At 44.1% G+C, this 72,089-nt stretch overlaps 1 protein-coding gene across 1 annotated transcript; it reads right to left on the bottom strand.

Moving 5' to 3' along the window:
- Window positions 1–31,613: 31,613 nt before the first annotated feature.
- LOC126236803 (uncharacterized) lies at window positions 31,614–70,258 on the bottom strand. Its single transcript, XM_049946393.1, has 3 exons — window positions 70,152–70,258; window positions 45,254–45,409; window positions 31,614–32,385 (listed from the first exon to the last, which is right to left on the bottom strand). The coding sequence occupies exons 1-3, from the start codon at window positions 70,197–70,199 to the stop codon at window positions 32,158–32,160; spliced, it is 432 nt and encodes a 143-aa protein (XP_049802350.1). The 5' UTR covers window positions 70,200–70,258; the 3' UTR covers window positions 31,614–32,157.
- Window positions 70,259–72,089: the final 1,831 nt, after the last annotated feature.

Below are 72,089 nucleotides of genomic sequence, written 5' to 3'. Positions count from 1 at the left end.
TTCGAGAATAACACTAGTTTTTTTTTTTTTTAATTTAGTATCTTAGTCTTATTTATGGCGCAGAATAATACATTGACCACCAATATAAACTTTTCATTCATAAAATCTAAGGCCAGGACTGAGGAGATTAAGGAGATGAGTAACATTTTATTGGCTAAGCTCATTTTCGGGCCATCTGTCTTTATCAGTTGACTCACGGTGTGACATTTAATGTTCATCAGTGGTCTGCACTCATCATTCTGAGGAACTTCCAGATATAGTGTTAAAATTAATTGTTCTTATTTTCACAAATGAAATGAAAATAGTAAATTAAACTGTCAGTTTTGTGCAATCAGTATAGGTGAAACAGTTGTATTAAATTTTGCGTTTCATGCAAACAGTTTAGCCAGTCTCCAACTATGTTTGTTTCTCGCATTGAAGTTAACATCTATTGTTTCGTTCATTTTAAATCGGTCGCCAGAATTCTAAATATTTTTCGCAAACTACCTTCCTCTCGGTGATGAATCCGATTATTGCAATAGATTTTGTCATTATGGAGACTATTCCGCATTAAATTCGTTAACATAACAAACTAGCCTAATTTTAAAGTTAAAGTACTAAAACTGACCGTATCACTTCTTGTCTTTGATAGGTCTCAACTTGTAGGGGTAAATTTATGATTGTCATCAACTAGTTAGGAATTGAATTCTTGAGTGTAAAACTCAGTAGGTTTATTTGAGGGCAAATTACGAGCCAGTCTGTCGTTTTTTCTACGAGTTCCTCAAGATCTGATCCCAGTAGCATCGTTATTAGGTACATTATTTAGGGGTGTGGAAAGGGGAGGCACGTGCTCTTGTGTAGTCGTTTTTAACGGTGTGCGGACATTTGCCACGCCGGACATTTGCCACTCCTCTCTCTGTCTTCGTGTTCTACAGTTCAGACATGGGCGCCTATGACCCTAGTTGTTTTTGCGTCCTAAAAAAAAGGAAACATCAAAACATGCTCCCATGCCCTCCCCTGAATCCGTCCTTGAATATGTGTTTATGACTTATCAGTTGTGATTACAATACTGCTACGGAATCTGAATAGTCCGAAAACTTTGTAATCTTACCGATTCACAGACTGAAACTATGAAAATACTGTCATTGAAAATATTATCCTCACAGATCGAGCAGTTGAAGGTATCTGTTGTACCCCTATACCAACGGTCCCAATTGATTTATTCATTCATTTTAAGCGATTTCCACTCCCAGTCAAGGTTTCGTTCACAATAACAATAATCAAGGCTATTGGTTAGAGAGGGGAGAAGAGATGATGGATGGAGAGGCGAGAGGAAATGAACATAGAAGGGGGAAGGAGGACATGGTCAGATAAAGGTGTGAGAAAGATGTGTACAGAGAGTGAGGGAAGGAGTCGATGCAGAGAGAGAGAGAGAGAGAGAGAGGGAGAGAGAGAGAGAGCGCAAAGGAGGGGAGGAGGAGGAAGAGGAGGAGGAGGAGATGGGCAGAGAGAGGGGGGAAGGCGTTTAGGATGTATATCCGATTCCTATACAAATTTAACAGTTTTGGAGCATTGCGTGCATTGCCGGGTTCGCTAGGTTGCGTATAGAAACAGATCAGCTGCTAGCTTCTCGTCGAGAAAGATGTCCGCAGCGACATCAGGTGTCAGAACGAAGAACTGCGGACCGTAAGAGATGTAGGCGAGGGCCATGAGATGGCTCTACCGTCAGCGCCGTAGCATTGTGGCATTGTGTTATCGAACTGCCATGTAGTTCGCGGTAGTCAGTTGTAAAACGTATTGATATATTTTTACTGTTTTGGAAGAGACGTATCAAAGTAAGATGCGAAAGCTTGAATCAAATCTTACCGAGAATTGCCATGAAGCAGTTCCGTCTCTGCTAATTACGCTAAGAAAAATGGTATTGGAGGGAAACTTAGTCGTCTAGTAGTTAACTTTCGTGATTACGAGGGAAGTCTGAGTTTGCGTCATGCAAAAAACGCGTAATTCTTTCCAGTAATGTGTAGGGTAAAGTATGATCGGGGAATTCTGCGTCTTCGTAGTACACGACGACATCACACCGACATAGCGACAATAGTACAAAAAAGAATTTTTTTTAAAAAAAGGAATTGAACCAGTCTTCTTAGATTATCAAAAATTCGATAATCCTAAATTTGATTTAGTGCGCGTGCAAGTTTTTCAACGTATCAGGGAATTAGATTCTTTTACGTTCTACGAAATAATCCATGCTATTGATCGAATCCCCGATCTCAGATCCACGCGAAAGTTCCAGGGAATAGTGTCTACACAATTCCAGACCTGAAAATGTGTGTCCATACCCCCTTTTTTTTTAAAAAAAAATTACTAATTGCGACGCATGTTTTGAGAAAAAGTTTTGTTCACATTTTTGTGAAGGATACTAGTTTATTTGATGATATACACATTGTATGAACAATCTAGCGCACATTTGCAAATTGTGTGATCGTCAGTTACCGAGAGCTTTTTTATTAATCTGCTGTGTGACGAGCTCGCGTATCCTACTGGACCATCCTTCAAGGTCTGTAGGCTACTTCTGTGGCGACGTTTGAGCTTACGAAGTTATAAATAAATTGCGTCAAAACCAATACAGAGAGCACATTAATGTAATGAGTCGGAATCTATGCAGCTGTCGAATTCTTCCAATGAAAATTTTCAATAACCGGCCGAAACTTTTTTTCTCCACCTTCAGTTCCACGCGTCACCGTAACATCATCAAGTGGCTGCCAGTTAAGAACGGCGCATCGTAATCATTTGAACATATGGAGGCAAGCTTTAGCAGAATAGTGATTTTCAGCACTGACATGGTTTGACGAACTTTTATGATTGTGCATATAAGTTTATGTGATTTTTTTTATGGACAGCGAGTAACCGAAAATGTCTTAAGCAATGCTGCAGTTTTCTTACGTGAGGGCCTCTCTTTCGTAACGCTGCTGAAGATCAAATCCTGGAAACGCGTTAGTCAAAATGAGAGCAGCATTTAATTGTGAAGTGGAGCATCTATGTTATGTATATTATCTATGATTATGTATACTGTCCAGATCACTGTGAAACGCATGGTGGAGAGTAATTCTGATTGTGCTATACGTCATATTAAATGGTCTTCGTATTGCATTTACAGATGAAATACGCAAGTAATGACTGCAGAGTTCCTTGCTAGTTGTAGTTTAAGTATAGTTCCTGCGGGATCATTGGTGTGTAGTCGCGTGATACGTGCGGATTTGTACTATCGAAGTAATAGTAGCAGGTTTTCCTGAAGAATCAGCATGAATGTCTATCGAAACAGGGCCCAGTGGACATACTTTCCAAATCAAACGATTCCTTCTTTGTACGCGTTTGATATCCCTGTGAGCCAAATCTAAAAGAGAAGACTTTTTGGATTAATACTTCTTTGATGGTCTCATTGATCTTTTGTAGCTAGTCCATTCTTAGACGATGTCAAGTAGCCCTATACCCTACATGTCTTCCACTTAGGCTGTCACAAGTCATGCTTTTAGGGAAGTCCACTGCTTTACATGTATCTACATTTAAAATAAGTTTCTTGGTGCTACACTAGGCTTTCTGCATATGTGTGCAGTTTTCTTCTAATTTGTTTCCTGTTCACTTTGACCTAAAGCCATATTTTTCTATGATATATCTTCGTAGTCAACCTGATGACAGTGGGTTTTATATTACAGTTTTCATCTTACCACGAATCTAAATAGGTTTGTCGACATTGTATTGAAGTCATTACATTACATTACTGACATTGATTATTAATTCATGTAAGGCTACCATAAATCTTGGAGTGTGTTTTTAGCCCAGCAGTCCGAGTAAAAGAACTTATATGGGCCTATAAAAGACCTCACGAAATTCGCTATGTGCAGTGAATAGTTCACTTGCCTCTTCATGCATGAGCGTTTACGAGTGCCACTCAGAAAGTTTCAGTTATCGCCTCGAAAGACAAAATTACCTAATTAATTGTTAGGTTGCTTAGTGGTACATGTCTGTTGTCCTGATAAACTTTCATACACCGCGCGCCACATTGCCGTAGCACGCCGCGAGAGGGCCCAAAACAAAATGGCGCTAAAGTGCAATATCGAGCCGTAATTCTTTTTCTGCATTTGAAGGGAAGAACACGGCAGCAAATATGCTGAGTTGGCGGAAGTGTATCACAACAAGCACTGTAAAGTGAGAACAACGATGACTCATTATTCACTTTCGTTTATTAGTATTGTTTTTAGAAATGAATCCCACGATCACCTCATCGTATATTTTGCGTCATCACTTACAGTTCGCTGGTGGAACCATGTTACCTTCGCACTTTAATGTCAAACGATCTCCTCAGCTGTAACAGCAGTTAGACTTCTTACATAAATTATACTACACTCCTGGATAATCCTAACCACATCGTATCAGTATCATTATCCAGAGCCGAAGGCCGTATAGCATTAACGGTCTTTTTTCTATGGGCTCTATAGGTAACAGTGATTCAGTCTTTTTCTTCAGCGTTTGCTCACGTAGACTGTCCATTTTGACCAACGTAGTAACAGTTGTCGCGCTGTGCAGTTTTCGGTTGTTACTGATAAGATTACAACCATAGGTAATAATCAGATCCGGTGGCATATATGATTACGTGGATAGTGATCCAGATCCATGTATCTGTGTCTAGAGACAAAAACAGGTATTTCTAAGCAGCTAATAAATTGATTAGAGATGCAAAAGGTTGTTATAGTATTTTCTATTACTCCTTTTGCATTAAAGAATCAAAAGCCTGCTTACGTCATTAGAGACGCAAAATTCGTATATTTACATTCATTCCTTGTAGGACTGATGATTAATCCATAGACTGCGAGAATATCAGCATATACTAATGACTTAGTGACGCGAATGACTCTTAGGAGTGTTTAGACGCCAGAGTGAACTTTCATACGTCGCCGTTTTCATTTTTACAGTATCCATAGTTGTACTCGTGTAACTGGCTTTACGGTTCAACAGTGAATAGCACCCTAAATAGAAGCTGCTTTCTAGTCACTACCACATTGTGATGCGGATTGTGGTAGAACCTTAGTTTTGAAACAGCCGTTCAGCTCGTGATGCATCTTGTAAAGGTCACATTTCCAACTTCACCATGTCTTGTAGACGTCCAGGAGACAGATTCGCACCATCTGGAAGGGATCTTCCAAGCGAACATTTCACGCTCGTATTTGCTGTAACTAGGCGCTGAGAAGTTGCTCCTATTTTGGAAGACGTAGCGGCGATTTCAATCTTTGTGGCATCTGGACCGGTGCACTAGACTTTTTACGTGAGCTACCAAGTGTTTGCTGGAGTCCAAATTTCATAACTTTGAATCATAAAGGATTTCGATAAAGACAAAAATATGCGACTGATGGTCCTGGAGTATGGTATAACCCTCAATTCGCGACTAGGCCTGGAAGTAAACGAGCGCCGCCGGCATGCTCGGGAATAGTTGTGAAATAGCACCTTTTTTCTTTGGGACAGAAGAAGAGCGCACAGACCGACAGACAAATTCTTCTTGTTTGGCTATTTGGTGCCGAACGGGGATACCTTCTCACCTACACTCGTCGGAAGCTGATATAATGGAACAGTAAATGGACATTAAATAAAAGAGCAAGTTGGGCCTTGTCAAGATTAATGACAACGCGGAGGATATTTCTTTGAAATGAGCGTGATTGTAATGAATCCTCGGTTTAATTAAGTCATGTTTTAGCGATGTTACTTTTTCTCTCGGATAGTAATGGTTCCTCGTTAGAATACAAATAGCCTGTAGCCTTTTCACGTCATGTTGCTTTGGGCATTACTGGGACCCGTCAACATGTTGAGTAAAAAGATTTCGATGGTGTTGAGCCACAGTCATGCAATACTTTTTAAAAGAGTAAACCATCAGTTCACTGGGTATTACTACATTTATCTTCTCTACTATCTGGATTTGGGCTTTTCTGCCAGTACCAAGTACAATGTTAAATGTTGTTAGACCATTATTAAGTCATATCTGTTAAGGCAGTCCGAAGCTGGTAAACAAGGCTAACGCATGTCTTTAAGACATGTATCTGACAGTTACATCTTGAAGACACGTGTTAGCCTTGAAAATTCCTGGCAGATTAAAACGGTGTTGCGAACCGGGACTCGAACTCGGGCCCTAAGCCTTTCGCGGGCAAGTGCTCTACAGAATGAGCTACCGAAGCACGAATCACAACCCGTCCTCACAGCTTTAATTCCGCCAGTACCTCTTCTCCTACCTTTCAGACTTCACAGAACTAGCACTCCTGGAAGAAGGAGAACTTCTATGAAGGTTGGAAAGTAGGAGACCAGGTACGGGCGGAATTAAAGCTGTGAGGACGGGTCGTGAGTGGTGCTTGGGTAGCTCATTCGGGCTCGGGCATGGGTGTGTGTGTGTTGTTCTTAGTGTAAGTTATGCCGGCACAGTAGCTCAGCGTGTTCAGTCAGAGAGCTAACTGGTCTCTGTAATAAAAAAACTGAACGAAGGGATCAACAAGGAACTTCAACGGATGTCATGCGACGTCCGTTACGACCAATTACAACGAACGATAACGAAAAAAAAAAGTAGCGCAACGGCCAAGGTAACTGGTTGGGAAGCGGATAATCGGTAGAGTACTTGCTCGCGAAAGGCAAAGGTCCCGAGTTCGAGTCTCGGTCCGGCACACAGTTTTAATCTGCCAGGAAGTTTCATAACAGCGCACACTCTTCTGCAGAGCGAAAATTTCATTCGTGTGTTAGCCTATTATAATTTCTTTGAACTGCCTTAGCGGATATGACGTAATAATAATGTAACGAGTTTTAGGATTTTACTTGATAATGGCGTAAAAGATAGAACAGAAGGTAAATGTAGTAACACACGGTCAGATGGCGGTTTACTCTTTTTAAAAAAAATATTGAGTAACTGGCTGTCTCTTGCAATAAGCGGTAATCTAAGAAAGCTACAAAAAATATAATAAAATTTAGTATTACGGACTACATTAAGTAAGAAACGGTGTTAAATTAAAGATTACACGATGAGAAGCGTTACTACTCAGAGAAAGTAGATGCTTGTCGAGAGTGGTGTAAGTATTCGAGATAAAAACAAACTGCCCAATATAAAAGCTCTGCTTTACACCGACACAAAAGTTCTTCGTAGTGCCTGGTCCCGCCACACGCGGCTCCGGCATGTAAACGCCTGGAGGCGACACGCTGTTGGGTGGCCATCACGTCACCCTGCACGCCCACGCCAGTTGTGAGCCCGCACGTACATTGAGAATGGTCTTCTTACTGATAAAGAGAGTGAACGGAGTCAAAGGACGTAAAAATTCGCGTGCACCCTATAGAAGACGGCTCATACGAGGGGCGTTTGAAGTCCGTACAAAGTCCGAGAGATGGCGCCACTGGCGCGTATCGAGGTAATGTTTAGTTAGTAGCATCTTTGGAAAGAACGCACACTAAGTTTCAGCCATCATCATCATCATCATCATCATCATTTAAGACTGATTATGCCTTTCAACGTTCAGTCTGGAGCATAGCCCCCTTATAAAATTCCTCCATGATCCCCTATTCAGTGCTAACATTGGTGCCTCTTCTGATGTTAAGCCTATTACTTCAAAATCATTCTTAACCGAATCCAGGTACCTTCTCCTTGGTCTGCCCCGACTCCTCCTGCCCTCCACTGCTGAACCCACGAGTCTCTTGGGTAACCTTGCTTCTCCCATGCGTGTAACATGACCCCACCATCTAAGCCTGTTCGCCCTGACTGCTACATCTATAGAGTTCATTCCCAGTTTTTCTTTGATTTCCTCATTGTGGACACCCTCCTGCCATTGTTCCCATCTACTAGTACCTGCAATCATCCTAGCTACTTTCATATCCGTAACCTTAACCTTGTTGATAAGGTAACCTGAATCCACCCAGCTTTCGCTCCCATACAACAAAGTTGGTCGAAAGATTGAACGGTGCACAGATAACTTAGTCTTGGTGCTGACTTCCTTCTTGCAGAAGAGAGTAGATCGTAGCTGAGCGCTCACTGCATTAGCTTTGCTACACCTCGCTTCCAGTTCTTTCACTATGTTGCCATCCTGTGAGAATATGCATCCTAAGTACTTGAAACCGTCCACCTGTTCTAACTTTGTTCCTCCTATTTGGCACTCAATCCGTTTATATTTCTTTCCCACTGACATTACTTTCGTTTTGGAGATGCTAATCTTCATACCATAGTCCTTACATTTCTGATCTAGCTCTGAAATATTACTTTGCAAACTTTCAATCGAATCTGCCATCACAACTAAGTCATCCGCATATGCAATACTGCTTATTTTGTGTTCACATATCTTAATCTCACCCAGCCAGTGTATTGTTTTCAACATATGATCCATAAATAATATGAACAACAGTGGAGACAGGTTGCAGCCTTGTCTTACCCCTGAAACTACTCTGAACCATGAACTGAATTTACCGTCAACTGTAACTGCTGCCTGACTATCCATGTAAAGACCTTTAATTGCTTGCAAAAGTTTGCCTCCTATTCCACAATCTCGTAGAACAGACAATAACTTCCTCCTAGGAACCCGGTCATATGCCTTTTCTAGATCTACACTCCTGGAAATTGAAATAAGAACACCGTGAATTCATTGTCCCAGGAAGGGGAAACTTTATTGACACATTCCTGGGGTCAGATACATCACATGATCACACTGACAGAACCACAGGCACATAGACACAGGCAACAGAGCATGCACATGTCGGCACTAGTACAGTGTATATCCACCTTTCGCAGCAATGCAGGCTGCTATTCTCCCATGGAGACGATCGTAGAGATGCTGGATGTAGTCCTGTGGAACGGCTTGCCATGCCATTTCCACCTGGCGCCTCAGTTGGACCAGCGTTCGTGCTGGACGTGCAGACCGCGTGAGATGACGCTTCATCCAGTCCCAAACATGCTCAATGGGGGACAGATCCGGAGATCTTGCTGGCCAGGGTAGTTGACTTACACCTTCTAGAGCACGTTGGGTGGCACGGGATACATGCGGACGTGCATTGTCCTGTTGGAACAGCAAGTTCCCTTGCCGGTCTAGGAATGGTAGAACGATGGGTTCGATGACGGTTTGGATGTACCGTGCACTATTCAGTGTCCCCTCGACGATCACCAGTGGTGTACGGCCAGTGTAGGAGATCGCTCCCCACACCATGATGCCGGGTGTTGGCCCTGTGTGCCTCGGTCGTATGCAGTCCTGATTGTGGCGCTCACGTGCACGGCGCCAAACACGCATACGACCATCATTGGCACCAAGGCAGAAGCGACTCTCATCGCTGAAGACGACACGTCTCCATTCGTCCCTCCATTCACGCCTGTCGCGACACCACTGGAGGCGGGCTGCACGATGTTGGGGCGTGAGCGGAAGACGGCCTAACGGTGTGCGGGACCGTAGCCCAGCTTCATGGAGACGGTTGCGAATGGTCCTCGCCGATACCCCAGGAGCAACAGTGTCCCTAATTTGCTGGGAAGTGGCGGTGCGGTCCCCTACGGCACTGCGTAGGATCCTACGGTCTTGGCGTGCATCCGTGCGTCGCTGCGGTCCGGTCCCAGGTCGACGGGCACGTGCACCTTCCGCCGACCACTGGCGACAACATCGATGTACTGTGGAGACCTCACGCCCCACGTGTTGAGCAATTCGGCGGTACGTCCACCCGGCCTCCCGCATGCCCACTATACGCCCTCGCTCAAAGTCCGTCAACTGCACATACGGTTCACGTCCACGCTGTCGCGGCATGCTACCAGTGTTAAAGACTTCGATGGAGCTCTGTATGCCACGGCAAACTGGCTGACACTGACGGCGGCGGTGCACAAATGCTGCGCAGCTAGCGCCATTCGACGGCCAACACCGCGGTTCCTGGTGTGTCCGCTGTGCCGTGCGTGTGATCATTGCTTGTACAGCCCTCTCGCAGTGTCCGGAGCAAGTATGGTGGGTCTGACACACCGGTGTCAATGTGTTCTTTTTTCCATTTCCAGGAGTGTATAAAGCATAGATACAATTCCCTGTTCCACTCATAACACTTCTCCATTATTTGCCGTAAGCTAAAGATCTGGTCCTGACAACCTCTAAGAGGCCTAAACCCACACTGATTTTCATCCAGTTGGTCCTCAACTAATACTCGCACTTTCCTTTCAACAATACCTGAGAAGATTTTACACACAACGCTGACTAAAGAGAAGTTTCAGCCATATTGGTCTATTTGTATTTGGCATTCATGTGGGTCAAGAAAGTCGAGTGTGCCGGCCGGAGTGGGCGTGCGGTTCTAGGCGCTACAGTCTGGAACCGGGCTACCGCTACGGTCGCAGTTTCGAATCCTGCCTCGGGCATGGATGTGTGTGGTGTCCTTAGGTTAGTTAGGTTTAATTAGTTCTAAGTTCTAGGCGACTGATGACCTCAGAAGTTAAGTCGCATAGTGCTCAGAGCCATGTGGAGTCGAGCGATTGTCAAAAAATTGACGAAAAAGAATTTCGTGTGGTGATTAAACATTACTTAATGAAAGGCAAAATCGCCTAGGAGAAGAAAGAGATGCTTGATAAACATTACGGTGACTCTGCACCTTCGATTAGAACAGTTTATAATTGGTTTAAAAAATTTCGGAGTGGTCATATGGGCACAAGTGATGCTGAACGTTCTGGACGCACTGTGGAGGTTACGACTCTAGAAATCATTGATAAAATCCATGATATGGTGATGGATGACAGAAGAGTTAAGGTGTGTGAGATTGCTAGTGCTGTGGGCATCTCGAATGAACGGGTACATAACATTTGTGAGAGATAGCTAGTGCTGTGGGCATCTCGAATGAACGGTTACGTAACATTTTGCATAAACATTTGGACATGAGAAAGCTATCCACAAGATGGGTTCTGCGATTGCTCACGCGTGACCAGAAACTGAATTGTGTGAAGTGTTGCAAGGATTGTTTGCAGCTGTTCAGGAAGAATCCGCAGGATTCAGGAAGAAACGTCACTGTGGATGAAACATGGATACATTACTATACTCCTGAGACCATACAACAATCTAAACAATGGGTTACGAAGGGAGAATCTGCACCAAAAAAGGCGGAGACCATTCCTTCATCCAGGAAGGTTATGGCGACTGTCTTTTGGAATTCGCAAGGGATAATCCTCATCGACTATCTGGAAAAGGGTACAACTATTACAGGTGCATATTAATCATCGTTATTGGACCGTTTGAAAACCGAGCTGCAAGAAAAACGCTGGCGATTGGACCGCAAAAAAGTTCTTTTCCATCACAACAATGCACCAGCACACACCTCAGCAGTTGTGGTCGCAAAATTAATGGAATTAGGATTGCAACTCGTTTCACATCCCCCTATTCTCCAGACTTGGCTCCCTCGGGCTACTGTTTGTCCTCCAATTTGAAGAAATGGCTTTCAGGTCAAAGATTTTATTCAAACGACAAGGTGATTGCAGCAACTAATAGCACTTTAGCAGACGTGGACAATTCCTACTATTCGCAAGGAATCAACAAATTAGAACAGCGTTGGACGAAGTGTATAAGTCTAAGAGGAGACTATGTCGAAAAATAAAAAAGGTTTACCCCAAACAGGTAAGTAGTGACTTTTCAAACGCCCTTCGTATTGAAGCAGCAGGCTTACTACGCGCCCTGAGAGTGTATGACCCCCAATCGAACGCGCAGGTCCTCTAAAAGAGCTCATCACGTGGCCTCGGTGAAAAACGTTTCAAGTTTGAAATCAAGTTCAGAAAAGACCAGGAAAACATAATGTACATAACTCTGTGGAATCGTCATGTCTAGATAATTTGGTATATATTCACCGCTGTATCGTCACCGTTCTGTGGCGTCGAAACAATAGCCAAAAGAAATTTGCAACACAGTTTCACTGAGCATGATTCCAAAGTGTTATCAATTCGTAGACCCATTCAGCCAGAGCGTTTAGATTCCATTTAAGGATGACACTCCCAGTTTCTTTCAGTTCCCTATACGTAGTAATGGTACTGGAACGGAGAGCGTGTTTGCCAAACTTCTTGTCGAGAAAGTTCTTATCAAGTATCTTCTGGTCTTGGATAACACTAATCCTGCGTATCAAGCTGCGTGCGTGGCTCAGCTAAATATGGGAATAGTTCGTCGAATGGAATCAACTGCCTACTTCGTATTACTTCAGGAGTAATCAATGTTGCAATGCGCTTTCAAACAACAGCTGTTGAAGGCACTCTGGAATTCAACGTCTCATCGACACAGAGGTAATTAAAGAACAGTAACTGCATCAGGGAGATAAGGATCAGGCAAGAAATAGATTATGACTTGATTGAAGGATCTATCGTGCCTTTCTTACGACGGAATTTAGGGAAACGATGGAGCCCAGAATCTTGATGGCCACTCCAAGGTTTGAACGTTCCTTTTTCGCGAACATGGTTTCAGTGTCTTTACCACTGACCCATCTAATGCGGTTTTCTCTTTTGAATTATGTTGTAGCGACACCACAGCAGCCATACCCAATGCCATCGTAGAACTCTCCCAAGTAGTTCCTTGCATAATCCGCTTCTCATATTTGGCGTCAAACAATACATATAATATAATAACTATTATCTTTCATTTGAAAACTGATATGATAGAATAGCAACGTCACCCTCCGAATTGGCTTCACATGCTAGAGGAAAATATCTAGTAGCGGGAAGCAGGTGGTCCGGGTGTCATGTAAGACAACAGTTTTTTCAACAATTTTTCCCCGTCCCTCGGTTTTAGTTTTTAAGAATTTCGTCTTCTTGCATGGATGTTAGAAATGGGTAGCTGCAAAGATAATGTGTCCAATGTGAAGATGATACTGTACCTTGAAATACTGTTTTCATGCAACATAGCGAGGAGAGAGAGCGATAATCCGAAGGACTTATCAAGGAATTTATCTATGTATCTATCCTGATTACTGTAAATTACTCCGCATAAATGATGGATTCCTATACAAAACAATGTCTCCTCTACCCTTTTGTAGCCGGCCGGAGTGGCCGTGCGGTTCTAGGCGCTACAGTCCGGAACCGAGTGACCGCTACGGTCGCAGGTTCGAATCCTGCGTCGGGCATGGATGTGTGTGGTGTCCTAAGGTTAGTTAGGTTTAATTAGTTCTAAGTTCTAGGCGACTGATGACCTCAGAAGTTAAGTCGCATAGTGCTCAGAGCCATTTGAACCTACCCTTTTGTAAGAGTGCGCACTGTATGCCTGTTGACACCTCATTGGCAGTGTGATGTTAAATCTCTTATTCCTTCTGTGCTGTTTCCTACTTCTCCAGATTTCATTGTTTTCTCTGTAGGGTAGACTTAGGAAAGAATGGGTTGATTTCTTAATACTGTCTCTCGTATCCCCGCCGGACGGTACAGTTGATACCGGTAACGTCTGCGAGCTACAGCAGTCTAGATGTTACATCGACTCGACTGTTCGCCTGGTTTTTTTTTTTTTTTCTGTTCACTATCAGTGATCTGTGTGTGGCATGCGAATTCTTCAAAATGGTGCTCCTGCTCTGGCCACTGACGCAGTCCGCCTACGAGTCCGGTGTTTGCGTTCAGTATGTTCTTAGCTCCTACTGCCCACGCTCGTGAATCCACACTTTGTAAGTGCGCGCCCAAGTGCGCTGCTAAACTGTGCGTGAGGCTTGGGCTGTTGATAGTATATCGATATTTTCTCCAAAACATATGGATATTTGTAGACGTGAACTTTATTCTCGATATGGCAATACCGAGTGCCGTTATTTTATTTCATATTATATTTTTTCGTAGTTTTCTGTAAATATTTGAAATTGTAGTAGAACATAATTTTGCTTTAACCGTGTGAAGGAGTCTCACTACTTCTTCAGCTTTCATCAAGTCCATTCTTTCTCTTTGACTGTGTGAAGCAAGTATAGGTGGCACAAAGAGTGCACTGGGGAGCGGCGGTGTGAATGGAATAGCAAGGTTTCCGATGTGAAGAAATCGCAAATCAGGTGCGTTAAAAAAACAATTTTTAACGCAAGTCCTGTGCTATTTCTTCACGTGGGCAATCTTGAAGTTGAAAATCATGAACAAAAATCTAAATGGTAAGACTCGTCTTTGCGGTGGGCGGAGACATGCGAAGGGAAACGTTGACGTAATTGGCGCTTGGCAACGTTTAACTTCACTACGCAATTTTGACACTCCAACTGCTAGGTGGCTGACGTTTGCAGAAATGAAAAATAAAAAAAAATCGGAGAAGTCGACATGAAGCATTCCGGACAAATCCGTTTTGTGACGAAGCCGAACGACAAACCATCGGACACCTTTTATTGTGCCACTTACAAGCATTTACCATTGTTAGCAAAGTGGTTATCGCCAAGCGTGACCGTGCATTGTTTTCCTTTAATTTTTGCTCTAAGGGGGGACAGGCAGGCTGGTATCTTATTCATATAAAGAACATCTAATAATAAATCAATACTTAACATACAAGCTTTAAGACCGGCAGTATATTTACAATGCGCAGCGGATATTTTTATAGGTCGGTATATCGATATTGTATACGGCGGTGTATCGATGCCCTTTTAGATATATCGAGAGCCGATAATGATATTTTTTAAATATCGATGTATCGGATTCCCGATATTTTAAAAACAACAACAGTCCTAGGCGTGAGCAGATGAATTTGTAGGAATTATGGTCGTCTGCGGTTAAAATAGATAAAGTAGCGTTCAACAGTAACAGTCGTTGTGAGAAAGGATAACAGAGTTGTCTGACCACGCAGACTTGACAAAGAAACGTGCCTAGGTGGAAAGGACTGCGTTATAGAATTTTTTACTATATAAGTCTGTTCGCAAACCAGAAAATACATCTGTTGCACGAGCAGTGGTATTCAGTAAACTGATATACTGAGAGTAACAGTAAAGGTAACGTGCTATGAAGCACTGAAAATAATTGTGCATTTTTCAGAAATTTTTACTTGCTGTCAACGATATTTTTTTAACATTCCCCATTCCTTAGTCTAAACTGTCTATTAGACAACTTTATATCTTTGTTTTAAGATGATATTCCTAACAATTTCAAAGTTTATGCAGTAATTTCACAGAAAATTACCTTATCCCATTCTGCTCTGTGGGTGGGGTAAAACGGGAAATATGCACGCATTTCTTTGAAAAAATATAAAAAAATACATAACATACAGTTCTAAGTAATTTTCAAGTAAATTAAATTACTTTATACTACAAGGTGGTTTCTTGTGTTCCCTTATTTTACAAAAATTGTTAAACATTAAGTATCCTATTCCTCCCCGAGTTCTTCTATTCGTGCTTTAATAGTGTAGGAAAGGGGAAGGAGTTGAAGTATGAAACTTGCACAAACCTGTAGTCTACATTTTGACGCAGAAACATAGAGGAACAGAGAATAGCAACTAAAAGCTGTCGTTGACTTTAGAAATTATAAATACTGTCTTTTGAGCTCTACAATTATGAGGAAAGACTAATTATCAGTCAAAAGAAATGTGCCCCTTGAAGGCGGCCAGAGTAAACTGGCGCTGATCGTAAGTATTCAGCCGCAATTTAACCAGCGTAGGCATTACCTGTGCCTTGAAAATTTTAGAACAGATTGCATTTGGTGAACTCCAGTAGATTTCTCGCAGAAGCTGGACTTAAGGATAACATGTTTGTTTCAGAGAAAACTTACCTATTGGCTGCTTTGGACTCAGGATATAAATAGAATTCCGCAGCCGTGTTCTGAGTTGTCCACACTGTTGTTTCACCTGGTAGGCTGCCTGACGAGGTCAATCAATGCAGTGCACATACAATATCGCCCTCGGGTGGCAGCAACAGCCAGTTTCAGTGTGTTGTTATGGACCAATTTCCGTAAACAACACCAGTTAAATATTTTATGAGACGTAAGCAGTTTTTCTTGCAGCCGCACCCGAGGGTGCTGCGCATCTGCTCGCGAAGGCTGAGCGCTCCGTCCATCAGCAGGCTAGTTATTAATTCTTACTCAAAGCTGCTATATTGCTAGTTTATAACAATATAAATACAGGCAACAGATGCGTCTTATATGAGAGACAGGATTTTAAATTACGCTTGTGACTCGCCTGTTTGATAGGACTCTCCTATCGGGTGAATTGAAATTAATGACTCTGCAAAGAAGGTTGCTTGGAAGGTAGATTTTTGTAAATATTTTTGTTATTTTCAAAATTTAATGACTAATTATATGCGTTAGTGTTGTTCGTGTGATAATAAATGCAGATTCTGCACTGTGTGATCTTGTGTAAAACCACTATAGTTAATATACCAATACAGTGTTAAATGCTAGGGCTGAATTACAGTAAAATAACCTCAGCATCAACTAGTGTCGTCAAGGTGTCGCACCCGAGCGACGGATAGGCTAGGGCCGTCTCTGGAAGTTAGGAATGCTACCTTCGGTAGAGATGTGTCCTCTCTACGGTAATGTGTTAATTTAAGATAACAGAAAAATAACCTTGAAATTATGTCTCGCAAAAATAAAGACGTTGGTGGATGCCTTTGCTGTCAGAGATGGTCCCTCAGCCCTTGAGGATCCCTTCTCTTCCTACAAGGCAGCAGGTTCGTGCTACTGCCGTCCGCACTTAGGTGCCCCGTTGAGACAGGAAGGGGAGAAATGAGACTCACCCTAGGGCCTCGAAACATAATACCGTTGGGGTTGGGGGAAACAAAAAAACAAGAATTGGCAAAGGGAAGCCGATAGGAAAGATCCTGCGACATTCCAAGATAGCTGAAGATGACAGTTTACAAAATGATTATAAAACCAGTTATTGTGTATGGCTTCTAAACGTGCACAATAACAGAGCATGCCTTGGACGCATGGGAACGCAAAGTACTGAGCAAGATATTTGGGGCACTCTGTGAAAATGGTGCTCGGTGAATTGTATGAACTCTATAAAAATCAGCCAATCACCATGGGTGCAAAGACAGAAAGATTACAGTAGTTCGGGCATGTGCAGAGAATGGAAGAACAGTGAGTGTCAAGGAAGGTGTTAATTGATTGGAGGAGACAGGTGATCGACAAGGCCCGGGCCCTTCCTGGGCTGTAGCGCCGGAAAAGAAGAAGAAGAAATAAATAAAGATGTATACATAATTGATATTAATTAGTAGGCATTTTACTTTTGCTTTCAGCAGTGCGTACGTGTTTTTTCTCCGTAGTTTATAATCTTAAAAATGTAAGTACGAGGGTTGGAAGTTAATAGAGGCAACTATATATTCACAACCGATACAAAAGAGTTACATGTTTGCACCTGTTACTCTCCTTCGAAGTAGTCACTAGCGTTGTGTAGAACCCATTGCCACCCATGTGGAAGGCGTATTATACCGTTAGCAGAGCCTGTTCTGTTGATGGTGCGAATGGAGCGGTTTAAAGTTATGGTGATTCTCGTGTACGACTGTGATGGTGTTATCCTAACGCATTACGTTCCTTCACGGCAGACTGTCAGTGCACAGTATTACTGTTCGTTTTTGGAGAATCACCTGCGACCAGCTTTGCGAAAGACACTTTCTGCACAACCCACTCATCATTTTGCACGACAATGCGCGGGCGCATACAGCGCAAGCTGTGGCTGCTCTTTTCGGTCGACGGGACTCCCCTAATTTAAGTCCTTGTGACTTTGATTTGATTCCGAAGATGAAGCAACCAATTCGTGGCATTCGCTTCAGAACTGTTCCAGCGATTCGACAGGCAGTAGACCGCTCCATTCGGACCATCAACAGAACAGGCTCTGCCAACAGTATAATGCGCCTTCGACATCGCTGACAACGGGTTCTACACAACGCTGGTGACTACTTTGAAGGACAGTGACAGGTGAAAACATGTAACTCTTTGGTATTGGTTGTGAACAAATAGTTGACACTATTTAAGTTCCAACCCTCGTATTTGTTTTCCTACTTACCTTCTTCCAAAAAGCTTCCTCTCTTCTTCCGTACCGAAACAGTAATTTATTGTTGTGGAACATTAGGTAATGCAGGTCACAAAGCAAAAATTGTAGATTCTTTTAAGTTATGGACATTTTTTACAAAATTTTGTGTAGTCGCGAGTATTCATATGAAACTCGAGAAAATGAAATACGAAAGTTTAAAAGTGAAAAGAGAAATGTGTAAAAATACTCACGAAATTGATAGAATCAACCTTGATAAATATTTTACGGTGATAAATGTGCGATTGTTGTACTGTATGATGCTAAAATTACCGTCTGTGTTGTACAACATTCTGAAGTTGTGTTTCTAAGTTAGTATATTCTTGAATATTTTTAGGGAGATTCATAGGAACGTTAACAGAATAGAAGAGCCGTCACATTTAAATACCACTGCGGCTGCTTGTCGCGTAGCCATAGTTTACAGTTACGTGTACCAAGGCTGGAAGGTGCAGCAGTATTCTCAACGAATGTATGCGCGTGCGCGTGGCATACAAGAAACAGAGTTAGATGTCTGCAATAGTGCTAAATACGCGACGTGTGTTCTGTAGTGTGTCCCTGAGTAAAACCTCAAGCTGTAACTAACTGCGCCGTACGGAGTGTCTCTCCTAAGAGTCGTGAGGCGCATTTTCTCTGGTGTTTCATCAGGTATTTACAATTTCGGTTTTGCATCGTGTAGCTGGAGTCAGCCCACGTGTTACATGCGAGGCGCAGTGTTGACGGAAAGCGACAATTTCTTTGCCATTACAGACAAAATGATCGTTAAAGTGACTTTTACGTGCCATCTCGATAGAGCGGTCACATATTAGTCTAGAGCGATATTCGTCTGATCGATATGTATTAACAGGGACAGTAAAAGACGAAGAAAAAGCACAAATCCAGCAGTGAGTCAGTAGCGCTGCATGCTTGGCGGTAGCTGTCAGTATGGGCTAGGGCAGTGCTGTCGCTGCCGGAGTACTGGTCTTTCTTCGTATTTTACTGTACCTGTCGATACATATCGATACGACGAGGATCGCTCTAGGCTAAACTGGGACCGCTGTATCGAATCGGAACGTAAAATTCCGCTTTGAAAATTATTTTGCTTGTAACGGGGAACACACACTAGGCGTCTCGCGAAACACGTGACGAGCGCCATTTGTGTGAGCTGACTCCAGCTACGCGATGCAAAAACGAAAATTGCAAATATCTGCTGAAACACCAGAGCAAATGAGCCCGACGACTCTTAGGGGAGACACCGTATATAGGCACGTACTTACAGTGCTTTTAAGTTCGAAGAGAGCAACTGTTCCTGGTTGGATGTTACAAAAATGTATCCAGCTGAAACACGAAGCTTGATGCACTTAGTTTTCTTCGCTCTTTTTCATTTTGACTGAAGTAACTTTGTTGGAATTATAGAGTAACATATACTTAAATTCATGTGTTGAGCACCACACCAATGCGGAACAGGAGGCAGAAGTAAGAATCACTGTAGTGAGCTCTGTGTTTTGTTCCTAAAAGATGCGACGAAATTCTGGAAGTTTCAGGCGTGATGGCAAACAAGTAGTGAAGAGACAGAAACACGCAGTGAATAGACACACACCTGTTTTGCATAAGTAACTACAGCCTCACTTGGAATTCTGTAATATTCGTGTAATCTAAAATTGTTGGTACCGGATTCTGAGCTTAGCGACTGAGCACCGTTTTCTCAATAGTCAACAACTACAGAGTTTGCAAAGAGTTACAATGGTACTCATGTACTTGTCAATGAGACACTTCCATCGCAGTGCACAGATTTTATGAAAACTTACTATTTGCCTGTTCAATCAAGCACACAAAGCTGTGAAATTTTTCTAGACTCGGCATGTACAAAAGATGTGAACATCTACTGCTTGTTGTAGACATTTGTTGTCAGTTTTCGACAAAGTAGCTCCCTACTTACCAGTAACAGGCCACAGGTACATGCCCCCCTGATAGAGAATTTGATAGCATTCAAAAGGAATTGAGAAAGCGTCAAACCATAACCTTACCATCATACTATCATGAGGTTCTCAGTTTTCATGTTACCTATATGGTTCTTAGCATGGACTGGCGCGTGTAGGATATTGGGACTATTGCTGAAATGTAATAAAAGAGAAGCTACCATTCAAAATGTCTCAAGTCATAGTTGTTACTTACTTATCTGCAAAGTCGAAACAGCATACTTACCTTCTCCGATCATGGTTGAAGTGAGGAAACTAACGTATTTAGTTTCAAAGACACTTATGAATCGGCTGTAGTAAAATCTATAAACCATGTGAGTGTCAAAAAAAACTGACGATTTAAAGGAGCTTATGGATCAAAATAAACTAGAACATTATATATTGTTTGATTTGTGACGGTCCTCGTGAGTACGCCTTACCGGTACCTCTGACGAAAAAAATGCTAAAATAATGTTTTACGAGTCTAAATTAAAAAAAAACCTCCGGAAGTTCGCTGTACCGGAAACACTTCTTCTTCTCTCTCTTTTTTTCTTCTTGAAATGCTGCATAAACACTGATTAGCCAGAACGTTATGACCACCGATATACCATGGTTAAAACCCGTCCAGCCGACAGTAGCGTCACCTGATAAGAAGGAATGACTGTCAGACACACGCACGGTGCATTTAGTATCAGTGAGCGTGCTGTCCATGTGTAGAATGGGGAAGGCGCGCAATTTATCGGAGTTCGACAGATGGCAGATTGTGATGGCGCGGAGGCAGGGCACGAGCGTTTCGGAAACAGCACGATGTGTCGGGTGCTCGAGGATTGCCGTGGTGAGTGTCTTCGACACTTGGCGAAACCAAAGAGAAACCACGTCCAGACGTGGTGGGGTTGGTTGGCAGCCCCTCAGTACAAGTGACGTACGTCGTAGGCTGGACGACTGAAGAGAGAACGTGACTATCGGCGCTGGATGTTGGTACAGTGACAGGGAGTTGCATGGGTTTGATGAATCCCGATACCTTCTTCAACATGCTTATGGGAGGGCGCGAATCGGTCATATTCAGGAGAGCAGCTCACTGACACCTGCATTGCGGGACGGAGACTAGCTGGTGGGTCCAGTGAAGCTCGTGCACGGCACCACGACGGCCAAGGGGTACCGTACACTGGTTGTAGACCGCATACACCCCTTCGTGACGAAGATGTTTCCTGACGGCATTGACATGTTACAACAAGATAGTGCGCCATGTCGCAGGGCCAAGAGTGTGATGGAGTGGTTCGAGGAACACAGTGGCGAGTTTCAGTTGATGTGCTGGCCCCACAACTCGCTAGGTCTGAACCCGATCGAACATATATGCGATGTGATTCAACGTGGCGTCAGATCTTATCGCCCCTGTTTCGGAATTTACGGGAATTTGGTGACTTGTGTGTGCAGACGAGGTGTCAGCTCCTTCCAGCGATCTAATAGGGCCTCACTGCTTCCGTGTCACGACGCATCGCCGTTGTTATCCGTGCCATAGGTCGACAGCCGGCTGAGGTGGCCGAGCGGTTCTAGGCGCTACAGTCTGGAACCGCGCGACCGCTACTGTCGCAGGTTCGAATCCTGCCTCGGGCATGGATGTGTGTGATGTCCTTGGGTTAGTTAAGTTTAAGTAGTTCTAAGTTCTAGGGGACTGATGTCCTCAGAAGTTAAGTCCCATAGTGCTCAGAGCCATTTGAACCATTTGACCCATAGGTCGACATACCGGCTACTAGGTAGGTGGTTATAATGTTCTGGCCAGTCAGTTCATACTTTCAACTGAAAGCTGATGGAAATGTTTTTCTAATATTGTATTATGTATCTAGAGTTTATTTGTGAAATGCAACTTTGTAAGGCATCAGCAATACGCTGCATACTGTTAAAGTAATTCAATAAAATGATTCCTGAAAATTTGGTTTTTTGTAGAAGTTGATTTTTGTGAAAAGAATCCTCAATTTACGACGCGAATAAATAAACAAATCGAAAAAAAAGTGTGATGACTAAGAGATTTCATTTCCATATTCTGTTTGGCAAGTGATGTCATTTGTCGTTAGAACATGAAACAGTGTCTGACCGACATGTATGAGACATACAAAGAATGAGCTGTTACGTTTCTAGGCACTGAAGAACAGTGAGTAACACGCTCTTTGAAATACGCCGCCATCTCGGAGACTCGGCGAGGAGTTTCTGGCTGCCCGGAAGTGCACAGCAGACAGTGGCACCCGCTCACTCGTCCTCGTCGTCGTAGTCGTTGAGGCTGCAGAAGTCGATGACAAAGTCGAGCAGGAAGAAGAAGGCGCTGAAGATGGCGAGGGAGCCGCAAGCGAGTCCGCACTGGCGGCCGTTGTAGAAGGCGGCGGGCCACACCCCTCGCAGCCGCGTCGAGTTGATGAGCGCGCTGCCCGCGGCCAGCTGCAGCACGGCGCCCATCCCGCAGAACAGCATGTCCTACGGCACGCCCACTCTGTAAGGGGCCCGCGCTGCGGTCTCAGCTGACAGTCAACACAGCTGTTGTGTCAACTACAAGCAACAAGGCGGGTACGTCATCCACTGTGCACGAGAGATACAGGCGTCTACAATGTGCTCTCTCCTTCTTCCCAACACCATACTTACACTATCACACTATCCGTTGACTACAGAGAGAACTGGCAATGTTGGGATAAACACCGCATTTAGACCTTGTTTCTGCGGAGGACGACGGTTCAAATCCCCGTACAGTCATTTCCCTAAGTCGCTTAAGGGGGTAGGACGTCAAACGGGCCGACTTGGAGCAGGAGAGGCACCACAGGACATTTTAATTTCCACTGTTCATACTTTTACAAATAAATTTATGAAACTTTGTCAGCATAACCAGGAAGGATTCAAAATTAGAATAAATTTAATACCTTCAGCTGCTGACGGGCGTTTATATATATCAACGTGTACAGGTGAAAATGTGTGCCCCGACCGGGACTCGAACCCTGAATCTCCTGCTTACATGGCAGACACTCTATCCATCTGAGCCACCGAGGGCACAGAGGATAGTGCGACTGCAGGGATTTATCCCTTGCACGCTCCCCGTAAGACCCACATTCTCAACTTAATGTCCACACACTACATTCATAGTGCCCCTGCCCATTACACTCATTACTGGCGGCAGACAAACTTACTGAGTCCCGTAAGAGTTCGGGCAATGCGTGTGCATCCAGCACAGAAGGAGGAGGTCAATGGCCAGTTAACCTTAACTATATGAAGATGGTATCTCTTCTTTCGGACACAACCTGAGGGATACAATTTTCACTCTGCATTTGATTGGTAAGTTCACTTCAGTCAGGAGTTTGGACATGCTGAAGAAGTTAAGCATAGATATAGATTTCTTAAACAAGATTCCTTTTTCTTTGGATTCAAACACTTTTTGCTTTAGTGCCAAAGAGGCTACGAAAAATCTTAAGATGGCATACTGTTCGGCGGAACGTGGAGTTGCTGAGAGATCTCAATGGAGTATTGACAGCCGAAAGCAGTTGAGCGCGCTTATAAGCGATAATAAAAAACAACACGTAGTGACGTGACGCAACTTTCCGCCTGCTGCGACATGGCTTCCTCGTCTTCAGTTTCAACAAAATAGTTCTTAACACTCTTCTTAAAACAAAAGAAAAAAATTGCGGGTATGCCTGAAGGAACGCGACATCTGAAAAAATACGAACCACCCTAATGAACATAGCAGAAAGGACAGAAGAGATTAAAATGTAACGGCGTCACATAGCGTGATCGTGTGGAGTAGCACGATAGACAACGCTGGCCTTACCGCCCCAATGTGACGCACGGATCTTCATAAGAAATTACAGAGCTATTTGGAATTTAGACCAGCACTGGACCAGCAAGGTCTAGCAATTACGAACTTTAAGCTACGTCTTTTCTTCCCCATGAAAGCCAAATAGGTCGTGTCGATGAAGAACGTTTGCCCCATCGTCGGTATTCGGATTGGCTTACTCAGGCTCGAGTGCCACTGCACCAGTTTACATTATTGACCTCAACAATGGAGACAGGGTTTCAGTGGTTGACACACTGACAGCTGGCTCTCATTGCTGATGGTACTAACGAGTGCTCTTGCCGGGTTCTCGACACGAATGTTGCCAGTTTGCATCCTGATCACGGAATACATTTTAAATACCACTGTTTGGCCAGCAAAGTATGGAGAAGTGATAATGTCTAGTCCCTGACCAGCAGACTATCTCCCACTGCCTTTGGTTACATTCCATACACCTGCAGTCTCTTATGGAGTAAAAGCATGTTCAGTACATGTCCAGGAATGTAGGGAAAGTGCTGACATACGTTTCTTCATCGGACTGTGCGCAAGCCTCTTGATTTAAATCCAAGACATAATATGTAGTGTCTCATGGAGTGAGGGCATGTGACCTGCCCGTCAGTCAGATGAGTAAGCTTGGCCTCGGTGGGGCTGTCGTGAGCGTTGTCATAAACAGCTATGTACAAGTAAATAAAGAATCTGGAAAGAATAACGAGCCAGAGAGTAAATCCAGAATAGAAATTACATTAAAAACTAGTATAGAAATTTGAAGAGACCTCCAAAATGAATTTTTTTTTCATATTTTTGGCGGTTCCGACTAACCTTTTGAACACAGGTACCCATTCCACCCGCTTGGTTTCTGTTTTCTTGGAAAAGTCTCGGAAAAATTTATAATGTATGTCATTCGTTCCATGTAAACAGGAACAGCAACGAACATGTCTCAAGCCAAACCATGTGCTGCTCCGCAACAGAAAATGCCTCTTCACTATGAGTTATGCGAACAGATTCCTGTTGCCAGAGAAGGAAAGGAGTGTGTCAACGGACAGCTCCCTAGTCATAAGCGTCTTAACAATACCTCGCTCGGCTCATAGGGTGCAGCCGAGCGGTTCTAGGCGCTACAGTCTGGAACCGCGCGAACGCTACGGTCGCAGGTTCGAATCCTGCCTCGGGCATGGATGTGTGTGATGGCCTTAGGTTAGTTAGGTTTAAGTAGTTCTAAGTTCTAGGGGACTGATGACGTCAGATGTTAAGTCCCATAGTGCTCAGAGCCATTTGAACCATTTCATAGGGTGCAATAATTCAAAAAAATGGTTCAAATGGCTCTGAGCACTATGGGACTTAACATCTATGGTCATCAGTCCCCTAGAACTTAGAACTACTTAAACCTAACTAACCTAAGGACAGCACACAACACCCAGCCATCACGAGGCAGAGAAAATCCCTGACCCCGCCGGGAATCGAACCCGGGAATGCAATAATTGTCGTCATGTCTGAGTAGTAGATTTCATCGACAGCAGTTCTCCATAACTCCCAGCACCTCATTCTCCCGCCGACACATGATCATGTGCCACAACTGGGAGAGAGCGACTACAGCTACATCATTAAACTTATAGCCCTCTTTGACCTCTGCCAGTTCGTTGCCCGCAATTACAGCGATCGCCGCTACTCAACAAAATACCTTTTTCCCTAGTTTTTATAGCGGAGTTGGGAGTCCTGGATGGTTTTGACTTGTTTAGCCCCTCGGCATTTGCTGCGGATGGATTGAAGTGTACTCAAAAAAATGGTTCAAATGGCTCTGAGCACTATGGGACTCAACTGCTGTGGTCATAAGTCCCCTAGAACTTAGAACTACTTAAACCTAACTAACCTAAGGACATCACACACATCCATGCCCGAGGCAGGATTCGAACCTGCGACCGTAGCGGTCGCGCGGTTCCAGATTGTAACGCCTAGAACCGCTCGGCCACTCCGGCCGGCTAAGTGTACTCAGATTATCGAAGACACTACTGTACAATAACACAGATACAAGGGACGATCAAAAAGTTTGCGTTCGAAGGCCACACAAACTCCTTGACTAAATTTTGGTGTGTACATAGCGCATCGGAGTCGCGCTTGGTTGCATATAAGTTGCCTCAACATCCTCAGGCGGAAACTTTTTGATCACTTCTTAAATAATAATGTACTGCACAAGAACTTATCACACAACAAGTATACACATGTGACGTACTTTGTTTAGAAAATGAGAGTAAGTTCCTGCGTTAGTCCAGTTTATTCCAAAAACAGCTAAGAAAATGGATCACATCATTCTTTCAAATTAACAGCTAGGCTTTTATGGTTATACTGGCTTTTTATTCTATGACAGTACTATGTTTACGTTCAACATAATTATCAAACGGTACATAACGCCTGAAAACTTTCCGTAGGGAGGTATAACGAGGCTCCAAAGACTTCTGGTCTTCCTCCTCTTCCTTACTTTTATCCGTAATTAAACTTACACAGTTTCAGTTCTGCTTCTGTCTGACCCACCATCAGTTTAATCTGACATAATTTCTGATTTATCCTAGTTGGTAACTGAGTATTACTTGATATATAATCTTTAACTTGATGTCCTTTGTACTTGGTTTCTGTACTGTACAGTATTTTCTTATAAGATGTTAGATACTTTACAACAAATCCTACTCCCACGTTTAGACAAAAATGCTTATATATCGGCTATTAATTAGTACCATTACGATACTACGGTGTACATTTGCCTAGGACGTCGTGTTGTTACTTTCTACTTCAGCCTCGTAATAATAAGGGAAGTGTTTGGGCCTTGGTGTTAAAGGTATCAAGTAGCTGCACATGAAATTCCAGATTGTTTCGTATCGCCTCAATCGGTTATTCTTGAATGATCTGGATGAAGTCGGGAAAAACAAAAACATATACTGATAATTTATCACTGAATCAGAGTGGCATGGCTTGTGCTAGGAGACTCGTTTACACGCTGCATATATCTCGTCAACCAATCATATTTTTGAAGCATTTAGCTAAAATTTTTAATCAGAAAATGGATGACAATTGATGCCTATCAAGAATGCGTATGAGTAGTTTCTTCATTCCGTAAAGATGTAGAAACTGTATTAAGCCTCTGGCGTCATATAGGGCATGTATAATGTAACAAAAGATTACTACTGCTTACTTACCGTTATCAGGAAAACGACTTTCAAGTCCTATAACATGAGATTTTGATTGCAAAAGAACTGACTTCTCGAAGCTCTGGGGCCAAATCAGTTGTGTTACAGTGAAAACGACGGAAAACGAGTTCTCTTTTCCCTTACAATGGCTTCGAGCTGGAACAAAAACATAGGCAGCGGGATGGTTTGGAAATGTCTTTGTTATGGCAGTATTATCAAAAAAAGGTTAATTTAAAAGTGAATACACTAAAAGAAGAGCTATCAATTTAGTAGAAGTGTGTAGCATATCGGAAGTACGCAATGGAAAAGTAAAGAATACATAAGCCTGAAGTTGAGGGTCAAGCTGATGGTTGTCTGTAACAGACGTGCTTTAATGAAGAATAGCGGAGTTTCTTTACCATGGAAGGAAGGACTCTAAAATCTTTCATTTTCTGTCTTGCGAGTGGCCAGCGTAGGAACACTGTGGTCAGCAGAATCACTGAAAGAGTGCGCAACTGTTAAACGACATGTTTGTCACTTAAGGAAACAAAGTGAATAATCGTGTGACAGTGAAATGGTAATTTGTTGTGCTTTGTGGCTAATACAAGTGGCGATTTCACGAAGCATTCGACGTCAGCCACTTGTACATTTTTGAATGTACCACCCTGAAGAGGACCGTAGGAAGTCGATTGAAACGATGACAATTTAGCTGTTTTAGTAGTTACGATGACGTGGCTCAAAACCCGAAATTATTTTATCCAAAATGACACCGGCCGTGGAAGCCTATGAACTTCTATCAGTTGTACATTTACTTATACCTCCATGAAAGTAAGGGTAGCAACATGTTCACCGATTAACGTATTCATGTTTTACCTCACCCACACAAAATTGCGTTCCTCCATCTACATCGGGCCTAATTTCAGTTACTTAATGTAGAACAGCAATTTCTAGCGCATAGTATCGTTGTGGAACACCGGTTATATTACTGCACTTTCTGTACATTTATAAAAACTTCCTTGTAACAAACAGATATTTTCTTTCCCATTGTCGTCTGCAACTTGTTGTGTAAGTTGCAGCGTTAGTGGCTTCCCTGATTCGGCATCGTCCCATCTTATATAACTCCAGTTACGTTTTTCTGGTGTGGAAGATCTACCTTGCTGTGAGACTTCTACAATTTTAAATTAATTAAAATCATTATTAGAAAATCGTAACTTAAGTTTCTATTAACGATATATGACAGCGGTATGGCTTAATTTTGGCCCGGGTTCGATTCCCGGCTGGGTCGGAGATTTTCTCCGCTCAGGGACTGGGTGTTGTGTTGTCCTAATCATCATCATTTCATCCCCATCGACGCGCAAGTCGCCGAAGTGGCGTCAAATCGAAAGACTTGCACCAGGCGAGCGGTCTACCCGACGGGAGGCCCTCGTCACACGCCATTATTATTATTATTATTATTATTATTATTATTATTATTATTTATAATTTACTGGCTTGAGTACCTGACATTGCCTAAGTGTGTATTTATCACATTTTCCATTCATCTTTTAGACCATCTTCTCTCTCTCACACTCTCACTCTCCATCACCTCCTTCACCTTCTCTCTATTCATCTTGTCTGTCATCCTCTCTTTGTCCACCTCCACTATCCCCTTCTCTCTGCCCATCTCCTCCTCTCCCGCTATCTCTGACAATCTGCTCCTACCCCTCTGTCCATTTGCTCCTTCCCCTGTTTATCTCCTCTGACCCCCCCCCCTAATTCCACTTCCTTATCTCCTCTCTTCGTCAGTATCCCACTCCTTCTCTCCCTCTGTCCATCTCCTCCTCCCCCTCTCTCTCTCTATCTTGTTCTCCTCCTCTGTCTGTTCATCTCCACTCCTTTCCTCTCTGTTCCTATCTCCTCTTCCACCGTCTCTCTGTCCATGTCCTCCTCTTTCCTTTTTCGGTTCATTTCCTCCTCTGCCTCTGTCTGTTGATCACCTTCTCTCCTTGTCCCTGTTCATCTCCTCTTCTTCCCTTTCTCCGGCCAACTCCTCCTATCCTCTCTCTCTCTCTCTCTCCCTCCCTCCCTCCCTCCCTCCCCATCCATTTCTCGCTTACCTTATTCTGCCCATTTCCCCTTCCCCTATTTTTGTCCATCTCCTTCTCCTCCTATCTGTGCCTATTGCCTCCTTCCCCCACACTGTCTGTCCATCTCCTCCTCCCCTTGTCGCTCCACTGTAACATTTCCCATCAACAGGAGGCTGGTGGCTCTTACCCATACAGTGTTTCTTTCCAGAATGTAATTAATATGTGTACCAAATTTGACTGAAATCGTTCCAGGGGTTTTTAGTGAGCTTTTTAGCTATGGCTTTGGCCACATAAGTACAATTGTTTCTAACTTAACTAATCACAAACAGGAAACTGGTAATGCGATAGTGGTTACATATTTATCGATGTTTAACGAAACCTTACCGACGGCCGCAAGTGTTACTGACGGCATGAGTGATAAAATGTAGGACAAAGTAGAAGTAACAAACAGAGTGGTAGGTACAGTCAGGAGTCGACTTGGCCCATCAGAATCAGTACTTACTACAATATTTCCAGTTACCGCAGAATTTGACTGTGCATACCCATCAGTTAAAAGATTACTTGTAAGTGAAGCGTTGCTGCAAGTGACTTACATCAAAACTACATTTACGCTGATGTTTTAGCAAGAGTGAACAGCATTCTGAAAGTAAGTGTACTTCAGACCCCAGAGTGCACAGTCAGATGAGTTATACCCATGTTCACTACATTTACTTCATGAGAGACAAATGGTGCCTAAGTTGCCCGGGTGTTGCCAATTATAGTACGGAGAAAAATTAGCTTTACATTCTTATAAAGTTTCCATGAGTAATGGTTTTCTCAACTGGGAGAGTTATCAGTGTTGATATGGAAGTGTGTAACTGAGGGGAACATTAGTAGCAGACAACGCTACACTTCCGAGGACGACATTCGCATCCGTCTGCATCAGTTACCGGAGGGGACGTGGCAAGGTGAACAGCGACCACTGTCATGTCACATGTCATTAAAATATCCTAAACAGGTGTGTGGACTACTTGTGCAATATTTTACTCCGTGATTTTGTTATTTTACTGTAATCCAACCATTTTTCGAACATGAAATTCAGTGTGGGTGCAGAAATTAATATTCGCCTTTCAAGTTTACACTGCACATTTTGATGCGGGATTAAAATATTTAGGAATGTATGTAAATAAACCACCGACGTGTTGCCTCATTTCTGGAGTAGGAATACACTTCATGGGGAGGTGATGGGGATCTGCGACCTGATAAACAAAAAATATTGGTGCAAATCTTTTAGGCAACTACATTAAGGGTTTTCACCTGAGAAAATTGTGTATTTACTCCTTAGGTACCAGTAAGTTTACGCCCGAATGAGGAGCAAGGAGGGGATGGTAGGGAATTGATGGACGATAACTTACTTGGATTTAATCAAATGACGTGCTTTCTATAGAGATGATTTGAACGGCCTACAAACTACACTGAAGTAACGAAAGTCATGGGATACTTCCTAATATCGTGTCGGACCTCCTTTTGCCCGGCATAGTGCAGCAAATCGACGTGGCATAGACCGAACGAGTGTTTGAAACCCCCTGCAGACATATTGAGCCATGCTGCCTCTATAGCCGTCAGTAATTGTGAAAATATTGCTGGTGCAGGTTTTGAGCACGAACTGATCTCTCGATTATGTCCCTTAAATGTTCGATGGGATTCATGTCTGGTGATCTAGGTGACCAAATCATTGTCTCGAATTGTCCAGAAAGTTTTTGAAACCTGTCGCGAACAATTGTAGCCTGGTGACATGGTGCATGGTCATCCATAAAAATTCCGTCGTTTCTGAAACAAAGTCCACGAAAGGCTACAAATTGTCTCCAAGTAGTCGAACATAACGGGAGGACTCAGTCCATTTCACGTAAACATAGGCCACGCCATTATGGAGCAACCACAAGCTTTCACAGTGCCTTGTTGACAAATTGGGTCCACGGCATCGTGGGGTGAGCGCCACACTCGAACCTTGCCATCAGCTCTTACCAACTGAAATCGGGACTCATCTGACCAAGCCACGGTTTTCCAGTCGTCTAGGGTCCACCGATATGGTGCAGAAGAGGCGCTACAGACGACGTCGTGCAGTTAGCAAAGGCACTCGCGTTGCTCGTCTGCTGCCATAGTGCATTAACTGAAAGTTTCGCTGCTTCGGCGTAACAGGTAGGTTCGTCGTACGTCCCACATTGATTCCTCCGGTTAATTCACGCAGTGTTGTTTGTCTGTTAGCACTGGCAGCTCTACGTTGAATGAAGGCCATCGGCCACTGCGCTCTCCGTGTGTAGAGGTAATGCCTGAAATTTGGTATTCTCGGCACACTCTTGACACTCTGTATTTCGGAATACTGAATTCCCTAACGATTTTCGGGATGGAATTTCCCAAGCGTATAGCTCAGATGACCATTCGGCGTTCAGAGTATGTTAATTCCCATCGTGCGGCGGCAACCCCATTCAAAACTTTTTCACACGAATCACCTGAGTGGAAATGACAGTTCCGCCACTGCACTGCCCTTTTATGCCTTGTGTACGCGATACTACCGCCATCTGTATATGTGCATATGACTATCCCATGTCTTTTTCACCTCAGTGTATTTGACAATCGTGACTGGATCGTGAGTTTCACGAGAGGTTACCTTAGGAATGTGCCTTCTGTGGAATATGTTCAGCAAAAAATAGGAATTTACTTGTACAATCTTACACATTGAGGTTTATTTTATAGTACAACAAAATTTAATTTTTTTTAAAAATTAAGTATAATACTGTTGTTAGTAGCTGATAAGAAATGACAGTACACTAGTAACTATTTGGTAGGAAATGACGTGTACAAGCGAACACATAATTTGAGTGACCAGTAACATGAAACTTTTACTGAATCAAAACGTCGTATAACAACGATTTTTATTCTCACATTAATACTCAGCAGTATCCAGTGAGGTAGCTTCAGCACCTTGAAATTTCTTCCGTTGCTGGCACAATAGATACTACACCAGATCGGAAATCGAAGCAGGATCTGTCTAATAAAATATGATGTCGCGAAAGTGCCACGAAGAGAACTCTGATTTGTCGCGAACAATAAATTTCCTCGCATTCGATTTCCGGCCCAGTTCACAACTGTGTTACGGAGTACTTGTACGCCTGGTCTTCAAGGAACATGCAAATGTCTGATGCAGTCATTGCCACGGGAAAGAAGAGACAAAGAGACAAGAAGCTGCCTGGCTTCGTAAGATAGGGTAGTAAAGCAAGTTCCGGAGTGCGGCGGGCCGGCTTAGCCGCGCTGCGAGGCGACACGGTACTCCTCGTCCTCGAAGACGGCGAGCACGGCGTCCAGCAGGAAGAAGCCGGCGTTGATGATGGCGAGCGAGCCGCACGCGTAGCTGACGTCGCGCCCGTTGGAGTAGTGCGCCGGCCACGAGGTGCGGCGGCGCGCGTGGTGGATGCAGCAGCTGCCCGCCGCCACTTGCAGCACCACCGCCGTCAGCAGGAACACCAGCTCCTGCGGCCGCCACACCATAGCACACCACACCACACCACACCATAATACAAGACACAAGGCGGCCCCGACACGGCAAATGCATCACTTGCTCTCCGTACAGCATAATCTCCCCGAGGGGTGTATGTTTGTGACGGCTTTACGTCTCGTACCTACTTATAGCTAACTACTGGTGAGGCTATTCGACAACACGATGTGACACAGCGTTAAGGGGGTCGGGTTTTTATTTGAAGGAAATGTGTGTGGGATGAGAAAAGAGAGAGGGTGAAGGGTGAATGATTAGAATGGAATGTAATGAACAGCAGGAGCTACAATGAGTACAGAGAAAGGCGATCAGAGAGAAAAGTTGATTTAGAAAGAGATTGGGAACAATGTTTAGAGGCAAAGGGAAGTCAAGAAAGAGAGAGGCAAAGTGAGGGAGATGAAGAAAGATGGGTAGGGAGGTTGTGGGAGAGGGAGAGAGGGACAGGGACGGGGAAGTTTGAGGAGAAAAGAGAAAACGGGGAAGGAGATGGAGAGGTTAAGGGAGAGGAAGAGGGGAGGACTGGGAGGTTGTCAGAGAAGAAGAGAAAGTGATGAAGAGGTTGAGGTTGAGGTGGAGTGGGGTGGGGGTTTAAGGGGAATGAATGGTGCTGGATGTTGAAGGAGAAGGGAAAGCAAGGTTTAGGAAGAGAAAAGTGGTCGTATTGGAGGTCGTATACCCTCTTCTTCCTCTAAAATTTGAACTGATTAACCTGGCTAATTCTAGGGGGACCTACGGCTTTATGTGTATTCTGAATTGCAATTTGGCATTTTTCACTTATTTAGATCATTCCTAGGGGTGAACTACACATTAAGTGACAATATAAATCGTAGACCAAGGGAAGATTATCCCCCAAACATTTCGATCTGTAGAATGAGATTTTCATTGTGCAGCGGAGTGTGCGCTGATATGAAACTTCCTGGCAGATTAAAACTGTGTGCCGGACCAAGACTCGAACTCGGGACCTTTGCCTTTCGCGGGCAAGTGCTCTACCATCTGAGCTACCGAAGCACGACTCACGCCCCGTCCTCACAGCTTTACTTCTGCCAGTACCTCGTCTCCTAATTTCCAAACTTCACAGAAGCTCTCCTGCGAATCTTGCAGAACTAGCACTCCTGGAAGAAAGGATATTGCGGAGACATGGCTTAGCCACAGCCTGGGGGATGTTTCCAGAATGAGCTTTTCACTCTGCAGCGGAGTGTGCGCTGATACGAAACTTTCTGGCAGATTAAAACTGTGTGCTGGACCGAGACTAGAACTCAGGACTGGCGGAATTAAAGCTGTGAGGACGGGGCATGAGTCGTGTTTGGGTAGCTCAGATGGTAGAGCACTTGCCCGCTAAAGGCAAAGGTCCCGAGTTCGAGTCTCGGTCCGGCACACGGTTTTAATCTGCCAGGAAGTTTCATTTCGATCTGTAGTTCGCCACTTACCCACTTACCCACTTAATCACGCTGGTAAATATGTGCTTGAGCCAAATGGGCATAGAAAAAGCGAACTGTCGGGAAACATGTCGTCTAGGTCTAGCCGGACAAAATGTATTGTACTTCGTGACATATGAAGCAATACAGGTCACGCTCCTCGATATCACTCCCCATGCAATAGGAAACATTTCTGCTGATATGAATATGGAATGTGAAAAGGCCTTGACAGATTGTATCGTGATAACTGATACTAGTAGTTGAAAAGAAATGACTAAGAAGTGCGTTTAGACTACATTAACGTGTTTTTACTGAGCAAACCATTCAAAATGCATCCCTTTTACTTTACCTACAACTTAATGCATCGGTGGTAGACGTTACTGACAATGGTGCTTGATGCTTTTTTGGTACCCACTAGCTGTGCAATCATTGTTGTCACATTTTTGTTCCGACTGTAAATGTGCTGTTTTGTGACCAATACCTTACATGCTGGACACTGTTCATTGCTGTGTTGTTACGTTTTAAGAGCTCTATTTTCGTTTGTCGTATCCACGTCAAACTCCGTACTAGTCGGCACGGTCGTAAATGCTGGAATCGTAATCCAGAGATGCCAGATTCATGCTCCGATCCAGTTATTCCGATTTCAACTCGTGGGAAATTTATTCAGATCATAGGTGGCAGTTCCGTTAGGGCTGTCAGAACTGGTCTTCGTCAAAACTGAGCCATTGTTGGCAAGAAGAAAAGCTGCAAAGAAAAAGCTACCTACGAGAGTCGTGATGCTGTGCCTGCTGGAATACAGTCAGCAGTCAAACGAACCTCGCCTTTATTTATTAATGTTATTCTTTACCTTTGATGGTACAGTTTTGGTAGAAAGATTCCAAGAAATTGTGCTATTGACCAAGGAAAAGACTTGTTACTCAAGTAAAGGGTTCACTGCAGTACAGTACAGTGGCATAAATGATCATTTTGTGTAACCACTTCGACCTGCACTGAAAACTTTCGTACCGCGGCACAGAATTACAATAAATACTGCGTCTGTTCCCGATATAGACACTGCAGTGAACGTCCCATTTCTTTTGTAGTCTATTCTGGCGTTCACGTGAATGTTACCGGCTACCCCTTATGTGAGATGTTTTCATTTGCGGACGTCTTTGGTATACGAAAAAGCCAAGGATAGGGCTTTATCTACCAGTGCTATCTTTAGCAACATGTGAGTGCACTGCCTCGTTGTGGATCACGCAACCAGAGTGCAATTTAAGCTTGTAAACCTTTCCGCAGATAGCGACTAGTGTCGGCAACATCCCCAGTTCTTAACAGCTGTGGTCGCCGACGGGAACCTGCCGTGTTAGTCTTTGTGTTCAAAACACGTTCTGGAACGTAATACTGTCTGTATACAACATGGCGCCAACCACGTGCCACTGTTTACAGGATGCCGAAAAACTTGTTTTTACAAACTATGATACAGTACATGAAAATAAACGACTTATTGTGTTAAAAATTTAACAGATATTGTTACTTTTAACATTTACTACGACTCTGACATTTAGGTCACTACGTAAAAAAAGTTGTAGTATACAACTCCTACCATTTTTGTGAAAGTGGTTTGTTTACATGTGCTCCGCAATGTTTTTAAAAGTAGTTACTGCAGACCATTTGCATTCATATGCTAGTTACAGCCCTAAGAATGGACGGTTCGTCGTCATTTTTCCAACATAGGATTTATAGGATTTCACTGGGCTGATCCGGGATATGCTAGTAAAGAGCGAAATAATTGCATCATGGGAGATTTGTGCTGTGAAGAATTGTGGTCACAGCTGACGTCAACCCCTTCCTGACTAGAGCGGTAGGCGCGCATGGAGCGGTCTTTCTTCGGTGCACACATTGTTTTTAAAAAAAGTAGGTGCTTCATTGCTACACAACAGCCGTATGCCACTCGCTGTGCGGATTGTTGAGGCAGATACCACATGGTAGTAGCAGATATCACGTCCTCCCTGCCGTGACCATTCGCAAGATATGTGTCTGTGTGAAAAATAAACCCATAGTGTCCTATAACAGCGAACCTCAACGATGTGTAGACTTCCATCGAATCTGTGTGCCGAACGACATCCCGGATCGTATTCAGCACCTCACATGCTTCAATATTATGACGTTCAGAAATTTCTGTAGGTCATGATACACGGAAAGTTGATGATAATTTTGAGCTAGTAATTTGAGTTTACCAGCATGAAACTTCATTATTTTATCTTATTTAGATAAATCATTTCCCGCGCTATTCTGAAACTATATTATTATTATCATTACTAATAAGCAGTATAGTACTCATGACAGCGCGGCAGCACTGTTCGGAACGTAATATTCTTAATTAGCAGAATCAGACAAACCTGCAATGAAATGTTGCAGTTCATTACTCGCCTGTTCGATGTTTATCTACAGACATCTTCTTCAAACGACTGAAAAGTGCATGGCGGAGGGGTTCATTGTATGAATGTTAGCTAAAGCTTTTCTTATTCCATTATCGTAAGAAGGCAGAAAAAATGGCTGCATATATGTCTCAGTACATGTTCTAATCTCTCTCACGTTATCTTCATAATCCCTTCTCGACATGTATGATGGAGGCTGTAGAAATGTTGTATAAGGAGTGTTCAAATGGTAAAGTACGAACCGTCGTAACAATCAAACCGGTTGAAATTTGTATATGCCGCATTGGTATAACGAATTGATGCAGCTAGGGACGTGAATGTAGTGTCGTCACCTTTCCCTAGAAAATTCCAATTATGTGCCCTCAGCAGGCAAGGTGATGTTGATCGTATTTTTCGGCGTCCGATGTCCGATGCTCATCGAATTCTTCGAGCGTGAAAACCAATAACATTGACGTGTACTGTGAGACACTCCGAAGCCACAGGTAGTCCATCAAGACCAAACAGTCTGGGCTGCTTGCGGTGGGACTGATTCTGCTCCACGGTTACGTGCGTGCGCACTTGGCTGTAGTCACACGAAGTGTAATGGCCGCGTCCAGGAGGGGCCAGCTAGAGCGTCCGCCCTGCAACGCGGACACGTCACTCTGCGACTTCCATGTGTTTGGTCTGCTAAAAAAAGAAAAGTCTCAAAGGGAAGCGCTTCTACTCAGATGACGAACTGAAGGACATAGTGGAGGACTGGCTCCTGTCACAGCTTCAGCAATTCTGGGAACACGGAATCCTTCGGCTCATGAAACACTTGGATAGTTGTGCTCAGGCCTCTGGTGATTACTTTTGAATAAAGACTTTTTGAATATATACCCACAGTTTCGTGCCTTTTCTTTTGAACATCTCTCCTATTTTCTCTCGGATACGGATTCTATAAATGTACCCAACAGCGTTTCAGGAGTCCAACGTCGCCTTTCTTTGAATGATCCCAGTTAGAGTCCCCTGAACGTCTCTGTTACTGCCATGTCGTCCGAACAAGACACAACCAGGGCAAAAGCGCCACCGTAGTAAAAATGCGAGCTGCTGGCAGTGTCATGGAGACTCGCCACTTGGGCAGGTTCCACCAGCCCCACGGGCGGCGCTGAGGATGAAGATATCGACTGCCCCTCGGCCAATTGCCACCCGTGTACACTCCGCCAATGACCAGACGACAACGGACAGACGCCTCCTCGGAAGATAGAAGAGCAGCTCTCGCCCACCTGGTTATATAGATCATCGTCCGGGGCTGACTTAGACAGGGAACGTCGTTTAGTGAACTCTTAGAAGTGAACTGACAGCTACTGTAAAATATATTTGCTATCTACTGTGAAGTTTACCTACGATTATTTGCACTTGACCGTCGAGGGCCTTTTTTGCGTTATATTACAAGCAGTGTTGCGGACTTCAGTATTCGACAAGTCTCAAAGATAAGTAAACCTTTTTAACTCACAAAAATGACGTTGTTACTATTTTGTTGGAGTGTTGTAGTACCTTTGTTCTCCTCTCCTGTTACCTGACACTGGGGCATAGCTGTGTAATAGTGGCAGGGAGAAATTGTCTGAGCGGTGTACTGCACCAGAAGCCGTTTCACGAACTCACAAACTCGCTCTGCCGTAACAACAGTGGCAACTCGGCCTCCACAGCAGTCGCGAAGAGGGTTTACAAAAGTTACACTTATGTATAAGATGTACCAGCGTGTTAAGAGCATGGCTTAGAATTCCGTCAAAATCGTCGTTAGTGCTACCTAATTTGGACCCGAATAAACTGAGACAGTACTTTTACAATGCAGAACCTGGTTGCAGCAGTGTACTTGGCATCCACGATCGTTTGCAAACACTACCTCGACAGTTCAAGGAAGTCGCCGTGACGTTCATTGGAGAATTAATTATCAGCTGCTTCTGCAAGGAAGTTAAGAAAGTTTTGGTTTCAGATGCTGTATTTAAATACTGGAGAGTCCACAAAATTCAGCATCTCAATTTGTAGCACTATTTATGTGCATGATCTTTGCCGTGTCGTGACCGCCAACATTGATAGACAAAAAAGTACATCATTTTAATTTGCAATAATTGTTGCTACATTATTCATTTGAACAGATGTATAGCGTTTCGCACCAGTCAGATGCGTTTTTTGTCCACCATGGTAAAACATGTGCAAAGTAATAAAGGTTTTCAACAACATGCAGTTTAATAAATGTTTTGTTAGTCATGCATTCATGCAATAGGTTGTGCATTACAGTTGTTAACAATTCCTTGAGTGTCTCAAATTAATTTCTTATAGTTTCGGTCTTACATGCGTATATGATGCGCAGAGTATAATGCTTCTGCTGGAAGCGTAATACGAAGCAAGAGGTCATTCAGGCATTCGCATGCTGACCAGGTAAACTCCCCATCGCAACACCTCAGATTTAGTGGCAAGAGGGCCCTTGGACAGCTCGTCAAAAACTGAACACAGATGAAGCAAGAAAACGGGAAGAAGGTGTACTGAACTGTGAAGAAAAAAAAAAAACGAAATAGAAACAGTGAACGGTCCAATCACAAAAAGTGCAACATAGAGCATGTACAAGAGTCACACCGTCGTGGTTCAGTGGTTCCAGTGTTGGACTGCAAAGCAGGCGAGCTGCGTTCAAAGCTCCCTTGTATCAATGTTTTTTTTTCCTTTTTTTCTCGCTGTATTCAGTTTTTTGCCTGTGTCGTGGTGTAACTTCGGTTATCAACAGCGAGGTGTAAGAAAGGGACCTATAATGAAACTTGATTCCGTACAACTACTCTATTAGCAGCTGAAAGTAAGTGGCTTTCGAATGGGAACCGCAAACGTTTAATGACTAGGCTACAATTCAACCGAGTCCTCCACCGGAAAACATGTTAGTTGTGTCAGCCACGGCATTAGTGACAGTACGTGTGTCATGTGATGGGAATCTTTATCGAAGCACGTAACTTGTACGCCTGGTAAGTGAATGGGATATGCCTCCTTGCCCAGTTTAGATGTTCGTATGAATGTGAATGTGATCACTCCCGAATAAATGATGAAAACGTAATAGTTTGTCACATAAGCTACAAAAAATGAATGCAACAGTTTCACAATCTCACAGTTTTCCCTGTGCTCTATCAAAACATACGTTTTAACGTTTTTGACGTTACTTTCCGTTTTGGAAGTTTTTACTCTTGAATTCCTTTCTTGTAACATAGTTCACACCCGTTTATTTGTTTTTTTTTTTTTCATTTCTGTGGGACGTCTGTGTGGTATCTCGCCTGTTCTCACGATTCATGACATTTCCTTGCGATGGTAATGTATTCTTACCACATGACTCATGTTCTATAATCAGTGATAGTATGACAACAAGTGACCGGAAGACAACAAGCATATCAATGACCGGATGTACAGTTCACAATTTTGTGAAAAACAAAATAAAATAAAGGCCACGAAGGAGTTTTGAACACGGCTCGTCCGCATTGCCGTCCAACACCGTGACTACTTAACCTCTACACTGTGACTCTGCCGCTTCACTCAACCTTACATTTGTTAATCTTTCTAGTTTTTATTTGTTTTTTTTTTCCACAGTTCAATACAACATCTTCCTGTTTTCATGCTTGATCTGTGTTCTGTTTTTGGTGAGGTTTCCACTGGGTCATCTTACCATGAAATCTGAGGAGTATGTGATGGGGAGTTTCCCTTGTGAGCAGTTGTCAGGAATTCGATGGGCAGTACTTCAAGATGGAGCGATAAGTGCTTGAATTTGGATGAAAGAGGTAATGTGTCAGTACTGGACTTCAGACGTTGAACGACGACCGTCAGGTACATGCATCTTAAAGGAAAAAGGTTAATTAAGGGTTACTGTGGAATGCAAGGTGAGAGGCAACACGTGGTTCAGAATTAAGTGGTACTTACTTGTTTATTTTCTATCCTCGTATTTAGAAGAAAAATTGTCGTGTCTTCTTCGTTTACTGAGAACTCGGTGGGTATCAAATAACGTGGACAATGGTACGATCTGAGAAGGCAGTTAGCTCAGACGGATATATGAAGTGACAAGAGAGTCAGCTGAGAACTACTTCTGGAAAACTCTGAGGACTTAGGTTCGGTGTAACTGGGCGAGTGTCGTTAATTGACCGAACGATAGTTTAGTTATTTACAGAATGACATAACATGTGTTACTAATGCCGCAGCGGTTCAGTGGAATCAGGCGTCTTCACTCACCTCAGTTACTATTCACACACAGCATATTTCAGTCACGTATCATTATCCTATGAAGCGTAATGTACTCATCCTTTAAATAATCGTATCTTGAACATCAGTTTTGCTTAGGTCTTATGAAAGAATGGCGTTTAGGGTGAATGAATTGTTTGTCAAGTGTAAGATATGTGTGTAACACAGATGTGACGGTTCAGCGTGGACAGCAGGGAAACGTGTAACACGAGAGAAACTTCACAAGCGAGCAGAGATCTGTGTATTTCCTCGGAGTCTTTCGCGGCGGCATGTCTGAATAAAATCTTCTCGGTTTTCAAGTCGCGTCAATTCGAAAATACACCGCAGCACTTCGTCGATCACATGAGCGGTGGCCATCCCAACATTAAATTTAGCATCGAGCTGGAGAAGGATGGCAAGCTACCGTTCTTGGATGTTTTAGTTGTGCAGAAGGCAAGAGGCCGGCTTGGTCATTCAGGGTACAGGAAACCGACGCATATTGACTGATACTTGAACGCCGGTACTTTTCACCACCTGTCCACAAGACAGCGGTCCTGAACACGTTAATAGACAGAGCAGAAGTTATTTCTGACGACTACCGCCTACAGTCTGAACTGCCGCAGTTGAGACAGGTGCTCAGAGAGAATGGTTAAGCCGGCCGTTGTGGCCGAGCGGTTCTAGGCGCTTCAGTCCGGAACCGCGCTGCTGCTACGGTCGCAGGTTCGAATCCTGCCTCGGGCATGGAAGTGTGTGATGTGCTTAGGTTAGTTACGTTTAAGTAGTTCTAAGTCCCATAGTGCTTAGAGCCATTTGAACCATTTTTGAGAAAATGGTTTTAGCAAGTTAGGACGTGTACTGCAGAGACAAAGACTACAACCACTGTTTCGGTCCGCCCTCAGGATACGATATATGCTGCGTCCTGTTAAAGACGACGTAGCTCTTCGTGTGCCCGGTGTGTATGGTGTCCTTTGCGAGTGCGGCAATATCTGTATATGTCAGACAATTCGTAGAGTTGCAGAGCGTTGTGGCGAGCACAAGAGACACATTAAACAAAAGAAGCTTGACAAATTGGCCACAGTTGAGCATTGCCTGGAAAACGGACACAAAGTACAGTTTGAAAACACGAGAGTCTTGACTCATGCATTGATAGATTGGGATTCCTCTCTGACTGATAACAGCGGCCTTAATCGTGGCTATATAAGCAGAAAATATCAGTACCTATGTATGACATCATTGTAGGATAGAACAAATCTACCCTTTCATCAAGACAGTAAGACAGACATCCACCGGTGACACTGTACCTCAACCTTAACTCCTGACTACGACGACGGAGATAACCGTCGAAAGCTCGAATTTTATTGGAATTGACGCGGCTTAATAACCGAGACAATTTCATTCATATCTGTTTTTTTTTCTAGCTATCCAGCATGTTGTGCAGGACGCACTTCTTTTCGTAAATTATAGTACGTTGATTATTAGTGGGACTCCTAATTTGCTTGTGACAACGACTGGAATGTGTACAACTATAAAAATAGCCTAGCTAACATGTGTGTATATTCTTTGTTCTCTCCGTCTGATACATATGTGCTATTTACGTTTAGTTTTTACGCAATTACAAGTAGAGCCGTTTCAGATATACTATTTTTAATCTACAACTTTCTACATCCAACCCGAAGCTCTCTATACGGGAAAGTAATGGTAACTATGTTTAACCATAATATAAATTTCCTTTGGTTATATTACTTTCAACAGTAATGTAAGAGAAAAATGAGGATGATGGTGACACCTACGTATTCCTTATTCTCGTGGCGGCGCTGGATGTAGAGGGTGTCCAGTGAAGGAGTCCTTGATTTCAAGATGAAATATGTCGAAAACTAAGATGAATACACGAGTACAACGAACGGTATTTTTGTCGTGAAAGTTGTCAGAATTTTGTAGAGAAGTTTCGAAATAATTCGAAAAGCTGCTAACAGATGGCGCCATAATCGCAATACGTGGTGCCTATAAGCAGTGCGCCAGAGTTCAGAGCGATCAGCTCCATCGTTGAAACGTGAAAGGAAGTCACCGTACCGAAGAAAGAGGTTGAAATCGTCTATTCCACTGAACAACGTGTTTTTCTGGTACTGGAACACTGCAGGTAAGATCACAGTCCTACGGCAACAAGGCGCGGCTCTAAAACACGATTTAATGTTCCAAAAGGACCCGATGCGAAAATCAGTCACGAGATCTACGCCAAATTCCAACGGACAGGCAGCGTGGCCGATGATCTAGCGGTGAATGTTAGCTCCAGGGAAACTATAATTCATCCTGAGAATGTCGCCACGTTTTATAGAAATTTTAAGGCGAAATCCAAGGTAATCGGTCTGAAGAATTACAGCAGAGACTGGTTTGAAGCGTTCCAGCACGCAGAATATACTGAGAATGAGCCTACACTTTTCCATTCAAAATGCAGAGCATTGCAAGTGTGGCCAGACTTTGGGAACCAGATTCTCACCGTGAAGGAGTTGATGTTGGCTGCATTTGGTTCACGGATGAAGCACACTTCCATCTGAATGCAGTCCTGAATAAACAAAACTGGCGATTCTGGCGTTCCGGTAAAATCCCCATTTGTGCGAAGCGCACTCAATGTGTTCTCCCTAAATTACTGTTTGGGCTGCGGTATGCAATAGTGGTATTACTGGCCCTTTGGCATGCGAGAAACGATCACCAGTGATTGTTACGGTGGAATTTTGAAACAGTTTGTCGCTACAGAGTGAGCATTGGATGATAGACCAGGCATTGACTGGTTCGTGCAAGATTGATCCACACCAATCGCACCGAACAGGTGTTTCGCTTTCTTGGTGAATACTTCGGGAATAGAGTCATTGTATTGAACTGTAGCAAATTTAATGGGGCAGGGGTGGATTGGCCTCCATATTCGCCCGATCAAACTTGTTTCACATGGAAAGATCCTGCCTACGGGAACCACGCCACCACGCTGGACGAGCTGGAACCGGCGGTCTGTGTAGCATCTGAACCCAATTCCATTGAGACACTGTTGCCAAATTTCGTTGATCATTAGCGCCATCTAGGCCCTGCGAGTGGTGGACACTACGAAAAGACTGTGATGTGACCGCACAGACTGCTTGCAAATTATGGACACTGACACTGCACGAGTTGCGCAGCGTACAGCGGCATCTCTCAGCAGCTTTTCGAACAATTTCGAAACTTCAGTATGGTATATGTATAAGATTGTTACAGCTTTCACAATAAACATAGCTTTTGTTGCACTCGTCTGTCGGTCATAGTTTTCGAGACAGTCTTGAAATCAGAGGCTTCTTCATTTTCCATGTAAGATGGTGGGGATTCAGAGGAGTTCTGTTGTTCGCGCCTAAGCTGCGGCTGTAACCGCCATTGTAACTGTGGTGTCACCGCCAGACACCACACTTGCTAGGTGGTAGCCTTTAAATCGGCCTAGGTCCATTAGTATACGTCGGACCCGCGTGTCGCCAGTGTCAGTGATCGCAGACCGAGCGCCGCCACACGGCAGGTCTAGAGAGACTTACTAGCACTCGCCCCAGTTGTACAGCCGACGTTCATAGGAATGGTTCACTGACAATCACGCTCTCATTTGCCGAGACGATAGTTAGCATAGCCTTCAGCTACGTCATTTGCTACGACCTAGCAAGGCGCCGTATTCAATTAATATTGAAATTATAAAACATGTACCGTCAAGAGCGCTGTACACCAAATATGGATTAAAGTTAAGTATTCCAAGAACTACGTTCTTTTCTTATTAGACTCAACTCCTTTAATTGTTCCAGACCTCACGCCAGTCTGCGTGTAATTAAACGCGTGCATTTCGGCCTCCTCTAGCATTACGGTGTTGGCTCTTCTGCCAACACTACAGTAACTATGTCAAACACATCATTAAGAGAAACGATATAGCTCGTCTCATTGCCGCTACCGACTACGTACCGTTGACTGAATAAACTCAAATTTACAATGCCTCCTCTCTCTTGATGCTGCAGGTAAGCCTAATGCTCCGTTGCACCCATTATGCCGAACAGTATGTTGGAAGCGGTGAAAATAAATTAGTGGACTGTTATTCTTCGATTAGGTACGTCAGGCGTAGTTCAGTGGAACGGAGAGGCTCGCAGCTCGAAATTACCATGACTCATCGTCCATTATGCACCTGTTATGATAAATCGAACTCAAGTTGTCCCCGTTGTAGGCCATTACTATAAGCATAAAAATTAAGAGGGTTGTAGCGCACTCCTCTAATCAATGCAGTATTAGTATGCTAGTAAGGTAACCGTAAAGACAATTCGTACGGTGTGGTACGTGTGAAATGTCCCACAAGAATTTGCAGTGAGTGTCGAGACTGTCCTTACGCTCAGGCTATCGAATCGTGCGATAATAATGAGAGAAATGTAATGCTTTGTTAGTCGGGAGAAAATATTCCCTAAAAACAGTTGCCGATAATTGCGGTTAATAATTATCGAAAGATGAAGGATAAATTACTTAAAAATTATTTCAAGTGCTCCATGCATTTTTTAGACCACCAGCAAAAATGTTGCCAGCTGGACCAGCATTGGTGTTAAAGTCCCCGAAATATTTCATGCAGACATGCCAGCTAAGAGTATACAGTAAAAAAAGCCTTATGCAGTACCTTAAGTTAACCCCCCCTCCCCACCCCCCGCCCCTCAAAGAAAAAATGTAAGTTACGGAACACACAGGTATAGCGCCGTGCCGCGTGGAAGCACGAATGTTACAGCAGAGTGACTGCTGCAGGGAGGTACGGCATTGCTCAGACACTTGGCACTCACCACTTTCTTCGGTATGGGGTCCCTGGTGGCCAGGCCGACGATGGCACCGATGACGATGATGATGTAGCCGCCGTACGTGATGTACTGCAGCACCGACTCGGAGAAGTTGCCCGGGATCGTGTAGACCACCAGCGCGATGCAGACGCAGCACAGCATCTGGAACAGCGGAGAAGGGCTCACTTTGAGGCGTGTGAAAAAGTAAGAAAAAAGGAGGATGTATTTTGGACCAGCTGCTGTTCTCACGTAACGTGACTTTCAGTAACACTACTGTTATCCTCTGCTGTTTTGTGTGGTAACGGATCCAGTATGTTCGTGATAAAATGCACCTTTCTGCATTGTTTCCGCGGGGGAGGGGGACGGTGGGGGGTCGAAAAGCAAGCTAATTGTTGTCGTGGAACTGGTATTTTGTCATAAATGCATTGACGGAAAATAAAATCGGAACACCAAGAAATAAATAAAGTAGATTAATGAAATTTCGGAAACATATTTGTCTTGGTAACATATGTAAGTGATTAACATTCCGAGATCAAAGGTTAATAATGTAAGCGCGAGATAAGCCATTGCAAATGTGAAATGGTGATAAATTAATAACCGGTGTAACCGCCAGAGTGCTGAACGCTAGCAGGCAAAAGTGCATGCATTGTGTTGAACAGTTGTCTGATGTCAGGTTTGTGGGATGGACCACCATGCCTGTTGCACTTGGTCGGTCAATCAGGGACGGTTAATGCTGGTTGTGGATGACGCTGGAGTTCTCGTCCGATTAAGTTGCATATGTGCTCGATTGGAGACAGATCTGGTGATCGAGCGGGTCAAGGCAACATGTCGACAGTCTATAGAGCATGTTGGGCTACAACAGCGGGATGTGAACGAGCGTTATCCTGTTGGAAAACACCCCCTATAATGCTGTTCGTGAATTGAAACACAATAGGTCGAATAACCAGACTGAGTACAAATTTGCGGTTATGGTACGTGGGATAACCATGAGAGTGCGCCTGCTGTCACACGAAATCGCACGCCAGACCATAACCTCAGGTATAGGTCCAGTGCGTCCAGCATGCAGACAGCTTTTTTGCAAGCTGTCAACTGATCTGTTTCTAACGAACACACTGATTTCCGCAGGAGTTTATGTCTGGGAGTGTTTCGGCTAAAGCTCCAGCAAAGTCTCCGCAGCAAAGTCTCCGTTGTAAAACTTAGTGGCAGAAAAGGCGCGAAACCGGTTCCGTAGCTAGGAAAAACCGTAACCATCCGAAAATAGTTCGAACGCCAGTAAACATTAATCGATTGTAGGAAAACTTGGAATAGAGTGCGACGAAATGTCAATGCCGTTCACCTGTGCAAATAAGAATTACAGAGATCGTCCCTTCGACAGCGCGATAATTAGAGACGGAGCACAGGCTCGGATTACGAAAGGACGGGGAAGGAAATCCGCCGTCTGTTTTCAAAGGAAACATCCCGGAATTTGCCTCGAGGGATTTAGAGCAATCACGTCAAACCGAAAACTGGATGAACGGACGGGGATTTTAACCGTCCCTCATTCGAACGCGAGTCCAGTTTGCTAACAACGCCATCTGGCTAGGTTTAGCGAGGAGGAAGGACGTAATTACACTAGGTGTTAGTACTCCACCGTCGGTTGCAGCTGTCTGAGTTGCGTATTTCGAGTACTCAGTAGGAAAATTTGTGCAGTTTCTACAAGGGTTAACCACATTCAGAGAACTGTAAGAGTAACTTTTTTCGTCTGCGTTCGTGTAAAAACTCACAATAAATTACGAAGATCCTTTTCATGAATCGGTAGTTATTTGTCTACGTTGTTTTATAAGTCTGCACTAAAATATACCAGACTTCGACACTTGAACGAAATGGATAAATGTTGAAAAACAGCGGTAGAAATTTTTGATTTTGATGAAAACCGAAGGGCAGTTGAAACAGCAGTCCGCTTAGTCAAACCGTAATGAAAGTGAGTGCTAGATATCGTACAAAAATTTACAATTGTTTGGCTGCACATTCGCTTAACCGAATTGTTATCGCGCCTCTATAGCCGAAGTCGCTAATGCATGCCTGCATGGAGGCACTAGACTGTCAGATAAGCAGATTTGAATGCTCGTGGTGTCAGAAATTTTCGTTGTCAGTGTTTGGCCAGCAATAGGAAGGAGAGAAGGTAGTATAAAATTTCATCACCGGTCTTTGCACCTTTGCCATGGATTAAATTCCAAATCTCCCCGTACTGACTTATGACTGAGGACACGTGAGCTGTTGATGGTGATCCGTTCGTCGGATGGGGATGTGAAACTCAGCGGCCCCCTGAGTTCTGTCCGAGAGGACTAGGATACGTGCCGACACCGCAGCTCACCCTCTCCTTTCTCTCATCCTAATCATGCAACACAGACATAGCACTGCACTATATAAGCATCAATTACACTTACGTAAACTCTGAAATACACATGCCACACAACTTTCACGTATTAGCAACGAAAAGGGCTGATGCGCGCGGCGGAAGAACACTCTTTCCGACAGCCCATGAACCCACCGCGTGGGATATCCCACGCAGCAGTACCGCACAATATTTAGCTTTTTTTGAATTGTTTCATACTTAAACTTACTTGAAGCGAGTGTATGATTAAAAACAGATAAATTTGGCTGTTGATGAACAGGAATGGCATACTCAGAATATTTGTTGGGAAAATGGAAGTGCCCAAGGACCCTGTTGTTAGCTGCAAGGGGTGTACTCGTTTTACATTCGTTTGAGTGAATTCTTTTACCGTAGCAGTACGACGTGCTGTTTATATTTGCAAAAAAGATGTGGAAGAACATCTGTCATCAGGTCGCCAGTGCTGGAAAAAGACTCGGGAGGTAACAGTATCAACAGCCTTTTTTTTTACCGTTTTGGGCAAGGGCGATATTCCGGTGTGGACTCTGTCAAAACACATTGTGTTTCTCGACAGCTGTCACCAGGAATGGTAGCAAAAACGGCGACTGGGCTGGGTTTGTGTTATCAAAGAGGCGACGACTTGAAGTCACATATGGCGAGCGTAACGCACGTAATCCTTCTGACGCACTCGCGTGGTTGTCCGAATGAGTAGGCGCGCTTTTAGTTTCTATAAACCTACCCACTTTTTACCAGACTGTCTGTTTTCTCCCGAGTTTTGTTATATCCACATTTATACTTAGAACTTGAGCCATGCTGGCTTCACAGGCGCCACGACTGCTTCTGCAGGATGCCCTTGCTCAAAGCGACGTTGTTTCTGGGAGTCACTACGATAACTTGTCATTTTACTTTGTCGCGATGAATGTATCTCGAGCAGCAGCCAAACGACAGTCAGAGATTCTCTAGATGCCGTCTATATGAGACTACGTGATGATTAATATAAGTTTTCGAGTACAATAATGTAAAGGCTGTGACGTGATGACACCGACAAACTTACACGTTGTACAGGGCAGAAACCAATCGATATAGAGCGGCAAAAATTTGGGGGCACACCCTTTCGGCAGCAAACTTATATTTGTACACCGACGGACCGCAACAGCAACTTTTTGCAGTGGGCCTGACGGCGCTGGGAATATTAGATGACGTCGGTTGCGTCCAACGGTTGTCACAACAACAATGTAGAGAACGCTAAACGCGCTGGAGGCAGGGGAGAAAACGGACGAAGTCTTGTTTTCTGCTGAAGGGGTTTTCTAGTGGTAGCAGACCTCGGTCCCTCTAACTCCAAGGTTCTGTACCATCTTTGGATGACGTTACGATACACTGATCCCTACAGGTATGCATCCGCTACCTAATGTGTTCCAAAACACCGGGCATAAAAAAGGGATATTCCTGTGGCTCATATCAAGCAGTTCTATTGGTGATAGAAAGGTAGTGTCAAGTGTTTCTGATAGTCCTTGGAATAGGGACCATTTGTATGCCCAACAGAAGGATCGTCTTACTATCCTACAGTACATCGTCAAAGTTTGAATATTACACACTTCTTTCAGCTTAGGCAAATGGAGCAAATCCGTTGATTCTCTTTGCTTTATATGTGATCGATAGTACGCGTCAAGGGCCTTGTGCAGCCGTCATTTAGTTCATGCGCGGTCCTTGACACAAATCGAAGAATGGTTTTTGGGTACAAAAAGCGAGCCGCGGATTCCTAGACGGTTCTGCACAGCAAAAAGCTGAAGTTTTTACTATATACACTCCTGGAAATTGAAATAAGAACACCGTGAATCCATTGTCCCAGGAAGGGGAAACTTTATTGGCACATTCCTGGGGTCAGATACATCACATGATCACACTGACAGAACCACAGGCACATAGACACAGGCAACAGAGCATGCACAATGTCGGCACTAGTACAGTGTATATCCACCTTTCGCAGCAATGCAGGCTGCTATTCTCCCATGGAGACGATCGTAGAGATGCTGGATGTAGTCCTGTGGAACGGCTTGCCATGCCATTTCCACCTGGCGCCTCAGTTGGACCAGCGTTCGTGCTGGACGTGCAGACCGCGTGAGACGACGCTTCATCCAGTCCCAAACATGCTCAATGGGGGACAGATCCGGAGATCTTGCTGGCCAGGGTAGTTGACTTACACCTTCTAGAGCACGTTGGGTGGCACGGGATACATGCGGACGTGCATTGTCCTGTTGGAACAGCAAGTTCCCTTGCCGGTCTAGGAATGGTAGAACGATGGGTTCGATGACGGTTTGGATGTATCGTGCACTATTCAGTGTCCCCTCGACGATCACCAGTGGTGTACGGCCAGTGTAGGAGATCGCTCCCCACATCATGATGCCGGGTGTTGGCCCTGTGTGCCTCGGTCGTATGCAGTCCTGATTGTGGCGCTCACCTGCACGGCGCCAAACACGCATACGACCATCATTGGCACCAAGGCAGAAGCGACTCTCATCGCTGAAGACGACACGTCTCCATTCGTCCCTCCATTCACGCCTGTCGCGACACCACTGGAGGCGGGCTGCACGATGTTGGGGCGTGAGCGGAAGACGGCCTAACGGTGTGCGGGACCGTAGCCCAGCTTCATGGAGACGGTTGCGAATGGTCCTCGCCGATACCCCAGGAGCAACAGTGTCCCTAATTTGCTGGGAAGTGGCGGTGCGGTCCCCTACGGCACTGCGTAGGATCCTACGGTCTTGGCGTGCATCCGTGCGTCGCTGCGGTCCGGTGCCAGGTCGACGGGCACGTGCACCTTCCGCCGACCACTGGCGACAACATCGATGTACTGTGGAGACCTCACGCCCCACGTGTTGTGCAATTCGGCGGTACGTCCACCCGGCCTCCCGCATGCCCACTATACGCCCTCGCTCAAAGTCCGTCAACTGCACATACGGTTCACGTCCACGCTGTCGCGGCATGCTACCAGTGTTAAAGACTGCGATGGAGCTCCGTATGCCACGGCAAACTGGCTGACACTGACGGCGGCGGTGCACAAATGCTGCGCAGCTAGCGCCATTCGACGGCCAACACCGCGGTTCCTGGTGTGTCCGCTGTGCCGTGCGTGTGATCATTGCTTGTACAGCCCTCTCGCAGTGTCCGGAGCAAGTATGGTGGGTCTGACACACCGGTGTCAATGTGTTCTTTTTTCCATTTCCAGGAGTGTATTTATAAGATTTCGACCTCGAACAACCTTGGAAATTTTCTTGATACTTTCGCCCCTTTACGAGATACAGAGCTTCGAAGTTTCCCTACTTGTACACTTAATCCGGTGTAAGGCGAAATGTACATAATACACATATCAAAAAAAGTTTTGTATCACCCCGATTCCCAGAATTCCAGAAGGTAGACGTTGACTGTGGATATTACATCAAAGTCCTTTTGGCTGTTCAGAGATGTCACTAAACCCGCCCAAAGAGGTAAACAACCATGCATGAGCAGCGCCTGTTAGACGGAGGGGGTCCAACAACCGATCAGTTCCAGTCATTCCACCAGGAAGGAGGTACACGGCTCGTGTTGTCTGTAGTACAACCATGCCTAGACGGTCAATACCGCTGTTCGATCGCGTCCGCGTTGTTACTTTGTGCCAGTAAGGGCTCTCAACAAGGGAAGTGTCTAGACGTCTCGGAGTGAACCAAAGCGATGTTGTTCGGACATGGAGGAGAGACGGAGAGATAGGAACTGTCGATGGCATGCCGGCCGGAGTGGCCGTGCGGTTCTAGGCGCTACAGTCTGGAACCGAGCGACCGCTGCGGTCGCAGGTTCGAATCCTGCCTCGGGCATGGATGTGTGTGATGTCCTTAGGTTAGTTAGGTTTAAGTAGTTCTAAGTTCTAGGCGACTGATGACCTCAGAAGTTAAGTCGCATAGTGCTCAGAGCCATTTTTTTGTCGATGGCATGCCTCACTCAGGCCGCCTAAGGGCTACTACTGCAGTGGATGACCGCTACCTACGGATTATGTCTCAGTGGAACCCTGACAGCAACGCCACCATGTTGAATAATGCTTTTCGTGCAGCCACAGGACGTCGTGTTACTTCTCAAACGGTGCGCAAGCGCAACTTCACTCCCGACGTCCATGGCGAGGTCCATCTTTGCAACCACGACACCATGCAGCGCGGTACAGCTGGGCCCAACAACATGTCGAACGGATCGCTCAGGATTGTCATCGCGTTCTCTTCACCGATGAGTGTCGCATATGCCTTCAACCAGACAATCGTTGGTGACGTGTTTGGAGGTAACCCGGTCAGGCTGAACGTCTTAGACACACTGTCCAGCGAGTGCAGCAAGGTGGAGGTTCCCTGCTGTTTTGGGGTGGCATTATGTGAGGCCGACGTATGCCGCTAGTTGTCATGGAAGGCGCCATAACGGCTGTACTATAGGTGAATGCCATCCTCCGACCGATTGTGCAACCATATCGGCAGCATATTGACGAGGCATTCTTCATGGATGACAGTTCGCGCCCCCATGGTGCACATCTTGTGAATGACTTTCTTCAGGATAACGATATTGCTCCGCTAGAATGGCCAGCATGGTCTCCAGACATGAACCCTAGAGAACGTGCCTCGGATAGATTGAAAAGGGCTGTTTATGGACGACGTGAGTCACCAACCACTCTGAGGGATCTACGCGGAATCGCCATTGAGAAGTGGGACAATCTGGACCAACATGAACTTGTGGACGGTATGCCACGATGAATACAGGCATGGATCAATGCAAGAGGACGTGCTAGTTGGTATTAGAGGTACCGGTGTGTACAGCAATCTGGACCACGACCTCTGAAGGTCTCGCTGTGTGGTGATACAACATGCAATGTGTGGTTTTCATGAGCAATAAAAAGAGCGAAAATCATGTTTATGTTCATCTCTATTCCGATTTTCTGTACAGGTTCCGGAACTCGTGGAACCGAGGTGATGCATAACTTTTTTTGATGCGTGTATATAACTGCAGCAAACTGCTCAAATTTTAACTGTATATTCTCTAGGCTTTTATCTAGTAGTGCCATCTTCACGTTTCCAAAAATATTTATTTGTTATCGAGAAACACCCATGGTTTTTGCGTAACAAAACCGAACCACTGATTCAAAGACTGCCATACACAACAAATGGCTCTAATGTTTTCAAGATATTCCTAAGATCTAGATGTTGGACAATTTTGAACATTTTCTTGATGTCTTTTCCGTTTTCCGGATACTGTGTTTCAAATTTATCCTACTTGTACACGTAAAATATGCGCGTAATAATTGGTGTGAGGCGAAAACAAAGTTTATAAAGTAACGTAGCACGGAAAAATATGCTTCAAAGTGTCTCCGTTTTAAGACGGGTTCTGGAAACCCCATTTTGTAGCACTGAAGCAGATGCAAAATTTTTGTGCACGTCAAATCCGGTCTGCAGTGTGAAATTGATTTTGCAACGTTTCAGTCGCAGATAAGTAAACTATCAAAATTTTAGTGACCCTTAAGTTATTTTCCTACGAGTGAAATGCATTACTGTAGCAGGGAAACGAAGGGTATCAGCAGGAAATTTCTCCCGTCGGAGTACAAAAGGCAAGTATGCACCAGCTTTAAAAGATTACGAAATTTGGGGTGCCAAATGTCTCATTCTATCTTCCTCAGCACCTTTAAAAATTCTCCCAAAAATTTTGGTTGCGAACATATTCGCGCTTTTAAATAGGATAGTAGCAATAAGAGAGAGCAAGCGTGAGACAGGGACAGTAACAGTGACAGCAGACACTAGAAGTGTCACAGAACGAAGGAGAGTGTGTCTGTGAGATAAGAGACAGTGACAGAGAGACACGAAGATGTGATGACAATGACTGAGTGAGTGAGTGAGAATGTGCAAGTGGGAGTACTTTACACACATTTTGAAACCTATTCTAACGTTTTTGTCGCTTGCATGTTTAACATCAAAATTTAACACATTAATTAGTTTGTAAGGTAATCACAAGTTTGAAACTGTTTTGTACGTCGGAGCTCCATTCTTTAAAGAATCGGGCTTGGGGCGTTTATTGGCGCTTTCTGATAACAAACTTTCTTAACGGTTTGCTAACAAGCTTTTTTTGGTATCATTTACGCCCAACTGAGATGGTCAAGTTTATCTCGTTATTATTTCTCCTGTAGATATTCTTTAGTTTTTGAAAGAAATAACAAATTTTAATTAACTTTCGCTAAGCACCGTAAAAATATCGTTTTTCTTATTACATATCTGGTACCTTGCGCCCAACGGTGGTTGCCTCTGAGTATGCTGGATGGCGACTTGTAATTACACTTGTATTACACGTTCTAGCGAGATGGCTTACGGAACATTGTAAACGTGAGAACTGAGAACAAAAATCTTCACTGGCTGTCGCCGTGATCAACTCACTGAACCAGTATTCTTAAGGAGCGACATTGAAATTGCCTTCCAGTCACCTTGATACAGATTTTCCATGGTTTTCCTGTACGACGTCTGGTGAATGGCGGAAGGATTTCTGTGAATGGTTCTTGTGGTCCACCTATCGCTACCACGACAGCGCCAAATATTTTTGCCCTTTCGTGGTTGCTTTCGGAACTTGGAGAAAAATACTACAGACCTTGAGGTAGATATGTGGAAGGACGTGCGATCAAATGGCGCGGCGTGTGTTTATATGTGGCATAGTGCGTTTGTTTCTCGAAAATCGGATCGAATCACCATCCTGTCCATTCCAAGAATGTCTGAAGTAACTAATTATGCATCTTGTAAGGACATTATGTATTATATTTTATATTTTATATTGTTATATATCGCAGCGTAATTGGTTTTTCAATATATAATGCCGTTACAGAGCATATACAACGCTGCAGGTCCACGAGAAATAAAAATAAGTATACATCGTAGACATTGTTTTGAAACATTGCTACACACGTCGGTTTACATAATTAGGATGTAGTAGGACGTGTATGTCCACGAAAACTTCATTGAATGTAGAAAACTTTGGTGTGTGATATGTCAAAGCTGTCTTCAAATGTTATGTTGAAAAATGGTATGCAATATTTCGTGTTTTTCATTGTCAGAAGAATAAATGTGTTTTGGTACTGATTTGTTATACTTTTTTGCGTTATTTGCCTTCCTAATGAAATCTGTCCAAAATTAAAAAATTAACTCCGAAAATCCTAGATTCATGTGAGAACATGACTCTAGTTAGGTTCGTGAGACACATGCGTACCACTTCGCTTTTCAGAATCGGCTAGTTTAAAAGTTTATTGGAAGTGAATGTGTATTATTTATCACAAAACGAGACAATTTCTGACCTTTTATTTTCCAAATCTAAGGAAAAGAAATTTTCACCATGAAAGGGTTATAATCTTAATCTTCTGCCTGTTTCTTTTCAGATCAACTCAAAGCTGGCACAGGAGGGGGGGGGGGGGAGGGGGAGGACAGAGCCGCGCTGTTCGTTTCCCTCGCGGTGGTCGTAAGCGCTGGCTATAAACGCTTCTTGAGGACATCATGCTGTCGGCTTCTGAGTGAAGTCCATTGTGACGGCGCTTGGGCGTTGGATGTGACATCAGTTATATTGCGGAATCAGGAAATGGCACGCGTTACGACAGCGCCTACACACCGCCGCCGTTCTGGAGTTCTCGGTTGGCTACTGCGCCTTAAGGAAGGCACTCGCCAACGACAGCTGGGACCAAGCCACGGTCTCTCTGTTTTTCTGGAAAAGTATTGTACCAACTGCTTTGAGCAGCTCATACTACATATATCTGCTTTAATTTACTCAGATAGTTGTGCCTGCGTCTTTCCGCGAAATTTCCTTTCATGCAGTGGGGCCCAGTTAATATTTACAGAACTAATAGTATAAGAATTGCAAATTTAGCATAGCAAAGGGATTTTTTTGAACTGTCGGCTGTGATTAGGATTCTCTACAAAGCAAACGTGGTTATTTGTCTGTGTGATCAAAACTAAGCTTTCTCAAAAGTAATTTATTCTTTTAAGCATGTGTCTATGCAGATGCACACGCCTATGCCATATTCTGAGGGCAGTTGAATGAAAAGCCATTTTTACTTCTAAAATCGCTCCAGCAAGGCATTCTAATACTTCTAGTCTATAAATGATAATTAATTGCGGGCCGGAGTGGCCGAGCGGTTCTAGGCGCTTTAGTCCGGAACTGCGAGACCGCTGCGGTCGCAGGTTCGAATCATGCCTCGGGCATGGTTGTGTGTGATGTCCTTAGGTTAGTTAGGTTTAAGTAGTTCTAAGTTCTAGGGGACTGATGACCTCAGAAGTTAAGTCCCATACTGCTCAGAACCATTTGAACCATTTTTTTGATAACTAATTGAAACACTCAGCTGCTGACGGGTGTTGTTGATATACCTCGATGGGGACTGCTGAAAATGTGTGCCCCGACCGGGACTCGAACCCGGGATCTCCTGCTTACATGGCAGACGCTCTATCTATTTGTTTTTTCTTTTTTTCCGATATAGTTCGTTGCGTTTGGTCTGGGCGGACGTCACAAGACATCCGTTCAAGCTGATCGTTGGTTCCTTGACTCAGATTTTTTATTACTGAGAGCGCGCAGCCCTCTGACCGAACACGCTGTGAGCTACCGTGCCGGCATCCATCTGAGCCACCGAGGACACAGATGAATAGCGCGACTGCAGGGACTTCATCCCTTGTACGCTTCCCGTGAGAACCACATTCCCAACTGTCCGCAATCTACATACGTAATGTACCTAATAGTTTAAACGGCGCCGTACTAAGGAAAAAAGACAGGAGTGTTTCTTCGACGACGAGGCTATTGGGAGACGGATTAGGAGGTCAGAACGGACAGGGATGCAAAAAGAAATCGGTTTTATCCTTTCCACAAGAACACCCTGGCATTGGTCAAAAATGATTTAAACCAACTACGGTAAACGTAACCTGAAATGGCAGACAGCGGTTTGAACCCTGCTCTTTCCGAATGCGATGTCAGTGCCTTAATCCCTTAACCTGCAACCATGTGCGAGGCTTGTGGTCCGGTATTCGGCCCAAACGTGATTATCACGGACGCGGCTTGTGGTAATTGGTCGGGCGAAATGTAAACGTCACGGGCCAGGCCCGTGGTACATCGGTCGCGACTAGTGATGTGTTTACCACGCACAGCACAGACCAGGCTCGTGATGATAGATTCTTATCTCTTTGTATCACACTCAGTTACACGTCAATCTTGGTCACGTTCGCACGTCGAATTATATGTTCTTATATATATGTTTCAAAACGCAAATGTGCTGGTTACAATGAGCGCTATGTTGATACTTCTCCTGCCGACAGTGACAATAATGACATCATACGTCCTGTACGACAAAAATGCAGGCGATTAGTTATTGAGGGTGATACAGCTAACGGAGATCAACTACGGAGAGCCTGGTTAGGGAAAGAAATAAGTAGTAGTCAAAGAATCTGGAACTGTACAGTGATTACTGACGTAGAAGAGGCAACCGTACGTCAGGTAGGAGTAAATAAAAGAGACCTAGATATATGTAACATAATATTTGATAACATGTTGTGGGAGAATATTGTAAACGAGACTAACCGGTACGCAGAACAAATCCAAACAGATTGTATTCAACTGAACTGGTCGAAGGAAGTTGTTGTAGAAACGCCCATATTTAGCAAAACAATGCCGCTAAAAATATATCTACAAATTACATGATGTTTGCACTTCGACGGCATTATAAGATGCGTGCACTCTGCCAATCTGGTTGCCAATAGAGACAAACTGAGCAAAATAAGACCTGTGACCAAGTTCTATATTTGAATTAGAAATTCAAAGAAGTGCATACAATGAAACAGGACATTAGTATCGATGAATCGCTCATGAAGTAGAAGGAATGCATATCTTACAAACAGTTCAATCCACCCAAAAGGGCATGATTCGGTATTACATACATTTTACAAATTGTGAGAGTTAGATTCAGGTTATTGCTGTGTCGTTATAACATATAGAGCCATGATAAAATAAAGTGTGACGCCACCAAAAAGCTACCACAGTCGGTGTTATGCGCACGACAAGCCTTATACGTAGATAATTAATAATCTTCACCAAAATTATTTATGACACTTTCGCACAATTATAAAACATTCCATTAGAAACAATACGCCAAACGACTTCTGTAGAATAAAATTAAAGAAGAGGGACTACAGAATGTGGAGCTGCAATTGAATACTCGCTGTAAAATGGAAAAATAGCGTGATGTTCATAGAAATGATTACACAAAGATCAAGTTGTGTTATTGGGTACAACAAGGGAATGACTGTTATTGATCGACAAGACAAGTACTAGTATGCTTCCCAAACATGAAAAAATATATTAAAGGATATCGAAAAATTTTATCTGTTCAATGTCGAACTTCTCAGTTTGTACATATTGCAGTAAAATAATAAATGGTTCAAATGGCTCTGAGCACTATGGGACTTAACATCTGAGGTCATCAGCCCCTAGAACTTAGAACTACTTAAACCTAACTAACCTAAGGACATCACACACATCCATGCCCGAGGGAGGATTCGAACCTGCGACTGTAGCGGTCGCGCGGTTCCAGACTGAAGCGCCTAGAACCGCTCGGCCACAACGGCCGGCAAAACTATTAAAGACGAAGGAACTAAATTCAAATAACACTCAGTAAAATACAAGAATAAGGGAAGCATCACACCAGCTTTCGATCATTTACCTTGGAATGAGTAATATTGTTTAGAAATGCCTGCTCACAATACAATATCGCGTAGAGCGACATTTCTGTACGACAGAGTGTCGTTTTGTACTTACAAGTGCTCATGTTGACGCTGCCCGATATCCTCTTGTCAAGGTGTGCCTCTCCATCCCACTGATGGATCGTCACCAAGTATTTCATATACGGACTTACTGGGGTGATGTTTGGGATTTGGAGTTATCCAGCAACATTATGGAATAGTCTGATATTCTGGAACTGTACACCACCTACTGACCACCACTGCCAACGAGATTTTAAATATATTCCGTCCATAGTTTCCTTTACACGCTGTACGATAATTATCTGCAAATTTCGTGCCCCTGTAGGTGTTCCTTACGAATGAGGCAATACGAAATGTTGCCATCTGTCTCAACATGAGATGTGTGTGTCGTATTCGGCGCTTATTTACCTTAGATCATACTGTCCTGATCTTGAAGAAGAACTCGAATAATATAAGAAGCGAAAGTTTGGGGGACTAATAAATACAAGGAAAAAAATACAAGGTACAAACTCTCGTATTTGGCATGAGTAGCTGCATCCGCAACTGTTGCGTTGATTTTGAAAATATGACTTGTTTACATATTTAAAACCCGATGGAGTTTTGGAATCCATGGAATTACACGGGGCCGCGCGGGATTAGCCGAGTGGTGTAAGGCGCTGCAGTCATGGACTGTGCGGCTGGTACCGGCGGAGGTTCGAGTCCACCCTCGGGCATGGGTGTGTGTGTGTGTTTGTCCTTAGGATAATTTAGATTAAGTAGTGTGTAAACTTAGGGACTGATGACCTTAGCAGTTAAGTCCCATAAGATTTCACACGCATTTGAACATTTTAAATTACACGGGACATATACACTGAGAGCGAAACTGGTATACCTGCCTAATATCGTGTAGGGCTCCCGCCGAGCACGCAGAAGTGCCGCAACACGACATGACATGGACTCGACTAATGTCTGAAGTAGTGATGGAGAGACCTGACTCCGTGAATCCTCAGGGCTGCCCATAAATTCGTAAGAGTACGAGGGGGTGGAGATCTCTTCTAAATAGCACGTTGCAAGACATCCCAGATATACTCAAGAATGTTAATGTCTGGGGAATTTGGTGGCCAGCGGAAGTGTTTAAACTCAGAAGAGTGCTCCTGCAGCCACTGTGTAGCAATTCTGGACGCGTGGGGTGTCCCATTTTCCCACTGGAAATGCTAAAGTCCGTCGGAATGGACAATGGTCATGAATAGATGCAGGTGATCAGGCGGGATGCTTACGTGCGTGTCACTTGTCAGAGCCATATCTAGACGTTATCAGGGGTCCCACACCACTCCAACTACACACGCCCCACACCATTACAGCGCATCCACCACATCGAACAGTCCCCTGCTGACATGCAGGCTCCATGGATCCGTGAGATTGTCTCCATACCCGTAAACTTGTATCCGCTCGATACAATTTGAAACGAGACTCGTCCGACCAGGCAGCACGTTTCGAATCATCAACAGTCCAATGTCGGTGTTGACGAGCCCAGGCGAGGCGTAAAGCTTTGTGTCGTGCAGTCATCAAGGGTACACGAGTGGGCCTTCGGTTCCGAAAGCCCATATTGATGATGTTTCTTTAAATGGTTCGCACGCTGCGCGAGACACTTGTTGATGGCCCAGCATTGAAATGAACATCAATTTGCGGAAGGGTTGCACTTCTGTCACGTTGAACGATTCTCTTCAGTCGCCGTTGGTCCCATTCTCGCAGGATCTTTTTCTGGCCACTGCGATGTCGGAGATATGATGTTTCACCGAATTCCTGTTATTCACGGTACACTCTTGAAATGGTCGTACGGGAAAATACCCACTTCATCGCTACCTCAGAGATGCTGTGTCCCATCGCTCGCGCCCCAACTGCACCACGTTCAAACTAACTTAAATCTCAATAACCTGCAATTGTAGTAGCAGTAACCGATCTAACAACTGCGCGAGACACTTGTCTTACATACGCGTTGCCGGCCGCAGCGCCGTATTCTGCCTGTTTACATATCTCGGTATTTGAATACGCATGCCTATACCAGTTTCTTTGGCGTGAATATGACTCCTAGCGGATTGCTGGAAGTTACGCGGTACAAGACAGGAGCAAATGAAATAATCACATTATCGGTGGGAAATGTAGGCATGCATCAGCTCTGGGAAGAAGGAAAGGGGGAGGGGGGGGGGGGAGATTCGAAAGGGGATTGGAATCTGAAGACGATTTGTGAGATATCAGGGACCGTCAGAAAGCTTCGTCGTTGCTGGAGAAGCACTGCAAATAGCTGCTGAGTCGACCGGAACATGTGCCATTAGATGCGAGCACGCGAGGAATAGAAATATGAGTGCGTCATCGGTGGAGTGGCGTTGGCTGGCGCGGTGTAATACAGGTGATTCAACTTGGCGGGAACCCGTGCTGGGGCAGGCAGTGCTCCAGCGCCGACGCTTTGTGCAACCTGTTTTGTCCCTTCGCTAATTGCTCTAACTGAAAACAAGGCCCTGCTCACTTAGCTCATTGTTCCACAGCAGCCTCACGTGCTCCGCTTTCTTGACGTTTTCAGGTGACTCTCTACTGCAGCCTCTGACGCGGCAAACTAATAATGATTCGGTACGGTGCATACGTCATCAGCAATTGCAGTCATGCTGGTGAAATTTTATTGTGCGGAAAGATGCTGCACGGGAGACGAATGTTAATACGCGTTACAAGCTTCATCATGCAACCTCGCATGCATGGTGTGCCGAGAGGAATGGTCAGTTTTCAGGGGTCTCACAGGAATGCCGCTTCTAAGCAAAAACGACTAGTAAGCATGGGCTATAAAATGCATACCTTAAGAGATATGACCTCATTGTTCAATGGAGAACATGTGTTTCACAGTAGCAAAGGTGAGCAAGTGCTGATAGTATGCCATTTAGAACCCATGTTTACTGGACTTTGTTTCTGTTTCCATACCGCTACCTCTCAAAATGTGGAAAGCAAAGAGCTTCCAGCAGAAGAGTTCTAATCTACAGTATCGGAGACGAAAAGTTTGCTGACAGCTCTTAAGGTATGCACTGCAGAATCCATATTGACCAGACTATTTTGCTTTTGAATCTTCGTTCCTGTCATGTTCCTTAGTATTGACCATTCCTGATGCGATTACCTGTATATTAATGCTCAGTAAGTCGAGTACTGTAACCATATTATCCGGCTATATTTACCTGCTAAGCAAAAGAAACGTACTTAATATGACTGCTATGTATTTTCAATTGATCTTCTTCTCTAAATACTGACGATCGTTGTTGAAGAGCAGTGATACGATATTATCACCTTACATCGTTATCTACTGAATTTACCATTCGCCGTGCTGGCTTTTATTCGACTTATGATCCTCTGCAGATTTCAGTATGTCATCTTCATGTCGAGTCCTCTGCTGATTCGAAGTTTAGCTCTCATGTCAGATTGATGTGGCTGCGAATCCACACATATTAGAAAAATGGATGTACGTATGTGCCAGACTTGGCACTCACATCTCCTACCGTCGGGTAACAATCGCTGTAAGGGTAAAAACCACCTACCTATCATAGTTCAGGAGATATAACGTTATAAAAAAATGAGATGCGAGAAAAAATGCATCATGCATCAAATTCTAATACATTTATTCTTTGCAACTAAGACACTCCTACATTAGAGTCAACTTCAGGAAACCCCTGATGCCTTGCAGAGCTTTTTGACAGCTTTCAACTGCGAAGCGTAAACGGTTGTAGCCTGAAACAATAGCCCTCTATAGAGCTTTGATGAGGCGCTGCCGTAGAGACGTTTACAAAATCAAATGGTTAAAATGGCTCTGAGCACTATGAGACTTAACATCTGAGGTCATCAGTCCCCTGGACTTAGAACTATTTAAACCTAACTAACCTAAGGACATCACACACATCCATGCCCGAGGCAGGATTCGAACCCGCGACCGTAGCAGCCGCGTGGTTTAGAATTGAAGCGCCTAGAACCGCTCGATCACAGCGGCCGGCCGAAGAGGTGAGTCGTGATGGGAACCAACGCTGAGGCAGTTCGGCACTGAGGCAATCACGAATGTCTGAAAGTAAATGTGGTCGAGCGCCGTCCTGTTGCAAAATGAAATTTCTACTGTCTTGCTGTAATTTTGGCATAAAGGATTGCTAAAATATGTCCAGCTACACGAAATCAGTCGCAGATTTATGCGTAAAGAAAATTGGTCCGTACTTTTGAAGAGCATTGGCGCGAAAGATGTTAACTTTTGGTGAACCACGAATGCGTTTCACAATCTGGTGTGGATGTTCTATGACCCAAATGCGGATTATGACAATTCATCTTTCCATACACGTGATACATGGCTTCACAACTAAAAACCAGCTTTTATGAAGAACCGTCTTCTTGCAGTAACTGCCGCAGGTCATTGCAAAAACTCATGTTAGTGTCCCAAGTAGTCAGCGCATCTAACAACGTCAGCCGGTATGGTTTACATGCAGACGTCTGTGTACAATGCACCAGACGTTTGACTGCGGTATCTACAGTTTTTGTTCGCAAGTGTGTAACGTAGCAAGTTATTACGAAATAACATTCGATGCAGTAAGGCACGTAGCCGTGTAGCAGGGTGGCTTCAGGATGGCTACGTTTGCTCTTCGCTCTGACTAACAGCGCAGCTGACGCTACCAGCCGTGAGAACGTCGGTATGCACATTCATACCCCCTACGAATCTAAGTAAACCATAGTAAATATCGACCGCTACGGTCGCAGGTTCGAATCCTGCCTCGGGCATGGATGTGTGTGATGTCCTTAGGTTAGTTAGGTTTAATTAGTTCTAAGTTCTAGGCGACTGATGACCTTAGAAGTTAAGTCGCATAGTGCTCAGAGCCAGCCATAGTAAATATCATCCGATCTTGTTCAAACTTGGTACACAATATTTTGTTATTAAGGAAAGGATCCTGTCAGAATTTCAGATTTATACCTATTATAGTTACAGAGATCGGGAAAATCACTTAAATATCCTAAAACCGACTCTGATGTTTCAAAACTCAGTTAGGAACAATAACCAAATGTCTTTTATTATTATCTGAAGTCATAACAAATCTCACAGTATCTAAAATCACTTAATTGGAATTTTCTTTTCAAAACTTTAATCACTCTGCGTTACGTAGTATAGAAATCATTCAAAATCATTATTTGTTTATTGTTTTTTGTTGTGTGAGTACGTGGGAATGAATCAGAGAATGTATGTGGGACATACGTTAAAACTTAATGTCATTTTATGTTGTTGTTGTTGTGGTCTTCAGTCCTGAGACTGGTTTGATGCAGCTCTCCATGCCACTCTATCCTGTGCAAGCTTCTTCATCTCCCAGTACCTACTGCAACCTACATCCTTCTGAATCTGCTTAGTGTATTGATCTCTTGGTCTCCCTCTACGATTTTTACCCTCCACACTGCCCTCCAATGCTAAATTTGTGATCCCTTGATGCCTCAAAACATGTCCTACCAACCGATCCCTTCTTCTAGTCAAGTTGTGCCACAAACTTCTCTTCTCCCCAATCCTATTCAATACCTCCTCATTAGTTACGTGATCTACCCACCTTATCTTCAGCATTCTTCTGTAGCACCACATTTCGAAAGCTTCTATACTCTTCTTGTCCAAACTGGTTATCGTCCATGTTTCACTTCCATACATGGCTACACTCCATACAAATACTTTCAGAAACGACTTCCTGACACTTAAATCTATACTCGATGTTAACAAATTTCTCTTCTTCCATTTTATGTAAAACCTTATAAATTTGACCGTGGGAAAATTGTGTTGCAACCACGATACTGATGACGTATGTCGATGTGTGCTTGCTTTTGTAAGAGAGTAGCCAGAATAAAAGTCTGAAGCGGAAAAAGTTTCTATATTAATTTAAAGAATGTTTTGCATTCTGTTCTATTTTATTAAACAATATATTAGAAATTGAAATTTTAATGACGTAAATGACTATTTGATTAGTGATTGGCTAAGGCAAGTTTTGTCGCGAGAATGATCTTGGAGAATCAATATGATTGGTCATGCAGATCAATAGCCAATCAGAATTAAGCGGTTCCCGCACGAAGAGAAGTGGATAGGCAGAGAGGAGAGGAGCATCGAGAGAGTTGCTCGCTAACGTGCTTCGGGGTAACACCATACTAGATATCTCCGTGAAAATAATATGCAAAATGAACTAGTGAGTTAATTGCGTTTAAAACGTGTCGTGACTAAGGCGGCTTAATTTACGAACATTTTGAGGAAAGTTTGATGTTTCTGAAAAAATTAGTTGAAGTTTTATAAGCGTGTGATCTTTTGGTCGTAGAGACAATTCCGCGTGACATGTTCCGTGTTCTTTATGGAATACTGTGGCGAGCACTTCTGACATAGAAAACCACTGAAACGACCGAATGTTCAACTCGCTAATAATGATGGGTCAGTGACTGAAGATCGCAAAATTAATCAGGTCGAACTTGCAGGAATCTGGCTGCTTTTACGTAAGAAATATGTGGGATAAACAGTGAACTTGGAATGATAGAGCATTTGCATTATTAAACACGGACTTGATACCCATTTCATGTGCTTCCTTATAAATAAAAAGACGTTAATAGAATTTTAAAATGCTTACTGCAATTAAACTGCATTCTCCTATCGCCCGAAATTTGTGAAAATGAACTTACAGGAAATGATTTGCTACTTGAGTTACGCGGGCTCCGTGTGGTAGGTATTAGGTAGTGGTTTCATCAACGCTGCATTACTCTGCCTAGAGTGTATCTACTACTGCAGAGTGAAGGGACGTCGGAAGGAAGAAATATAGAACTAGGTAAAATGAGTGAGTGAGAGACAGAGTAAGGAGAGGAAAGGACGACAGACCGACCTCGCCCCGCCACCAAGTGTCGTCGATTTCTTCGGGTTCCTGGAGAAAGATTCCCGCCCACGGTCCTCCTCCTCTGCTAACGGTTCCGGATAGTGTGCTTTCTTCGCACCACATAACCAGCGAGTCTCACGAAATGTGTTGTACCACTCATGGATAACTTTATCTGTTGGTGCTTTCACCTGATATTTGGAACGATATGTCGTCAGAACTGACTCACTTTCAGCGAATTTAATGACACAAAATGCAAGCATCGCTCCATTATACACCATGATCTAACAGTAGTGTGTTGTGCCACGGCGCATAGTACGAATGGAAACCTGGAGACATGCTCTGACCACTGGTATGTGTGTCTGTTTTATGTCGTGCTGTTTTAGTGCAGTCGTCTTACGAAACCGGAGAGGTATTTGAGAATAACCTTGCATTATTATTGTTATTATTATTATTATTATTATTGTTGTTGTATAAAGATCTCCGTGAATAGTGGCATACAACAATCTTTAGAAGAACTGCATTAAGTGTTTCAAAACAGTTCACAGTAATCTGCGGAGCTGTGGCTTGTTAGTGCTTCTGTTCGATTCTCCTACATGTCCAGGCGTCTGTGAGCGTGTGGCTTGAGTGTTCTGTCACGGTCAGACCCGACCCAGTTTCTCGGGTGGTCCATTCAGTCGCTAGCGTGAGCAGCGTTTTACGGCGTGTTAGGCCGTAGCTGCAAAATGCACTCACTTCCTGTACGCCACCACTGTGGCCCACAAACCCGGGCCAGACGCGTACATTGTTGGTCTTTCTGCGTACTTGTGGCTGTATGTCGAAAAATTAAGACGCGGACACAGATGATGAACCGAACATTTAAGAAAGTGGAGGCTACAAGTAGGCGCCGGGACGTTAAAAAAGGAGGACTATTTAACCCTGTACGTTCATTGAGCACGAACACGATTGGAGCTGACATTAGGGAGAACCGTTTTCCTTTTCTTCAGGAGGGCCGTTGAATACAAGCGTCTTCTGAATCCCTCGCTTGCCGACTAAACTCCTCCGCAGCCCGACTGCCTAAGAATCTCGGGCACCAGACCTGGATGGAGTCATTTAGAATCCGGATGATAGAAGAAATGTTCTCTATCAGCATTTGGGTCTGCAAGAGTTGAAGAGCTGCTATTGTACTGTTCCTGATTTTCAGATTGTGCAGAATCGCCCAAATTAAAACCCAAACCTTTCCGCAAAGTAATGTCGAATGAGAGTACTTGGGACTGCTGTCGGTTATCCATTTACCGGGACTGAGCAACGCGACAGGACAGTTAAGATACTGAGTTCGCATTCGGCAGTGTGGGCGTTCCAATCCTCGTTCAGCCGCCCGTCGGACTTTACCAACTGACTGAAGCCAATCACTGTATAGTTTCGGGCCACAACTGATTTCGTGCTCGATCCTTAAGCAATGCGCATTTTCGCTTCGACTGTCTTAGTCGTCGACGGAACTTTAGGCGCCAATATTTCTGCTTTCGGTTAGTTCGAAATGTAGATTTAACTCAGATGTCGCTTCCCAGAAATTACGCAGGAAGGATCGTGCGCTGTGACTGGGCACCACCCTCTTGTCTTCGTTTCAGTTCCACCATTATCCATAACAAGAAAACCGAGTAAGGTGGTTAATACGTTTCGACTCGGATTCGGCGGGACCTGGGTTAAAAATCCCAGTCCAGTCACCCAGATTTAGGCTTTTCGTGATTTATTTACTTAAAGAAAATATTGTGTTTGTTATTTTTAATAGGCCACTACTGACTTCCTTTCGCAGCCTTGCCCCTTCAGTGCTTGTCCTCCAGTTACATAATCGTCGACGGGACCGTAAACCCTAGACTTCCTTCTGCTACGGTCGCAGGATCGAATCCTGACTAGGGCATGGATGTGTGTGATGTCCTAAGGTTAGTAAGGCTTAAGTAGTTCTAAGTGTAGTGGACTGATGACCTCAGATGTTAAGTCCCATAGTACGTAGAGCCATTTAAACCTAGATTTCCTTATTTCCTTTCATAACAACGAAAACACAGCAAGGACTGTTAGGCCCGAGAAGCCACCATGTGGTGCAAACGAGATAGGTATATGTTTAGCTCACTACACCGAGGGAAGTGTGGTCGTGATGGTATAGTGGGTGGAGCAGTAGAATCCGGCTCTGGAACTGCAAATTAAGTTCCGAATACGAGCGTGGATTTTTCCTCTTTTGAACCGTTCCAGACGGACCTACGTAGGCTCACTCAGTGTATCAAATGACACTGGTGTTGTTTCCCCGGTGTAAAAAGCGGCTGCGGGGACGAGACCGCCAGCCTCGCCCTCCTAGTCCTATGGTAGAGAAAGGCTGCACTCTAATCGCTAGATGACATTCTAAACTGTGGTGGCTAAGTAAAAGAAAACTCCGTGTTTGTCGCTATTACAGAAAATAAATAAGGTGAGAAGCAAGTAGCGAAATCTTTAGACTTTTCGAGTCCTCGTGCTTCTAAGCTAGCTTCACAGATACAGAAATTTGCACTAAGAAATGGATAATTCCATCGTTGTTTCTGAACCAAGTTATGCTAGTAATTTTCCGAACGCGCTTAACTAAAAAGGAACAGCAGCAGAATAAGCTACAGTTTCTATGTAGTCCGGAGCAAGTTCCAGTTAGGTGTGTATAACTAGATGGGTTAGATTCTAGGCCAGAAGTCAGAGCCGTTCGACTTAGAAGCTGAATACAACGGTTGTGGTAGGAGGTACGTCGTCTGTAGCCTGCCGTGCATCACGAACTGTGGAGTGAGCTGGAGCCGCGGTGATAAAGAAATTCCAGAAGAACACACAGCAGCTGTTGCTCCAGCGGCAGTCTGACTCATACTCGTAAACCTGTGAAAACAAACGCTCTTGCTCGCGAGCTCATGTCCGCCGCGAGGCCAGTAGAGATGTACACGTTCACTCCTCAAGGCAGTGTTGTGATGGACTCTGAAGTCTAAGTTGTTGGCCTAGGTTAGGCTCTTACCTATATAGGGGTACCCTTACATGTGAGCAGCTGAGAAATAGAAAACTGCTTCAAAAGATACCTGAGAAGTGCGCGAAGATGTGTCACAAAGGTAACATGACCGCTTTTTAACTATTGGGAAAGCAGTATGGCCAACAGGTAACTGCGAGTCAAGAGACAAGTATTACGTTCAGGAGGACCAAGGTTCAAATCTACAAGTGGCTGGCTATCAGTCCAATGAATTCCAGAATGATTCATTTTATGAGGCAAAGGGGAGTTTCTTTTCGCACCATTGTGCAAGTGAACTAGTGCAATCAACGAAATCTGAAATAGAACACGTGTAAATACTGATACTGCGTTGACGCGGCGAGTAGTTGTTTAGCAGTGGCCAAATTTTTTGAAGGCGGAGATCAAAGAAACTTAAATGCACTGTAACTTTACAAGGGTTGCTATTTTTTTAATTTTTTTTTAAAGAAAAGAAAGAAACCTTTACGTTGGCTGTCGCGGCAGGCTTGTCGCCATTAGAAATAAAACGTAACTATAGACACGACACGCGTTCAGTCGCCTTGAATTTTATAAAGAGGCGTATATTCACTAAGAGTCTAGTGAATTTTGGCCGGCTAAAAGTAATAAAGACGCAATAACTCTAGTCCAATGGCAAAATTGAATTTAACGAAAAATGTGTTTCAATAGTAACCTTTAAGCACGAAAATTTGCGAGTTGATACTTTTCTTCCAGGAGAAGGCAAGAAAAAGAGAATAAGCGTAGAGAGACAAGTAGATACCACATCCTGAGACGCAACGAATTACTTAATCATCTACCAAATGTTCCAAAATATGTTTCTGAGACGGATGCAGGGATTCAGATTCGTGGCAAATAAAACCCCTCTTGGTGTTGTAGCGACTTCCACTCTTGTCGTTTGCTGGGTTTAACTAACAACACGCGGCTAGAAACGAGTGTGGCAATAACGAAGAAAATAAATTTCATCATTTGCTCCCAGTGACGTACTGTGCAAATACCCAAAATATCGTTCCTAGACATAATGGAAGCCCTCGAGATTGTTGATTTGGACACTCAGTGGCAACTGGTGGAGGAAATTATTATAAATGCTGCTGACTTCAGCAGTAAAAATGGGTTATAGAAATATCGGTATTATTTGGAACATTCGCTGTAATTTTGTGTATGTATTGTATCTAAAATACATATTTCGAAACGCAAGGCTGAGTCAGTGCACTTCAGCGGTCAGACCAGAATGTTCATATGCCAGTGAGTACTTTACACTGTACAGTATATAGTCGTAATGTATCCAGAACTTGAGACATCAGAAAGAAGCGCTGCAAGAGACGTAATGGGTGCAATAGAGACGGAAGACGGCGGGGAAATTATAAATAATCAGAAAATTTAGTAAAGTATCCAGAAAAATAGGACTGAATGACGAAATGAAGATGGACAATTTTTCACCATCGTTGTAAACTGTATGAGGAGACAGCAACGAAACAAATAGTTGATTAATTTCTAAAAAGTAAAATAGTATCTTGGTTCAGAGCAGAAAGAAAAAAGTAACCGGATAGAAAAGATATTCTAAAATCTAAATTGAGAAATAATCTTTCAAGAATCAAGTATTAGGTGACAGCAGAAAGAAAACGGTAAAGCTAGAACAAAGTGAAATAATATTGGGAAAGCAGAAAACAGGAAGATGAGGAAATGAAATTAGGGTGTGATTCTTGTCGGTTAGTGCGAAACGAATAAATAAATACGCATCCTGTACGTAGCAAGAGGCTGTCAGGACATAAGAATGAGGACGCGTGACACTTCCTTGGTGACGGCTCGCTCTTTGCACCGTGATTAACAGGTCCAGTGCGTTACACGGATGCAGCAACGCCCTTCTCAGCAGGCGGCGATGGATTCGGGGAGAACGAACTAGTCGCGTACTCACCAGCTGCATCACCTTGATGGAGACGCGGAAGGCGGTGTTGAGAGACATGGTCGCCGCGGTGCCGTCGCCACAGAGCCCAGAGCCGAACTGCGGCAGGGGCGTGCGTCGGCGGCCATAAAAGAGCGGTCGGCGCGTCCTTGCCGCCGCCGGCGCGTCCCGCCAGGGGGGCGTCGCTTACTCACCGCGGCCGCCAGAGGCGTGGCGTGCTTTTCCAGGGCTTTTTGGCAGAAATCCGCTAAACGCCACCCAAAGACCCCTCATAGCTACTCGCCACAATTGGCCGACTGTCAGGAGCAGCGAACTTTCCGTAAACGCCGTCACTGTTTGGGGTCGCCGTCACACTCCCGCACCGTGCTCGACACTTGGCGGGCTCACTTTGTATTTTATCGTCACATGCTAGGGTAGAATCCAAGTCTACCGACAAATTTTTCTATGCTTTGAAACTTCTAGGCAGATTAAAACTGTATGCCTGACCGGGGACTCGAACCAGGGACCTTTACTTTTCGCAGGCAAATGCTTTATCGCCTGACCTAGGCAAGCACCACTCACTACGCTATTGTTGTGGTCTTTAGTCCGAAGAGCACTTTGATGCACCTCTCCACGCTTGCCTATCCTGTGCAAGCCTCTACATCTTCGAATAACTTCTGCAACCTACATCCATTTGAACCTGCTTATGTATTCATCTCTTGGTCTTCCTCTAGATTTTTTACCCCCTCCTGTCTCCCTCTTATAATGCATGTCGGTAACCGTTATGTTGTGATAAGCCCAAAGTTACGTCTTCGCTGATAATGATAAATAGATCGAAGACGACCAAAGGGATCTGTTGCCTTAGGAATTTGGTCAGGTAAGCAAAAGATTAATTGATACAAGTGCAGCCGGCTGGGATGGCCGAGCGGTTCTAGACGCTACAATCTGGAACCGCGCGACCGCTACGGTCTCAGGTTCGAATCCTGCCTCGGGCATGGATGCGTGTGATGTCCTTAGGTTAGCTAGGTTTAACTAGTTCTAAGTTCTAGGGGACTAATGACCTCAGCAGTTAAGTCCCATAGTGCTCAGAGCCATGTGAACCATTTGATAAAAGTGCACATTAAATAAATATATTGTACTCAGCTAGTAGGTGAAGAAATGTTGCACTGTTGACAACTCGGGGCTGAGGCCCGACACGGACGTGCTCTATGTACACTGAATGTTTGCCGGGACATCTGTCTATCAACAACTCGATGTAACTTTCGGCACCAACTAGCAACTAAAAGTAACCTCGACTAGAGGACTGGTGCCCAGGTGCCTGGCGGTCTTCATTGGTCGGCAGCCTTGAGGCTCTTCATCGGGGGCGATATTGAAACCGCCGGTCGTGGCCTCCGCAGGAATCTTCGAGGCACCGGCTCCGGCAGTGTCGATAATATACGGTACTACACCCTCCAGTTCCAAATTGGTGATACCTTGATGTGTGAGAAAGTGTCCTATCAACCCACGCCTTCTTTTCGTCAAATTGTACTACCAATTTTTTTTCTCCTGAATTCTGTACAGTACCTCTTCATTACTTGCGCGATCCATCCATGTAATCTCCAGCATTGTTCTGTAGCATAACATTTCAAAAGCTTTCATTCTCTTCTTGCCTGAACGGCTTATCGTCCATGTTTCATTTCCATACAAGTCTACACTCCAGACAAACACCTTCAGAGAAGGCTACCTAACACGTACATTTTCAAACCATGTCAACAAATTTATTTTCTTCAGAAAATTTTTTCTTACTATTGTCAGTCCCGATTTTACACTTCTCTACTTCGACCATCTCAAGTTACAGCGAAACTGTAGTCTCTCAAGTGTCTCACTTGTCAGCCTAATTCCGCCAGTATCGCCTGATTCAATTCGACTACGCTGTATTACCTTTGTTGTACTTTTGCTGATGTTTATAATATAACATATTTCAAAGATGCT

This window comes from Schistocerca nitens, chromosome 2 (assembly GCF_023898315.1).
Source record: "Schistocerca nitens isolate TAMUIC-IGC-003100 chromosome 2, iqSchNite1.1, whole genome shotgun sequence".
NCBI classification, from domain to species: domain Eukaryota; kingdom Metazoa; phylum Arthropoda; class Insecta; order Orthoptera; family Acrididae; genus Schistocerca; species Schistocerca nitens.
This window is presented reverse-complemented; position numbering and strand designations above follow the sequence as displayed.

What these genes read in the sequence shown, in the direction of transcription:
- LOC126236803 (XM_049946393.1), bottom strand. Translation starts at nt 70,199, where the DNA reads ATGTCTCTCAACACCGCCTTCCGCGTCTCCATCAAGGTGATGCAGCTG. An exon ending in CCATCAAGGTGATGCAGCTG is followed by an intron (nt 45,410 to 70,151) that starts GTGAGTACGCGA and finishes CCGCTGTTCCAG; the next exon opens with ATGCTGTGCTGCGTCTGCAT. An exon ending in ACCCCATACCGAAGAAAGTG is followed by an intron (nt 32,386 to 45,253) that starts GTGAGTGCCAAG and finishes TGGCGGCCGCAG; the next exon opens with GAGCTGGTGTTCCTGCTGAC.